General features: G+C 40.4%; 1 protein-coding gene across 1 annotated transcript; it reads right to left on the reverse strand.

The window, feature by feature from the left end:
• Positions 1 to 21,461: 21,461 nt before the first annotated feature.
• Positions 21,462 to 24,871, reverse strand: LOC130099866 (uncharacterized). The gene is made up of 3 exons (XM_056265613.1): positions 24,098 to 24,871; positions 23,804 to 23,884; positions 21,462 to 21,621 (listed from the first exon to the last, which is right to left on the reverse strand). The coding sequence occupies exons 1-3, from the start codon at positions 24,657 to 24,659 to the stop codon at positions 21,548 to 21,550; spliced, it is 717 nt and encodes a 238-aa protein (XP_056121588.1). The 5' UTR covers positions 24,660 to 24,871; the 3' UTR covers positions 21,462 to 21,547.
• Positions 24,872 to 72,089: the final 47,218 nt, after the last annotated feature.

Below are 72,089 nucleotides of genomic sequence, written 5' to 3' on the forward strand. Positions count from 1 at the left end.
TTCCGTTTCTCTCGGAAATACGTCACAACACTGGAGAAAAGTCGTTTGCAACTTCCGGTTCACGTGGACTTTCTATTGTGTGTAAATGTGTTTTTGTATGTGTATATAAGTTTGAGGGGGAAAAATGGTCAAATTAAATGGTTTGAATTAAAAACAAAGGAGAAGGCAGCTGATATGTGTTTACTGATTGGTTCCTACTAACACAGCGTGCACATGCGCAGCTCATTCATGTCTATGTCCGCCGGCGTGCAGTCAACGGCATGTGCTGCTCCTCTCAGCCGCTCACTGAACAGAGCAGACGCAGAGAGATGTGGCTGCAGCGGGGAAGTAAGACCTCAAGCCTGCAGTACTGGCGATATTTGGAAAGTTGCTAAGGTTTGTCCAAAAAGTCGCTAGATTTGTCGCTAGTCGCTTTTTTGAAAAAAAAATGTCACTAAATGGGCCTGAAAAGTCGCTAAGTTGGCAACAATGACCTCAATGGATTTGGGGTCAGGCTGAAATGGCAATTTTACATGAGCAATGATGAATGTTCATTTTGTAAGTAGTTGTTATGTTAAATAGTTAAGTGTTATATAATTTTCTATAGCTATTTCAAAAATGTAATATTAATAAAATTTATACCTGACACATTATAAATTAGTATGTAAATATTTGTTTGAGTTGTGTAAATAGTTTTATTACATTAATGTAAAATGTCTATTGCAATATTAAAGTTATTGAAAATGTGTATCACAAGAATTATAATTTTTATTTAAAATGTATATCTACAATGTTTGTACTGTATTTTAGTCTTATGGCGACCATACACTGTGCGATTTTCGTCCGATTTTGAGCCGAATTCTGACTCGTGCGACTCTTTTTCGTGTCGGACCGATTTTCAGCTTTGTCGTGCGTTGTTTGTCGTGCAGTGTTCGTGCAGTGTACAGGGAGAAACGAGAGGCGATTAACCTCTCCCGATCGACAATCGGATGGTTGGATGAATTTCTGGCATGTTCACTGCATGAAAATTTGGTCGCTCCTCGTGACTATATCGCACAGTTTAAGCAAAGCTACGAACCGATGCAAAAATAAAATCGAAAAGAGGGAGATCTTTAAGTTCTGTAGTTCAAACTAGCTACAAATTACTGTTGCTTACCTCCAGTTCGTGTTGCAAAATGGATTAACCATATATTACCCACGTCTTCCAAACCACCTGCGATGTAACGCCTCTTTTATTTCTATGTAATATTTTATTATCCTCACAGCATGTTGGTTATGTGCTGTGAAATTATTGCGTGGCAAATTAATTATAATAGCGGATCAATTTAATAATAAAATTAGCCTAGGCCTCCCCTAATAATGATAATACAATAATACTAATAATAATTTAATGCATAAATTGGAAATGCTAAATCATCTTGATATTGATAGCTGATGCTTGTTTTGACAATATCTCTGGACATGATATCGTCTATAGGCGCAATCCAGGGGTTTATCGCAGATATTTCACACGTATAGTGTGAGCAGTGAAGTCGCAGCTCGATGATCGGACCGTATAGTGTGAGCACATAAATCCTGAACTTTGGCTTTACATCACATGCGATTTACTCGTTCAGTGTGAGTAGGTACCCGTGCTGAAATCGTACAGACATCGCACAGTGTATGCCTGCCTTTATGTAACACAGGTGGTTAAGTCGATCAGATTTAATTTTATGTTGATTTCATATTTTTTTAATTCATTTATATATATATATATATTAGGGGTGGAGCCGGACCCGAATACGGTATTCGGAAAGGTACAAATAACGTGTTTTTTACGAAGTATTTCGAACAAATACTTAAAAAAAATATTTGTATTCGGGAACAAGAAAAACTTTATATCAAAAAGCTGCGTTTCCTCACAAGACCGCAGTGCATGCACGGATGAGTGAGTGAGTGACGTTCAGGAAGAGGTGACTGACACAGGCTGCTCCACACAGCAACAGAGAGGGCTCGGCTGAGCGAAAAAACACTTAACTGCATCACTATTTTTGTTGAATAGATTTTTGTACCTTAACTGGGTTCCGGAGGCAGTTTATAACTTTCGGGAAGCGGAGTTTGATCGGGAGATTATTCCATTATGCTGCATTGTTGACGTCTGCAGTCGGGTGCTCTCATGTTCGCTCTGTTTACGTAGCTCGGTAATTTAGACAATAGGCTGTTGACAGAGTAACGTCAACGTTCGGTTAAAAAGGTTAAAAAATGCTTGTGTAGTTGTGTCGAATTGTATGCACTTGTGGGAGTTATGGTACGCAGACATCCCAAGTCTCTGATAGCGGCTCCCTGAAATTAGTTCAAATCTCCCGGAATCTAACGCGCATGCGAGACAGAACATACTGCTCCAAACTGTGTTAGCGCGCGCACGGAAGAGAGCTGAGAGCGAGAGACCTTGCTTGTGTGCGTTATGAAAGCTAGTCACCCCCCGTCACCAATCCAGTCAACTCCAAACTAGATTTTTAGGCCTGTTTTGAATTTTACTCGAATACGAATACAAAATACAAATACTTTTCCCCCCTCAACAAATACAAATACAGATACAAATACCGGCTGCTTTGCACACCCCTAATATATATATATATATATATATATATATAAAAAACATTTATTTCTTATTATGCCTTTTAGTTCTGTGAAGAAGAAAAAAACTCGAAAAAATGTTTTTGTTACTGGCCCTTTAAGTCTGCTCTTTCTAGAACGTGCTCTGCTGTAGAGGGAGAGTTGAATCCTCCATTTTGTGACGAGATGATAGAGCAGAGCTGCTACATAAATGTGCTTAAAGATCGAACTTTGAGACTAAATGTTTATAAAATCAGCATTTAACACGGATTTGGTGAGTGTTCAACGTTTTGTATGTTTTAGTCAAGCTTTAGAGAACGCTAATCCGATAAAGATCAGTAAACAAGTGAATGCAATTGTGTGATAATCTCACGAATTAATGTTTTCTAAGTAGAATGTTGAGTTTGTGGTTTTAATATGGGTTTGTCCTAATCTATATTCTGTGTGAATGTTATATTTGGGCTTAATACGAGTTATGTTGATAATTGTTTTGTGAGTGTTATGTGTGATTTTATTTAGTTTATTTCTGTAATGAGATGGTAATCTATCACTGTCTTCATTTTTATTTCTCTTTGAAATATGCAAACTGTACATGGAAATATCTATTATCGTTTGGCCTAAACTACAGGTCAGGTTTTTTGTTCTTGTGGAAAAGAGTTCTGGAAATTCAATTGATGGCGAGCCCCACGGATTTGGACACTGGATTGACTGAGTAGGCCTAATTCCTAAAACGTCCAGGGCCACTGGAAGTAATTGTGAACAGGGGGTGCTGTGAAATTATTATTTTTTTTTTGACAAAATAAACTATGAGCCTACCCTTACACAACAAAAATATATATACAACAGGACTCCAAACAAGTTGTAAATACATAACATGTAAAAAAACAAAATACACCTCCGCTCATTTTTACATACAAACATCATAGGAAACAATTAGAGCTAGTTAGCCATTGTAAACCAGCCAATTGGACACACATTTTGATAGATAAACAGTAGGGGTGTAACGGTACACAAAAATCACGGTTCGGTACGTACCTCGGTTTTAAAGTCACGATTCGGTACGTTTTCGATACAGCAAAAAGAAAGAAATGCCAGAGAAATTTCCCATTTGTTAAAAGAAAAAATATTTTTTAAGAACTGTGTTTTCCTACATCTTGAAACTTTCAGGTTTATTAATGGGGGTCATCTTTGAAGGATGAACAAATAATGTTTTGGTCATCACATTAAAAATAACATTTAAATATATATTTATTTATATATTATTTGAGTTTTGAAGTGCTGGAAAAAGATGTGTACTTGAAAGTATTTCACTATTCCAGCCAAGGTTACAGTTAGTGTTACTATATTAAATCCATGGTGAATGTTGCTGGTCTGTGGACGTAAAGTATTACTAGTTCATTCACGGCACAATGTTTCTCCTGGTTTCCACGTCAGCGCTGTTTGATCTAATAAAGATCTACGGTAATAACGGAGAAATGTGAATCTTTCTCAGTAGATCTCGCAGCGATGTTATTACTTTAGTGGCGAATTCAAATGTTTTCTTTACTGGATCTCTTAGCGCTGTGTTGTAACAGTGTCGCTTGATCGAGATCGGCTCGCGCTGCACAGATGTTGCTGGTCCGAACTGATAAACGATCCGTGAAGCACATAATGAGTAGCGCAGTTTCGTTCCGCTTTCATTACGCTTGCCATTTGATGTTGCGCAACGTTGTGGTGATCGCGCCAGCGCGAATTTTGTCGTCAGGAAAAAATGGTCCAAGGAATCGTTCGGTTTGTATGCGTACCGAACCGGAAGCCTCGAACCGAAACGGTTCAATACGAATACATGTACCGTTACACCCCTAATAAACAGACATCTGTATTTGCTAATACAATACGTTAACTGGTAGGAAATAAGTGTGAGTGTGTGTTAAGATCGACTTGCCTGCTAACTGAAGAACAACAGCATGTTCGACGGGCCATCCAGTTATTGTGGTTAGTTGCACGACATTCCACAAATCTCGTCAGTATCAGCTGGGTCAAAACCAATTATCCAACTGATGGAAATGATGCTCGTTTTATCTCTGTCAGGTCCCCTTCGCCCAACTAACAAGGGCAAACCAGGGTCTCAGTAGCAGAATAAATGTGCTATTAATCAGAATCAAAAATACTTCAATAATCCCAGGGGGGAATTACTTCCGTTACAACGCAGATATACAAACAAGTTACAACATATTTACATAAAACATATAATATTATAACAACATAATATTAATTAAACTTCACAATAACGCTACAATGCAATCGATTTGGTCAGCTGGCATTAACTTGAGTCACTCCAGGTTTATGTCACACGCAACTCTATTAGCTCCAAAATCATTTTACGCACACCACAAGGAAATAATCCCTGACTATTTAAGCATGTTATTAAACAGTTCTCCACACCCATTACGCAAAGAACACACGCACAAAATAACACTGTCTCCATCTCCAGCATTTTTACACAAACCAAAAGGAATCAATCTCTGACATTTACTATTGCTTGGCTAGTCAAAGCTGATCCCACTTGTTGTCTAAAAAGTAAATGCTACAAGCAGCGGCACCATGCTGTTACCTGAGCTACAGGTGCCCTGTTTACAGGTGTCCAAATGTTGAGATGCGCTCTGGGGTCGTGGATATAAAGTCTCTCATGAGGGGGCGAATGTCCAGGGAGTTCAGAATGTCTGTGTGGGCATGCATCAGCGAAAGGTGTGTGAGTCTTTTCTTGGTCATGGTGCTGCGTACCCATGTCTTCAAAAGACGCCAGGCGGAGAAAGTGCGCTCGGATGAGGCCACGGAGATGGGTAGGCACAGACATAACTCGATCAGTTTTTCTGTCTCTGAAAACATGGCTCTTGTTTGTGGCTGGAGCTTTGTCAAACATGATGCTACATCTGGGACTGTGACACACTTAGACCCTCTGTCTTTTGTGACATCGGCAAGCTGCTTGGCGATGCTTGGCCTAAGCATTTTGAGCTGGAGTTCAAGGCGGTCTGTGTCAAGCTCCTCCGGGAGCTGAAGGGCCTCCAGATTGACGCTCCTTCCCTCTGCTGTTTTGATAACAGCCCTCTCTCGCTTTGCGGCAAGCTTCATACTGGCCTGATCAAATCTTCTGTCCAGCTCCGACGATATCACATCAATAGCCTTGAAAAACCTACGTCGCCAATCCACTGTTTGTGCGCCACACGCGACTGCCTCTGGCTCTCTAGTTTGGCGAAGGCGAGCGGGTGTTTTGCTCACTCTAGGGGTGGTGGTGTCTGGCATTTTCAGGGAGATTTGTGATGTGAAGGTTTCAACCTGGCGGATCACCTCGTCCACAACTGCATCATCCCGGAGTGTGGCTATTTGTTCTCTCAGCACACCTGTGCATTCCAGTGCACCTTGCGCACTTGCTGCGGCACTCTGTAGGCTTGTGGCAACTGCTTCACAAGGCTCGAACAGGGATATGGCAGCATAAAAGATCAAAATATGTTCTCCCTTTTAAAGCCTGTTTGTAGAGTCCCCCGATCTTTGCTCTGCTGTCCCCCCTGACACTCTTGTCATCCTTCAGCTCGTGCAGTGTAGTCAGGAGAGTGGGGTTAGCTGCAGTGACGCGTTTAATGGACATGTCACTGATACACCACCTTGTTGGGCAAAGGCCTAAGATGTTGACTGCAACCTCAACACAGGCAAAAAACGATTGGTAGAGCTGTTTTCGCTTTGATGACTCTCTTATCACAGATGAGACACCCTGAACAAAGTTCAAAGTATCGGCCACATGACTCACTTCACTCGCGGCTTCTTGGAGAATCAAATCCAGTGAGTGGTTGCTGCAATGCACGTAAAGTGAGTGCGGGTTTAACTCTTTAAGCCGAGCCTGCACGCCTGAAAAACACCCTGACATATTAGCTGCTCCATCAAAACAAAATCCTGATGCAACTGAAAAGAGTTTCTCCGGTGCTGTCCTGGGCGTTATAAAATCCCAAAAATACAGTGTGAGGCTCCAAGCTGCTGTCAACATATTTCAGACTGCAGGAGAACTGCTCAGTGTTGCCAATGTCAGTTGTATCGTCAGCGGTGAGGCCATAAAATCGGCAGTGCGATGAGCGGGCAACAATTTCCCTCTGGATAGCATGAGCAAACTTTTCAACTATTTATTTTTGTATAGTGTCCGACATCCAGTTGTTTCTTCCTTCTATCCACTTACTTTCTTCAGGAAGATCATATGTGCTCTCCGGCATCAATTCATAAAGTATTCCTTCGCATGGTGTGTCGCCCCTGAAGGCAATTCTCTTGCTGCCAAGGAATCGGGTGGTCCTAAAGAGAAGCTCCAAACAGTGTCGAGCAGTAGCCTGCTTTCTGCCATGAGCGCTGGATAAGCGAGCATCTATGGGGGACGTCATCCAAAGCGGACAACTTTTGTATTGACTTGCTATGCAACTCTGATCTAAAATTTAATAAAATGAATATTTTATGTTCTGTGGAGAGCCAACCCTTCTTCATCCGTATTACTTTTGGTTTGAGCAGTGCAATTCACAGAAGTAGGCTACAAAAAAATATTTTGCCACCTAAAAGTTAAAGATTTTTTGTGTCACGCATGTTTATTTCCCTCATATTAAAATATAAAACGCATGTAGACAGATATTTTTCTAATGTCTGGACTCCTTTATTAAGGGAGTATGGAAATATAAACAGAGGTTTCAATATATAGGTATTAAATGCATTTTCTGAGAATTTCTATTTCAAGTTTTGACTGCAAATGTCACGTCCATAATGCTGGAATTGCCCAATTTTAAAGTAGGCTATTTATTTTGTGGTGTAGGTCTACGTATTTTATAATGTTAACTTCAAATAAATAATACTTATAGTAATTTAAAGATGTGGTAGCATTGGATCTGGACGGGAAGGATAACTCTGGGAGATGGAAGGGGTGTGTGGCGATTCTGCCTTCTCACACCGCGACACAGGTTTGTGGATCTGGAGGTGGAGTCTTAAAGGGGTCATATAATCAAGCAGGGATAACTGGAGCAATGGGCGTGCCACAAGGTCGGAAAGGAATGTGGCGTGCCAAAAGGTCTTTACAATTGGACGCGAAAGCTTCCTGATCCGCCTAAAAGCGAGCCATAAGCTTAATAACTATTGGCCAACAAATAATTATACAATACCAAATACCTTTCTTTCACTGTAAAAATAGCAATAAGGGCTTATAGTGAATCAATCATTAAAAAACGAATTAAATTCTCCTGACACTAAATGAAAGTACAAAACTAGTGTGACTTTAATAAAGTAGCTACATACGAACTAAAGTAATGTTATTTTTATAATAATTTTACAGCAAATGTTTTTGCTGTATGATAGGCAAATATATATATATATGTGTGTGTGTGTGTGTGTGTGTTTGATCAAACACTCACCATATAATTATAAAATAGGAGTAAAAACTGTTTAATAAGCTTTTAAGTGACATTAATCAATTAAGCAAAACAAACACAGTTTTATTTTCAAAACATTTATTCAATTGTCATTTTTATTCAGTTGTCTTTTTTCAACAATTAATTATTTTAAAACGTCAATTGCATTTGTCATCAAAGGACTTGTGTTCAAAGTCTTAACTCATTCCTTTACTCATTCATACTGTAGTAGCAGTCCATTGAACAAAAGCCAACAAACTCTCTATCTGAATAGAACGCAGTGAAGACCCTCTTCTTTCCATTTCCGCAATATCCAGTGGTGTTTTTGTAGAGGAATCCACAAGCATCACATCTGGTGAGCTTAAACTCCCCCCTTGTATTCCTCCCTCACATCCGGACTGACAGACTTCCAGTCAACAATACCTACAAGGTGAAAGAAAAAATTTATTTTTAATGAAAAAAAACTGAATTTAATAGATTAGCTTAACTTGTTAATTTCATAAAAGTAATACTTATACATACTGTCCAGCCAGGCAAAGTGAGCTTTGTTTTGTTCAAAACCTGGATGGTGGACGGTTTCATTAAACTTTTTGCACACTAGTGACACACTGCAAAAAAATCGACATAGAAAAATAAGAAAATAAAACCTAAATTAAGAAGAAAAAAAACTAAAATCAAGCAAATTTTTCTGCCAATGGGGTGAGAAAATTCTACTTGGTAAGACATCTTGAAACAAGACAAAAAAACTTCTTAAAATCTTAAAACAAGAAAAAATGAAGTAAATTTAGATATTTTAACTTGATTCAAGCTGTACAAATAGCTTGAAACCAATGCAAAAATAGTAAAATCTAGTATTTTGTTCTTGTTTTATTTGTGGTTAGTTTTAAATACTCTTAGTAAAAATATCTTGATATAAGAATATATATGCACATTTTGAGAGTATCAGGCTTGGTTTGAGTGAAAGGTTTGCTTTAAAATATCTTGATATAAGAATATATATACACATTCTAAGAGTGTCAGGCTTATTTTGAGGGAAAGGTTTGGTTTTAAATAAGTATTTAAATTCTTAAAATAAGACTAACTAATATGGATGTCCCCTCTCAAACTAGACTATTTCTAAAAATAGGTTCTGAAACGGAGATACAATAAATCTGGTACAACAAACATGCTCTTAATATTGCTTTATTAACAACTCCAAAAGGAAAGCATTGTTAAAAAATTACAGCAATTGGTAAGCCTATTAAAACAAAGTTTGGTAGCCTGGTCAAGGTTACACAGATGCATCACTGAGAAAGTGAATATATATATATATAAAATTTTTATTTTGTTTTAGAATTTAAGCAACTGTTGTCTATAAGAACCCAATGAAAACAACTGCTGACAACAAAAGACCTAATTACTTTTTCACTACTTTTTCCACTCCAAAGTGGCTTTTTTGTAGGAAGAAGTTGCATCACGCCCATGTATTGCATCTGAAATTACTTTTGTCTGAAGCAGACAGTAAAGTTGCAACACACTTTGGGTACACAAGATAAAGTGCATAATAGTATGCCATTAGGTAGAGCACACCTTCGTGGAGGTCTTCTTGTGGAAAGGTTGTCACAGGTGTAGTCCCAATTTCCAACATGCAGTTGTCCTCTGACACACTCAGAACAGGACTGAAGAGTGGTCTCGTCTTGAGTAAGGAATCTGGGTTTTCTGTTGGCTAGAAATACAAACACAAAAATGACTGAGCAATACATCTTGATATAAATGACCACTTCTCTATTTCTCTTGGTATTGTAGAAATATAAACAAGGTTGTATGTCTTACCTCAAGGATGTGTAGCATTGCTTTACTTGCATCTTTTTTGGTGGGGCTACAGGTGATGGGAACATCTCTGGAAGAGCCTTCATCAAGGCTATGGAGCGTTTCACTATCGAGGAGAACAAACAGTCTTTTATGATTTACTGAAATTAGTGAGTTGAGCATGCATTAAAGGGATAGTTCACCCAAAAAACATTCTTCAAAGTATCTTCTTTTGTGTTCATCAGAAGAAAGAAACTAATACAGGTTTGGAACAACTTGAGGGAGAGTCAATTATATAGAATTTTCACTTTTGGGTGAACTATGCCTTTAAGAATTTCCTTTAACCTCCTAATCTTTATATAGTCTTATAACAATTGTGCACTTTAAAAAGGGATACAAACTTAATCAAAAGTAGTTGAAAGGACTATTAAACTTTAACTTATTTAATTTCAAATACACTACCGTTTAAATGTTTTAGAAATGTGAGATTTTTTAAATGTTTTCTTTTTTAAGTATCTTCGTCTCAACAAGCCTGCATTTATTTGTTCCAAACTACAGCAAAAATTGCAGAAAATTATATTGTGAAATATTATACTATGTGAATAGAAAGTGTAAATTATTCCTGTGATTAAAGCTGAATTTTCAGCATCATTCTTCAGTGTCACATGATCCTTCAGAAATCACTCTAATATGATGATTTGTTGCATATTAGAAACATTTTTTTATGGATTCTTTGATTAATAAAAAGTTTATAAGAACAGCATTTATTTGAATTAGAAAGCTTTTTAACATTATAAATGTCTATACGCTCACTTTTAAACAGTTTACCGTATTTTCCGGATTATAAGTCGCACTTTTTTTTCATAGTTTGTCTGGTCCTGAGACTTACAGTCAGGTGCGACTTATAGTCCAGTGCGACTTATGTGTTTTTTTCCTCTTCATAACACATTTTTTGACTGATGCGACTTATCTCAGCTCACATATTTTTTCCCCCTTTTTATCGACTGAAACAGAGCAATTTGTTTCCTTGGATCGTTCAAAGGAATAAAAAAATAAAAAAATGTTTCCCTCCCTACCGCGCTTACATGTGGTAGGATTCAACTTTCTCGAACTGTTGGTCTTCTTTAAAAAAATGTTTTTAAGGAAAAGAAACAAACTGATTTGGAGGGAGGTAAAGAGAATAGAGAAAAAAACCCATTTGATTTGGAAAGAATTGACTGGAAACAGAGAACTGAAAATCGAAACTAAATCTTTATTGATTTTAAGAAACCTGACTGATTCATATTGTGAATTAATGCAATCCAAATTTGGATGGATGTGAACCCAATTTGATTTGACTTGTATACATATAAGTGTGTTTTATTTACAAGGTGCACCTATAGGTTTTTTTTTTATTGTATAATCTAATGTTTGTACTCTGTCATACCGGTATATTGTTTACAGTGTTGTGTGTAGGCAAGGCAAGTTTATTTATATAGCACATTTCATACACAATGGTAATTCAAAGTAACCTGGCCCTAGCCAGATGAATTTCGCTCCGCCTAGCTTCACTCATCCATCTGGAACCGATCCATTGAAATGGCGTTTCAGAAGGCTGGGCCTTATCAAAAATCCTTGCATATGATTGGATAAGCCACTTGTCTGTCATCTTTATCGACGTGCTATTTCAACCACTCACGCCGAAGCCAACCCGTGACGCTGATGAGAGCGACGCAGGAAAAAACAAAACAGAACAGCCGACATCTTGGATATAGCAGCAGTGCAATCAGCGCAATGTCGGTAAATGATCAATGCCGTCTGTGCCATGAAAATGTGAGGATAAAAGGCAACATTGTGCACAGCAAACTTATTTTTAACAAAGAAGCCAACCAAAAAAGTATAGACGAACGACTTACAGAACTCGGTTTAACATTGTTACAAGTTCAGGTAAGATCATGTCGGATATGCAGTCGGTGCGTTCGCTTGATCGGCAGACTCGAAGATGCTCTGGCAAATTTTAGAGGATGGCAAAAAGCAGAAGAAGAACCGCTTTCTGAACAATCATCAGAAACATCAGTGAGTGCAAAGGCGCCTGTCGCACATAAACGGAACAGGGAACCGACTCCGTCGAAATTGCGTCCCCAACCCCGAACACCCACTGCTCCCCCAGCTACTAAATTGTCAAAGCCAACAACTGAGAACAGAGCTCGACAAAGTGTCACTGAGGTAAGTACAAATCGTGAAACATAAGACAGGCAATAGCTAAGGATGTAAACCAGTGTAATGCAAGCACAATATGAACAGCTCTCACGTTTATAGTCTAATGTAATGGAGTTTGTCGACTAAAGTTTGGGGGATGGGTTGTGTTAACTTTAGTCCCATGTAGCTAGCAATCGAAGTAGCCTATGGGACTAGGGCTATGTATGGTCAGATTGTACTTCAGGAAAAGTAGCTGCCAGTGTCCCATCATCCCAACAAAACAAAAATGAATGGCAATAAAGTATGGCACAGTATACAACAAACATTATTATGCATGTAAACAATAGTTACTAAAGAAGATAGCAGCATCAATGTTAACGCTTGTTTCCTCGATGCGAGCCGCCATTGTTGTCTGAATCAAAACAGTCTCACGGTCACTTCTCCACTACGTCACATCTATGAAACTCCCGCCCTGCGTCCTGATTGGCTAAACCATAAAGTTGGTTGGAGAAATCACTCTCAATGTAAGAGGTTCCAGATGGATGTGAGTGAAGCTAGGCGGAGCGAAATTCATCTGGCTAGGGCCAGGTTAAATTCAAAGTGCTTTACATAGAAGAAGAAAAAAAAAAAAAAATCAAAAGAAATAACAATTATTAAAACAGTTTAGAATAAAGAATTTAAAATAATCAAAAGAAATAAGAATAATTAAAACAGTTTAGAATAAAGAAATAAAAAAATACATATAATACAGTACAAACATTTAATTACACGTGTTTAATTACACGTTAAGCATTTTCCTCCCATAGAAAACCATTATAAGAACGCTTAATTTGGCTTAATGCAGATTACAATATCCCCCTATTATGTCGAAATAACAAGATAAGTTTTAATTTTTTTTCTTCACCATGCGGTTCAGGACTTCCATAGAATACAGCCTGAATATAATTGCTTCCAGAAATGATTTTTGGGGGTGCTAAGGGGTGCTTTGGTCTTTCTTGGGGGCTTTCTTTCTAGCCCCTCCCTAGCGCCGCCCATGCATATACCTATCCATTAACCGGCATTTCTTCATAAATATTCAACATTTTTATAAATGCATTATGCATTTATGGCATTATATATGGCATTATGCATAGTATAATTTTATGTAGGCCTACACATTTAGGAACAGATATTGGGTTCTGCCCAGTCAAGCAACATAAAAGTAACGTAAAAGTAACGAGTAACGTAAAAAGTTACTTTCTATATGGGGTAACAAAGTAAAGTAACGGATTACTTTTTTAAAGAAGTAACGAGTTACACTACTTTTTTAAAAGTAACTTCCCCAACACTGTTTATCCTGTTGATATCTTTACATCCCTTATTTACCATTTCAAATAGTAAATACCCAGCTGGTGAAAAGAAGCTCTGATCGTTTTATCTGCACAAGTCTTTAGTTAAATTAATCACAGGCTCTATAGTCGAACCTAACTGGTCCAAATAAAAATCATAGTTGCATTTACTGTTTTTATTTATTTAAAATAATATTCGTTGTTATTATAAGAGCATAGCTCCAGCCACTGCAGTTTACATTGGGAAGCACTTGCTACCAAGAAGACGCACACAGATCTCAGATGTGTCTTGGATGAGGCTGTTAAAATAGTAAATTTCATACAGACTAGGCCCATTCAATTCACATTTATTTGTATAGCGCTTTTCACAATACACATTTCAAAGCAGCTTTACAGAAAATGCATGAGTCCACATTACAATTTAGAGTGATCTATTATCAGAGGAAACTAAGTTTTGCATTTCAAAAAAGTATGTTAGTGAAAAAGGTATTAATTTAAACAATGTAATAATTGAATGCAGAAACAATGAGCTCAATGAAGTAATGAATACTTTTTTGTTAAAAAATGATTATGACATATAGAAAAATGTAGCATTGGTGCATTTTGATTCAGAGTTTGCGTCATCTGATGTCTTCGCAGGTGTTGGGCATCTGAAGTCTTCATAATAGGCTGGATCCAAACTGGAGCTGACAAACTCTCTAGTTACCTCAGGATGGGCATCCCAAGATAAAACAGAGAAGCAAATAGAAAATAATTAGCGTAACTGCTGTTCATAACATTAAGCAAGAATAATCATGGGGATTTGATCTGATATAACTAGGTTAGGAGATGCATTATATGAATGCTAGGCTAAAGAGATGCGTCTTTAATTTAGATTTAAACTGGGAGAGTGACCTTCAGTCACGTTTGTTTCGACTTCTCTGTGAAGAAATAGGAAGTGACTATGTTCAGCTTCTTTTGCACACTGAGGTCCGATGGCTTTCACGTGGCAGGGTGCTTACAAATTACGCAACGAAGCACAGATTTTTTTATCCGACTCAATTTTCCCTTTCGGACCGCCTCAGTGATTTTGAGTGGCTTGCAAAATTGTCTTACCTTTCTGATATTTTCAATTACACACAACCTGTTATATCTTAATACACCTGTGTGTCTAGTTAAGGACAACGCATTTTGTGTTACTTTTAACTCAACCAGTGTGTTATTGTTCTTAACACAGGGAGTGTGTTAAAATATTTAACACACTAATGTGTCATAATTCACACAATTTGTGTCATAGATGTGCTATGTTTTACCAGTTAAAATGAACGCAAAACAAAAAAAAAGTTGTAAAAAAAATGTATTTATTAAAACTTAACTGCTACATTTTCACAAAGTCAACATTCACATGTCATTTGAATTTCATAAAGGAGGTTTTCTTTGTAGGAAATCATGTGAAGAGGTTTTACATCAGCAGGATTACTCAAATTAATCACTTTGTATTCATTTGTTCTTTGGACTGCATAAGCATACAAGTGTGGGTGAAAGTACATTTGTGATAGAACTCTAAGAAAAACTACAACAATTTATTTTTCACATTGTGGAACTATGTGTAAAACTTCACCAAAGAGACGCTCTTCTCTTAAGTCACAGTTTAAAGCAAGTACACAACCAGTTTGAAGAGCCTGACCGAACACACCAACAGAGTGAGAAACATGAACAGCTTGTCGATGGCACACGTCAGACTGTTATCCTCAAGTGGAATGGTGACTTCTTCGGCCACAATGATGTATGGGTCCTGAGCAGACAATGTGGGGTTGATGGCTTTCCACCATTGTCTGGGAATTATCCAGGAGGCTGGAGATGCTGGTTCCAGCCTGTAAAAATAAAGGTACATTTTATAAAATCCTTTTTTTTTTTTTTGCAACAGGAATACCGCAAAAGGAGTAGCATAAGTCAGAGCGCTAGGATTTGAACTTGTCCAGCCAGATCTGAGAGGTTGTAAGTGCCGACTTGACATTGTGCAGCGAAACTGAAGTAAAGTGCAAAAGTAAATGTCGTAAACATTTGTGTATGTCATTTTCTTAGTGTGAATGTCATTTTACACATTTGTGACTATTCACAAATCTACTAATCTACAACTTCCAATTCAAAACACGGATGTTTTGATCATTGTCTGTGTGTGCAAATTGAAAGATTCAGCTTTTCACATCAGAGCTGTGACTGTAAATTTCAACTTACAAATACGAATGTTAAAATGACAAGTTCTAACGTTCAGATTTTAAACCTCTCGAGTTAAGCTACTGATTTACCTCCATAGTTTTGGATCACTGCATTTAATTTGAGAATGTACATACAGAATGAAACATCCGGCATGATAGAGTAAACAGTCACTACCGTGAGCAGCAAGAAGAGCCTCCCCCGGGTCCTAATGCCCATTCGGTAATAAATAAAATGAAAATACACAAATAAACTTAAGACACTTGGCCAAAATGAGTTTAAAAATATCTGCAAAAATCTAATATCATGCACACCTAAACAACAAAACAAATCAAAACAGTATAGTTTTATGCAAATCAGAGTCATATAATTTAATAACATCACAAAGTGCTTGTACAGAAAACTGACAAACAAAAATAAAGCAAACATAAAAGGACAATTAAGTCCCACCCTTTGCTCCTTCCTGACGCAGGAATGCTGAAGTAATGTAATACGAAATTGAAGAGCTCTGTAACATGAATCTGTAGTATGATAGAAAAACACAAAATATAATGACATTATTCATGGCTGATATAATGGCTGACTTTAAACTACTTTAGAACTACTAAAACTAATGGTGTCCACTGAAAGAAAAACAGCATTTTGACAGAACGAGCAAAGTAGCCTACCTTCACTCTCATTATCAGTTGGCATGACCAGAGAATTTTTCACTGTGGACATCTTTTGCAATTTTGGAACAATATTTCTTTCCCATTTTCGAAGAAAGAGGTCAGCCTTCCCAGGAAACATTTTTCCAAACTCAGTGTCAAGCTACAACACAGGATAGAGTACACAATTACAAAACTACTGTGTTTCCTCAGTATGTTCACAAAATATTGAGTCTTTTCGAGTCAAGTTGTTACATATACTGATTAAGCATAGTATTCACATTCATAATGTAAAAGAGTAGTTAACAAGCAGTGAACAATATTTATTTACGAAAACATCAAGCTAGCATAATAAACTTCCGAGATAAACCTAAAGCAATCTTTTGATCTCCGAAAACCAGTCGTCCAAATGAAGAGTCTTCCTGAATTTGGTACTTCATACTACTTTGACTATTTCTGCCATATATTATGTTAAAAAAATATTAAAAGTAGTGTGGTAATACGCGGTTCCGAATTCCGAATCTGTTTGTCTCGTATTACAATGCACTCTTAAAAGGATGTTGAAAACAACACAACTTGTGTTGAGGACAACACATTTTGTGTTACTTTTAACTCAACAATGTGTTATTCCTGCTAATTTTCTACACACCAATGTGTTATTATTACACAATTTGTGTCAATTAAATACACGAAATGCGCAAACTGTGTTAAAATAGTCAAATTAACACATCCTTTTTGAGATGGAGAAATACTAGATTGTCGAAGTCAATCAAATTTTTACCGTTACCTTGATAAATCATGTTATTATTAAAGGGCATTTAACAAAACATCAGTACATTCTGTTGTTTAATGAAAGAGAGGCGACAGATAGGAATGAAAGTGGTAACGTTACCACTTTGTCAAACTCGTTAACGAGCAGCATCGTTTTATCAGACATCATGCCATTTGCAACAAATCAAACAAAGAAAAATAAAACTTGTTAAAAATGAGTTCTCTCTAGAAAGTGAGGGACAAACCTACCAAAGTCTGAGGAGAAATAAAAATAATTTGTGAAGCACTAACTTTAACTATCAGATGCGCGGTTGCTGCCTTGTTCAACACTGCCTCTCGCCTCTACGGAAAATACCCGTACATGTGGTGTTTCTCTCTCTCTCTCTCTCTCTCTCTCTCTCTCTCTCTCTCTCTCTCTCTCTCTCTCTCTCTCTCTCTCTCTCTCTCTCTCTCTCTCTCTCTCTCTCTCTCTTTCTTTTTACACATGATCAACTTAAAATGACACAAAATATGTTAAAATAGCCATAACACAAAAAATGTGTTATTAATTAACACATCCTTTTTGAGAGTGTACCTATATTGAGTAAATTTGAGTGTTCAAGGCAAATCAGTGACAGGGTTTTTACCATTTACCATTTATGTAAACTTGTGTGAGGGAGCTGTCGCAAGTGTAAGAGCCAAAGAGCACCCCAGCATTATTGACATATCTTGTGACAGTGCTTTAAAATGAATGTTTTCTCAAAAATCTTTGACGGATTTTTGGATTCATACTCTCTATGAGTATCCTGAACTTTCTGATAAAGTTCTGAGGTTTTTGATACCATTTCCGCCAACATACTTATGCAAAGTTGGTCTGCATTGGAGGCACTCGAGACAAAATACCGGAATAAGCTTCACGTCGAGCCTGATCTCAGCTTGCAACTTTCTTCACCTCAGCCCGACATACAGCGCTTAGTAAATGCTAAACAATACCAACCTTTGCATTAGGTGAGTGACAATGATTGCATTTTATGAGGTCTAGGCCTAATTGTCATGTGACGTAATATTTCATGTGTATAGAAATGTGCAGTAGATGAAATGGAGGTATGGGCAAATAATTGGAACTTTAGATTATCTGTGGCTATGTAAAATGTAATTATTATTTACTTTCTGAATCAGTAACACAAATGGGGTGCAAAAAAGAGGACCATGTCAATCATTAGACATTATTTTTTTGGTAAACAACCATTAGAAAATCAGTTTGAATGCACATTGAAAACAAAAAGGTATCAAAAATGTTGAGTATTTGGTCAAATTCATACAACAAAGTGGATCTAGTATTATAGTGAAGACATAACTGTCTTTAAATAGAACTGAGGTTACCTTTTGCACTGTTGAATATGCTTCTCCAGGTCAAAAACGGGAACAACTCCAGAGCACTCATGGCAGACTTCCTTTACACCATCTTTAACAAAAAAACTAATAAAAATTATAATACAAAAATTATTCTGTTAAATATTTTTGACAGTAGTCATTAACTACTACGTATTATTTATGTATAATAATTATATATAATAATTATACTACTGCTATTATTCAAGAATATCAGTCTTACTACTCAATTTAGGTGTATTGAATTTTCCCTTAAAACATTAACCCTCTGGGGTCGCCGGTCTCGCCGGCGATACCAGCTCACTTTTTTCCTTATCAGTGCAAAAGAGACTCAAATTACTCTGTTGGTTTTGATCTTACATATAAGTGTTGTACATCATTCGATCCTGTTAAGTTTGTATTTTTTTTTGTGGAACCTCACAATAAAAACAAAGTGTTGTGCTTTTCGCCTAATAAAGAAAAATAAACATGATGCGCGTTCTGCGTTCTCTCTGTCAGTGCAGTCCATTCTGAAACGCAGAGCCGGTGTTACACCAGAATCTGTGACCGTCATAGTCTGTGACCGTAGTGGGCGCGGTTGTCACTGTGCTGCGTGATCTACGCAAACAGCGTAACTTCTGACTATAAGCCAAAGGTAAGGTATTTACGAAACGTTTGTTTAGAAATGATGGTTATTTACACAATAAATGATTATTTGCTTGCCCAGATTGAGCTCAATGTGTTTTTCTTTTTTTCAGAGTAGCCGACTACGTGTGTTTCCGTGTTCATTAATGTTTATGTTCTCACGCAAGAAGAGAACGGCCCTGACGTCCGTGCACGTTTAGGAAAAGTTTTTTTCTCAGTGTGTTTTGCTATTCAGAATAATATGTTATATTGGATATTATTTATTAGTATATATATTTAATTTGTTGAACCAGTAGTCAATGAAAGACATGTATGGCACAAAAAGATTATTTTTGTGTAAATTATTATATGAATGAACAGAATAATAATACAAAAAAATCACTAAAAATTGCTGTAACAAGTTGTAAAGGTCACCGAATTGTATGTCGCAGACATACAGTAGGGTCACCAAATATGATAAGGCTATTTTAATGGTCACCGAATTCTGTTACCCTCCTCTATTTCTCTTATAATGAATGTGACACACTCCAAATTCACTCTGATGATGTGTGAACTCTTCAGCTTCTTACAGTAGAAATCATTTTGGGCTGACATGAACAGAAGCAGACATACAGTAGGGTCACCAAATATGATAAGGCTATTTTAATGGTCACCGAATTCTGTTACCCTCCTCTATTTCACTTATAATGAATGTGATGTTATTTTTTTGCAACTTATTTATTTTTTTGCAACTTATTTTTTCTTTTGGACAGGAAGTGTTTTAAATAAAACCATTGCAATATTTTATAATGAAATGTTTTAATAATTAAAATATTTTAAAACATTAGAAACATTGATTTCAAACATTAACTATTTACAAATTTGACGAACTAAGCAAAAAACAAAACAAAAAAAACAAATATATTTTAAATGCATGCTGAACAGCAGTAGGATTTCTTGGGGTCGGGCTCCCCAACACATTTCATGTGGAACCAACGGGCACAGACATCACACTGGATCTGTATCAACAAAGATAATAGAAACATTGATTTTATGCAGAAATTCTTGGCTCTCCTTCTCAGGATGCCACAAAGTTCTCTTTGGATGTTGGACCACATGTGATCTGCGTGCACGAATGGCAAACCGGTATGTTAGAACCTTCGGGAAAAAAGTGAACAAACATACAAATACAAAGTAATTTTTTTTAAATGCATTTATTTATTGCAAATGTTTATTTGTTATTTGTTAACACTGTTTATCAGTGTTTTTAACTGATAAACAGTGTTAACAAATAACAAATAAACAGTTGTAGTATATACATTATTGTTATTCATAATACAAATGTTTATTTGCTTGTCACATAATAATTTAAATTCCATGTAGTCAAAATATGGAATAAATAAATGCGTTTTAAAAAAAAAGGGCTGTGTATTTGTATATTCACTTTTTTTTCGAAGGTTCTAATATAACGGTTTGCCATTCGTGCAGGCAGGTCACATGTGGTCCAAACATCCAACGAGAAGTTTGTGCGCATTCATTTTTATTATAGGCATAAGTTTCGATGCAATCTTTACAACAATATGGATTTTGACAAGTATTTTGAATTGAAAAAATATCTTATTGAGGGCGAATATCCCAAAGATGCCAACCAAAAAACCTGTTTTGTCTCGAGAAGGAGAGCCAAGAATTTCTGCATGATAGGTAAGGTAGGCCTACACTAAAATATTTTCAGGATTTTATAGTAGCCTAATATATAGTTATATATTTAACAATATAATACTTAGATATATAATCGCGGTATTCTGAAAAGTTGAGGTGTTTTCATCTCGCTGCGCCTGGGAAAAATGAACGCGTCGCTTCAATTATGAGCCATCTTGCCGCGCACCTACATTTGAAATACTGCACTTGAGCGCGCAAAAGACACGATATGTGAACGGCCCCTTGACGAGCTACCTCCAATCAGGGCACAAAATACTGGAAGCTCGCAAGCGACGTGTTGGAAACCCCAGTAAAAGATACGCAGCAAGCAGAAACACTAGTGGTTCATGCTTGCGAGCATACACCCCCCCTCCCCCTCCCTTAAAAAAACTCTTCGGATCTGCACGATTCACATAAGTCACCTAAACTGACGTGAAAAAAGCGGGATAAAAAGCGCCGAAAAGCGCGCTGTTTGCATCCCTGTAGTCTTGACTAAAGTGTTGAGTGGCTGTTTTGGCCTGTTGTAGGGAAGCAGGTATGTAGGTAGATTTTACAATTTTTGTAAAGGAATTTAAATTTGATCTTCACGATTGTCTAATAGTGTTCATTGTGCATTTTTGTTTGTGTTTTTTACCGGCTTGTTCATGCTCTTCTCTATTGCTGCACTTTTCCTTCTTTTTACTTTTTCGGTAAACTGCTTAAAAACAAAACAGAAACAAATGTACATCTAATTTAAATCAATCAACCAAATGCAAAAAGTGATCCAGACCAAAATCTAGATTATATGCCACTGATTTTTAGCTTCAACTAACATTTATATATCCATAAAATTGATTAGTAGTTAAAAACTTCCGTCTTGTCTTACCTGCAGATGGGCTTTCTAAGGCAGCGTCATCATCTATGAAAGGAATAATAAAATACTGTAACATACAGTAGGCACTGCTTGGTCTACATGAACTGAATCAAACCTTGCTAAACATGCTAGTTAAATGAGATAAATGCCCATACCATCTGAGGTGCCTGGAAGATCCTCAACAGGTCGCCTTACTCGCTTTAGTGCTGTGGTATGAATAATATAGTTTACTATTAAGGTTATGGTGTCACATGTTTATTTATATACAAGCATAAAGTAGAGAAAACACCATGATGACTAGATCTCATCTCCCTATTCTTTTAACCAGTCTAATAATTATCTTTGGTCTAGCCTTGTTTGAATGATTGCTAGTCTTGACTAAAGTGTTGAGTGGCTGTTTTGGCCTGCTGGTTTTTTATTAGGGAAGATTTTACCATTCTTGTAAGATTAATGTCTAATTGCTTTCCCACCTTGGGATGTTAATACTATATGTATATACACCTAGCCTGGGTTTCCCCATGCTGCAGCGCGATTTTATTCACGCTGCTAGGCAGTCTGGATTCCATGGACCAGATTTCCGCCTCAGCGAGGGAACCAATCACAGAACGGGGAGGGAGCAGCAAGACGATGACGACGTCTATGCGACACACCAAAGCAGTTTGTTTATACCTATGGATCCAACATGGCAGCAGACGCGAAGTTACCTTTCGATGCAGCCTGGTCGTTTCACACATAGGTTTCACACCGCAAGCGTGAGCGGCACTTGAGCAGCGCGTCAGTATTCACACTGGAAGCGTTTACGTACAGTGTCACAGCAGCAGCTCCAAAGCTACATAAGCGAGCAATTCTATACAAAGACAACTATACATTTGTTTTTAGAAGTTGGTAATTTATAACATTGATAGTCTTGAAAGTTTGTAATGGGGAGGTGTACAACATTCTCATATAAATGTTAAACAACAAAACAACCCAGAAAATGGCTCCAATCTATTAGTTTCAGTCATACTTTCGATGTTTACAAGACTGCAACTCCGCGGATAAAACACAAAACACAAATAAACCACACACTCGGGTTTGATTTGGGTTGTGCTAGCCTATGTAGCTGTCTGTGTTACATAAACTACAAGAACGTTTATATATAATATTTTCTGTCTAGTTTACTTTTTTTTTTTTTTTATATAATACACAACTTTCACCCAAACTGAATAATTAAAAACAAGTTTTTACCGGGTAGCCTAAATCTTCTATAAATATTTTTGAGTCTTTATTTTCTTTTATTTGCCTACTCAAGTTCTTGTTAAAACTCACTAGACATGCTTATTCTGTGCATTTTGGGCACTTTTTGTGTGAAATCATATTTATTTTTGTCCATCAAAACCTTAATTTAACGTGAGCAGTGCAGCAAAAACAGATTCGACGCCGAAACCCCCGCTTCACTGCTGCTCCTGCTCGACGCTCACGCAGTGCTCCTGCTCCTGGTGTGAATGCACTCATTGATTAACATGCACGCCGAAAAAAATACGAGTCGCTCACGCATGCGGTGTGAAACGGCCGTTAGATACACGCCATCGTGTACACATAAATCTCTGACCCATCGTCTAATTTCTGTCGCTCTACATACGTCATCTGGTATAATTGAAACGATTGGCTATGAGCTAGGTACAGGCGCATTTGATAGACATTCTTAGCACCCAATAAACGGCTCTGGGCATTCGTAAACCACACCTCAAATACGAGAAAATTAACATTTGGGTCTGACGTTAGCCAGGCTAATATACACCGATCATAATAGAACATTATGACCCTCCTTCTAATATTATGTTGGTCCAACTTTTGCAGCCCCGTACGCAATAAATTGTGATACACTGTGTATTCTGACACCTTTCAATCAGAACCAGCATGAATTTCTTTAGCAGTTTGAGCTTCAGTAACTCATCTGTTGGATTGGACCACACAGGTCAGCATTCACTCCCCACATGCATCAATGAGCCTTGGCTGCCTATGACCCTGTTGCTGATTCACAACTGTTCCTTCCTTGGACCACTTTTGAAAGATACTAACCACTGCACACTGGGAACATCCACAAGAGCTGCAGCTTTAGAGATGGTCTCACCCAGTCATCTAACCATCACAATTTGGCTCTTGTCAAACTCGCTCTTTACACTTACTAATTTTTCACAATTCTAACATCAACTTTCTGGACAAAATCTTCACTTCCTGACGAATATATCCCACCCACTAATAGGCGCCATGGAGAAGAGATAATCAGTGTTATTCACTTCACCTGTCAGTGGTCATATTGTTATGCCTGATCGGTGTACATAGTGGTGTATCATATGGTAAACTTGACTTTAATGATTTGCCATTTGTATGTTTATGCACTTTTACCAATTTCACTTTGTGTTAGTTGATCTGTCTCCTCAGCATCACTGTCATCACTTGGATTTGAATCGGTTAAGTCTAGGTTTTCTAACAAAAAAACAAACAATTTGAGTGTTAAGTTAAGTATAGCAAATGTCAGGAGCAAATAAAATAATCACATAATGACCATTCGGAAAACTATTACTTTGGTAAAGATATATTGCCTGTATGTACCTTAGCCAATTCACTTGATAAACTTTACAATAAAATGTACTATAAACCATACACTAAACAATTTGTTTTTTACTTTAATAGACTTACCTTCAATGTCAATTTCTTCTAGTGTTTTGCCTTGAAGACTTCTAAGAGAACCTTTCTCCATGGCAAGTAGAAGTTTAGAAATTTTGGCCAGCTGGGTTGTAGCCTCTGGAAGCCTGTAATATTCTCTGTGGACACGTATATCATGGCCCAAGAAGTCTGCAACTTGATCCAACTCACGGTTTTTTAAGTTCAGGACCTGTGATAAAGTTGCAACATGTTTTCGCAACTGAGTTGACCGGAGGAGCTCAGGGTTCTGAGCACCACACTCATCTGCGTAAATCCTGAGACAGTCTTGTCCTCTATACGAAGTCAAACAGCTGGGTCTTGCAAAAAGAAATGTATTGTCTTGTGGAACTCCACACTCTTGTCTTTTGCTTATGAGAAGTGTTAAAGCATCGACCATGTCTGGCGATAGCAATACTGCCACTTTACGCTCCTTTTTACCCCTAATCTCTACTCGACTAAAGTGTGCACAAAGTTTCTGCTCAAACGCTGTAAGGCCAACAGCAACATCTTTGTGAAGAGGAGCTGTGTCCCTCTCTAAGAAACTTTTTAAGTGCATCCTTGCAACTTCTCCTCCACGCCTTCGATTGAAGAGAATAATTTTGGCAAGAGTCGATCTGCACAGTTCTCCATAGACTTTTGTGGATGCAGTCTACTTCAAGTTGTCAGAAGCTAAATCAGCGACCATTTCAAGATGTTGATGAAGACGCTGAACATCTTCAGTAAACGGGAGGGTGGATGGTTTATTAAAATGTCCTTCATGTAAAGTGGTTAAAGGGGCATTATGCAGAAATCCCGTTTTTTGTCAAACAGCGACCCTTAGAGTTACTGTGGAGTGCTTGAATTTAACGTTACTGTCGTAAAGACCACTCACTCAGAGCGTGACATGGCCTGTTACATAGTATACAATAGTACATTGTGTTTAATTTGTCGTTTAATGAGATATAATATATGTTGTTAGTGGTGAGAATTTTCACGTGATTAAATACATAGATCCGACAATTTTAATGGTCCAGAGGCAGAACTTTTGCCAAGTGTGTCAGAGGTTCTGGGTTCTAGTCGGTACTAGTAGTATAGTTTATTTTCCTCATCAAAACCGATTGTTTATTAGTGGTTGTATTTCAAGCAGGGACATGTTTTTTGTGCATTAGGTTTTGTGATTTCACCATAACAAAATATAGAGAGTCTCTCAGTCCCCGCAACGGATTCAGGCGCGCGTCACAACAGAACACTGTAACTTATCTGCACCACTGATCGCAGAGGCAACGAGCACTTTGGTCACTTGATTTAAAAAATAACACATTTCAGATCGCCTCTTATTTAACAAACGAACGAAATGAATGCTCTACTAGAGTTACCTGGAGATGTTTTATTTGTTTGTAATGGTAACGTTACATCCGTGCCGCGAGAAGTTTCAATGGGGACATAACACACCCGCAAATTATGCCTATGTTCGTGTCCGACTCCTCGCTCGGTCAGTCTGCCGTTTCCTCTTTCTCTGTTCCTCCGACAATGCTTTCCTAGCTTTCTGCATCTTATATGCCGGCTCAGCCATGACGATAGTGTGACAAACTCCATCCATCTATACCTTGTTCCTGTGTGTATGTGTGCAGTTGCCGTAAAGGAATATGTTACATCGCGAGAGCTGATATCACGCGATACTTCCTGACGCGGCCCGCCGCACCGAAGTTGCAAGTGAGTTTTTTTCGCTCACAGGCACCAGGGGGGGTCGAGACGCCCACCATTCAACCCGAAAGAAGTTATATAACCATTTCAATAACTCTGAAGCTGTTCAGTTAAGCTAAAAAAGCTGCATAGTGTCCCTTTAAAGCTCCATGAGACACACGTTCCGACCACTTAGAATTATACAACTTTTTGAAATTCTGGGTTGACTTAATCCTTGCATCATCTTCAGCCATTAACGCTCTACAGTGTATGATATCACATAACTTGTTCAAAGAGTGACCCAGCTTAAGCGCAAGGCTTGGAGTGTGGTAAGTGTGTTTTGCTGCATCATACCCAGATACTCTTTTGACAGCCTGTGTAACAATCCCAAAATGTTCAGGCTTAACAGCATCCTCAATCGTATGCAATGAAAATTGCTTTCTCAGGATCAACAAAAGCCTTCCAACCTCTCTTAGCTTCTGTCGGATGTAATCATATTTAGACGGATCTTGGCCATGTTTATTTAAAAATGATTGTGCCAGCTGTAGGATAGTGAAATCACTCCGCACAGCAGCAGAGATGTCATCATCTTTCATTGGTGTTAGGAGTTTCCAAACACTCTGTGAAGTTTTCTGACACAGAACTGAATCAGACATTGTCGCTAAAGCCAGTACCTTATTTCTTCCTGGTTGTTCCTGATCCACTGACTTAGAAGGACAGTTCCGTACATGTCTCCACAGATCTCTGCGTAGGAACATTGCATGGCAATACATGCAATTCACATAATCATTTGGATTGTAATTGTTCTTCGGTTTACGTTTGAGTTTTAATTGCCCAGATCCACTGGCTAAAACACTTGCATTATGATCATAATTTCCTTTATTTCGTAGTTTGTCCAGCAGGTTTTTACGTTCCTTGGAATGCTTCGGCAAGGCCAGAGCCCTAGCAACATCCACATTTGTGTTTTCATGAATTTTTAAGTGTCTTGTGCAGGGTTCTAAATTAACACCCGCCAACCCGCCAAATGCGGGTTAAAATTCATTTTGGCGGGTGTTAATAAAAACGTCTCAGGTTACGTATGTAACCCTGGTTCCCTTTCAAGGGAACTTCGAGCTGCGTTTGAGACGCGGTGGGAACGCTCTGCGTGATTGCGTCATGAAGCACGTGTAAAATCAGTCCAATGGAAGCCCGATACGTCATAGGTGACGTCATAGACCAGGAAACTATAAAGCACCCTTGAAAACAGACCGCGACAGCTTCTGAAAAGTCTGAAGTAAGTCGATCAGGGTATGCAGGAAGTATGGCAGGCAAACGCAGCGTCTCGTTCCCTCTCAGGGAACCAGGGTTACATACGTAACCTGAGACGTTCCCTTTCAAGGGAACTTCGAGCTGCGTTTGAGACGCGGTGGGAACCCCATACCCACTACGCCATAGTGACAAATGCCCGTTCTGTGTGAAGTCCTTGGCGCACACTAAGAAGCAAGCAACCTCGCCCCAGGAGTGGAGAGGTCAAGGTCATAAAACCTGACAAATGTATGCGGGGAGGACCAGCCTGCCGCATTACAAATGTCAAGAAGGGAAACACCCGAAACTAAGGCCGTAGAGGCCGCCATACTCCTAGTAGAATGGGCCCGTACAGCCATAGGTGAAGGCTGACCGGCCGCTTCATAAGCCAATGAAATAGCCTCGACTATCCATTTGCTCATAACCTGTTTCGATGCAGGGCACCCTCTTCTGGGTGACCCAAAACATACAAATAATTGCTCTGACTTACGCCACAGGGCAGCTCTGTGAACGTAGGCATCCAATGCCCGAACTGGACATAACAGGTTCAATTGTTCCTGATCTGGGGTATTAAAAGGTGGAGGATAAAAGGCCTGCAACACTATTGGACCCCCAACATTCACTGGGACCTTAGGTATATAGCCCGGTTTAGGGTATAGAAATGCTTTCACCATACCAGGTGCAAATTCCAGGCATGAAGGAGCAACCGACAGGGCATGCAAATCTCCAATTCTCTTGATAGAAGAAATAGCAAGGAGAAACAAAGCTTTCAAAGTGAGGAATTTTTCTGAAACCTCTTCAATAGGCTCGAAGGGAGCCAGAGCCAGACCTTCAAGTACAATGGCTAAATCCCAAGCCGGTGCTCTAGAGTGCAGTGCAGGTCTCAACCTCAATGTACCACGGAGAAAACGAATAATCAGAGGATCTCTCCCAATAGAAGTACCCCCCAGAGGGGTATGATAGGCCGATATAGCCGCCACATACACTTTTAAGGTGGAAGGAGATAATCCAGCAGAGAAACGGTCTTGCAGAAAATCGAGAACTGAACCAACAGGGCAGTTAACAGGATCTAACTGACGCTCACCACACCAGGTGGAGAATAATTTCCATTTCAGCGCATAAAGTCTTCTCGTGGAAGGGGCTCTGGAATGGAGAATGGTCTCAACGACCTCAGTCGAGAGACCGGATTCTATGAGCCTGGCCCCCTCAGAGGCCAGGCCCACAGTTTCCACAACTCCGGCCGAGGGTGAAAAATCGTGCCCTCTACCTGGGACAGCAGGTCCCTCCTGATTGGAATCTCCATGGGAGAGCCGTTCAGAAGAGACACCAAGTCCGAGAACCAAACTCGAGTCGGCCAGTAAGGGGCTATTAGTAGCAGACGGGCCCCTTCCCGGCGAACCCTCTCCAGAACCCCCGGGAGCAATGATATCGGGGGAAATGCATACAGGTGCAGCCTCGGCCACACCTGCACCATCGCATCCAGTCCGAGAGGAGCTGGGTGCGTGAGAGAGAACCACATGGGACAATGGGTTGTATCTGAGGATGCGAAAAGGTCTATCTGAGCACGACCAAATTTCTCCCACAGGAGCTCCACCACCTCGGGGTGAAGTCTCCACTCCCCGGGCCTCAGCCCCTGCCTTGACAGTATATCTGCTCCCACATTCTGACGCCCCGGAATGTAAACTGCTCTGAGAGATAGCAACTTCCCCTGGGCCCATAGGAGGATCTGATGGGCCTGCTTGCAAAGGTGACGTGACCTCAGACCCCCCTGATGGTTGATATATGAAACCACTGACGTGTTGTCCGTACGAACCAACACATGATGGCCTCTCAGGTCTGGCAGGAAATATTTGAGAGCTCGAAATACCGCCATCATCTCCAAACGATTTATGTGCCATGACAGATGATGGTCCTGCCAAAGACCTTGCGCCGTGAGGGAAGCATCCGTCGAAAGCGTGACGCGTCGACAAGAAGCTCCCAGCACTGGGCCCTGGGCGAGGAACCAAGGTTTCTTCCACATGACCAAAGCACGAAGGCATAGCCGCGTGACCTTGATCTTGCGGAACGGATTTCCCCTCGGAGAAAACCCCTTGGTTCTGAGCCACCACTGCAGGGGTCTCATGTACAGCAGGCCAAAAGTAATCACGTTGGACGCTGCTGCCATGAGCCCCAACAGTCTGAAACTGTTTCACAGTGAGTGACTGGCCTAGTTTTACATTTTTTACGGCTGTGAGAATCGCAGTGATCCGAGCAGGAGATAGACATGCCTGCATTGTGGTCGAATCCCAAATTACACCTAAAAAAGTGGTCCTCTGCGTAGGGAGGAGAACACTCTTCTTGGTGTTGAGCCGCAACCCCAACTCCTTTATGTGAGACAGAACGACATCTCGATGCCGAACCGCCAACTGCTCTGACTGAGCTAAAATCAACCAATCGTCGATATAATTTAATACGCGAATGCCCTGGAGTCTCAAGGGAGCCAGAGCTGCATCCACGCATTTTGTAAAGGTGCGGGGTGATAAACCTAGGCCAAACGGCAGAACCCGATACTGGTAAGCTTCGCCCCCGAAAGCGAACCTCAGGAACTTCCTGTGATGAGGATGGATAGATACATGGAAATAAGCGTCTTTCAGGTCTATTGTGACAAACCAGTCCTCGGACTGAATCTGTGAAACAATTTGCTTGAGTGTGAGCATCCTGAACTTGAGTTTCTGAACTCTGCTGTTTAACTGGCGCAGATCCAGAATAGGACGCAACCCTCCATCCTTTTTCGGAACAATGAAGTAACGGCTGTAAAACCCTGACTCTCTGCTGGGAGGAGGCACCCTCTCTATCTCTCCTTTTTGAAGAAGTGTCAGAACTTCCTGCTCCATAACCAGAGCCTGCTGCGGGTCCACCACTGTGGGAAGGACCCCTTGAAATCTGGGCGGACGAGAACCGAACTGAATTCTGTAACCCTTTTCTATTATGTGCAGGACCCATAAAGAAATATTTGGCAGAAGTTTCCACGCTGCCAGAAATTCTGATAAGGGAACCAGTCCCTCGAGACTGGCCTCTGGATTTGATTGAACAATCATTTCGGCGCCCTGAAGCGGCGAACCGGCAGGGAACAACCGAACTGACCGTTCTACAACCCTCCTCAGAGGATTGTACGGGGACGCTGACACCTCGGTGCCCTGAAACGGCGAACCGGCAGGGAACAACCGACGTGGCAACGCTGGGCCAAAGAGAAACGGTTCCTCGGAATCGTTCCTCCTTGGAGGGGACCACCCTCAGAAGCCTGGCACACTCGGCGTCAGGACTTCTTCTTAGTCCAGGCTCTCTTGGAGATGACAGTCCTCAGATCCTGTCTACCCCCACCAGGCCTGGACTGCGAACGCCACTCGGGAACCCCAGATTGTGGAGGAGCCCGAGCAGCGACGCTCTGTTTCTGCTGGAATCTGTGTGCGGAGCTCGTAGACGGACGAGGCTGCTCTATCTTTATATTACGCGCAGCCTCGGGGACACTGGACCGGCGAGGAAGAAACCTCTGAAACGCAGCCGCTTGTTTTTTATTTTCTTGAAACCTATCGACAACACAATTTATAGCATCGCCGAACAGACTTGTAGGAGAAAGCGGTGCGTCCAGAAGAACAGATCTATCTTTATCCTTGATTTCAGAAAGATTCAACCATAAATGACGCTCCGTGGCCACCAGGGCTGCCATAGAACGGCCAACTGATTTAGCCGTCTCCTTGGTGGCCCGGAGAGATAGATCGGTTGTGCGACGTAATTCACGAACAGTCTCAGCACTAACTTCCTCACAATCATCCATGTCCCTCAGCAGGTCAGCCTGATAAGCTTGTAAAATCGACATCGTATGTAAACATGCTGCAGCCTGACCTGCTGCCGAATACGCTTTACCCACCAGCATTGATGTATTTTTTAATGGTCTGGTGGGTAACGTCGGGGCTTTCAGTGATGACGCTGACTCGGGGGAGAGATAGCTCGCAAGCGTCTCTTCCGCACGAGGCATCGTCAAATAACCATAATTATCCATACCTCTAACTTTACTATAATTACTAGTTTGAGGATTATGAACTCTGAAAGACGCCGGTTTATTCCACGATCTGGACACCTCAGTGTGAAGATCAGGAAAAAACGGGAGTTCCCGACGAGGAGGTCGTGATCTAGATGGTAAATAACGTTCATCTAGAAGACTCTTTCTTGATTCAACATCAATATCATCAGCTGGCCACTCAATATTTAATTTAGTAACAGCACGAGATAAAACCTCCATAAGCTCCTCATCAGCAGGGGTATGAGCTGGCGAAAACTCAAATTCCCCCATATCAACGACATCCAGTTCCTCAGAACTGGATAGCCGCAACAGTGGTGTCTCAACCTGGGGAGGAGAAACCGCAGAGCGGGCTCCTTCCTGGGCTGGGACACCGGATCCAGCAGGTAAGGGCTGAGAAAGGGCGGGGCCCGTCTCAAACCCCGCTACTAAATCCATATGTGAACCCCAAGATGAACGCCGCCGCAGTGCCTCGGCAGCCGCGGGACCCGCACCTCGGGGAACACAAACCGAACCATCCTCCTCAAAGAATGCCCGGCGAGAGCGGAGAGTTTTCATGGACAAACTCATGCAATGCTCGCAGTCAGCCCCCTCGAGGACCGACTGAGCATGCTCCACTCCCAAACAAGCAACACACATCTGATGTGTGTCCCCACCCGTAATGAAACGAGGGCAAGGGACAACACAACGTTTGTAATCTTGCTTGCTCGCCATAATGATATATATATATGAATGATCGGACAGACAACAATAAATAGACAAGGACAGAGTAACAGAGAGCGCTTACTGAAGACAACAGAAGCTGTCGCGGTCTGTTTTCAAGGGTGCTTTATAGTTTCCTGGTCTATGACGTCACCTATGACGTATCGGGCTTCCATTGGACTGATTTTACACGTGCTTCATGACGCAATCACGCAGAGCGTTCCCACCGCGTCTCAAACGCAGCTCGAAGTTCCCTTGAAAGGGAACTTACTAGCCAGTTTGGCCGGTGATGCATAAGGCTCTGTTCTCGGTCATTTATCCCCCTGGCCGTACTTCCTACATTTCCCATGAACACTGTGCCGTAATGCTACGTGATGACGTTTCATACGCCCATTGGCTGCGCGCAGTTAGCAGTGAAACCAGCGCGAGAAATGATCATGGAAACGAACGGAGCGTCCGTCCACCAGAAAACACAAGGAAGATGAAGAACGAATGGAGCCAGAGCAGGGAGCATAGACTGAAAGAGGAGGGAGCTAGTAAAGTAAAGTAAAAAGTTAAGATTAAACTAAATGCGGAGGTGGTTGGGACAGACTTCTGGGTTTAAATTTAAATGTCGTTTAACGAGAGATACGTTATTTTTTTAAGTTTAAGGTTTTTGTCATTATTTCTGAACAAGCTTATACATTAGGCAATATACACAACAAGCTTACTATATATCTTAAGGTTTTCTTTTAGTTGAAAACATTAAACAATATGTGTAAACAAAAAATATAAACAGCAAAAGCATTTAAGCTCAAGCAGCGCGAACGGGGAAAAAAACGCTAAAAAAAGCAGACTGCGCAGTTATCGTACAGAACGTACATACTCGAGTAAGCATGATTATATTGTTTCACGTTCATGTTGAGAAAAACAATAATATCCACATGCTCGAGTGAGAAAACGCGCTGCGCTGACACAGACGTTGCAGAGACACGTGTGTGTGTGCAAAGTGAAGTAACAGCACTTTGCGTTTTCTGTTCTTAAACCTGTATCCCTCAACTAAATTTAAAGGAAGCATATGTCTCAAAATCATTTTGCTACCAGAAGATATCATCTCGGATCATGATTCCCTTGGGGTACAGCTGCTGTCCTGCAGTCGTTAATGCAGTGATGGACAGCTGCTTCCTCAGTCGACTGGTGTTTCTTTGTATTTCATGTGATTTCTTATAGGCCTATATATTGTGGTGGTGATATTATGATAACTCAGATGAAAATTATAGCCTATTACAAAATGGAATTACTTTTAATCAATTATTAATTAAACTAAGTAATTCCAAACTTCGTGAGGCAGACAACGACATTATGTGATCAAATATAATCCACTTGTTAAACACGCTCCACTCAGTGCATTTAATTATAACTGAAAAAAAAAGAAGAAAAAAATTTGAATAGTATTTTATTTTTTGAATTACAGATCGAAAATTTGAATATTCGTGCACATCCCAAATAGATAGATAGATAGATAGATAGATAGATAGATAGATAGATACCAAACTTGAAATGAAATGTTTGCACTTTCTGTGTTGTATTGTACTTTATATGTGTTTTTCATGCCAACAATGTTAATAAAATGATCAAATGCATTCAGTGGCACTCATAATTTCTCTTATTTTCACCGGAAAAAAATTTGGCTAGTGGAAATTCTGATTGGCTGGTAACTTTAGAAAGTTACCAGCCACATTGGCTGGTGATCAAAAAAGTTAATTTAGAACCCTGGTCTTGTGAATTTCGATTGGGGCTTTCCACAAATATAACAGTAATTCTTATGTCCTGAAGTGGATATTTCAGAGGACGGTACTGATGGACCTTCCCCACATTCTATGGTATCCTCAGCCCTATTTTCAAAGTTGGAGAGTGGTTTAGGACACTCCAGTTCTGAAGACACCATGTCTGATTCCGAATCCTCTGAAAAACCACTGGGAACGTAGTCCTTATCTGAGTCCTCACTAGATAATGCTTCTTCAGAATTCTATAATAAAAAACAAATATTTATTAATTAAAAATATAGATATTTACAACCTTTAAAAAAATATATATATATATTAGTGAACTATTCTTTTAAAGATTATTTGATAAAATTCACTTACTGATATAAATGAGTCAGGGTAAGGCGTCACATTCTTGTTGTAGCAAGATTTATGCCAGAAACATGAGCAAACTAGATAGAATAATAAATATAAGTTTGGTTCTTGAGATTTGCTATAAATTAGATAGTATCTACCAAAAGGGTTGGGAAGTTAATAAATAAATAGATACTAGTAACACATTACCGTACACATTACAGTATATTTTACTAGTCAAAACATAGTACTTACTCTTACACTTTACACCAATCCACTTAAATGCAGAATAGGGCCCATTACAGATGGCACATTTATCCAAGCTTAACACAGCTGAAAAATTGATGTCATGTTTGCAAATCTGTTGAAAAAAAAAAACAATTCTTAAAATAAAGTCTATTAAAATATTAAATTAAAATTAATGTAAACTTCAAATAGATGTTAGAAGTTTAACTAAAAGGTTTGGGTTTAAATCAATTAAATATCATAACTAGTGCTGGGCAACGATAAAAAAATTTCATCGCGATTAATCGCATGATTTTATCGCGATTAATCGCATTGTTACGCGCGAAATTGAATAATGAATTCTAAAGTGGTGTATTGCGCACTTTTGATTTAAATGTACTGCTACAAAAGTGCAATAACATGTGGTTTGCAAAAACTTTAAACAAATAAGGTGCTTTTATACCAGCAGTATTCCCTTTACACAGTATCAATAAAATATTTCTTGTAAATCTCAACTTAAACATTAATGTAATCAAATTAAATATTTAAACAAAGCTATTTGCCACTGCCAGGGCATTACCTTTTATCTAGCTTGTTAAAAGAGTCCAGTTTTCTTTTTCTTTTTTTTCTGAACAGGTATCTTGTATCAGGGAGCAGCAGAAACAGTCTATGTAGTCAAAGGGTCATGATCACTACTACAGATATAAGTCGACCAACGTTACTTCTCTGATAGCAGCTTAGGTTTGGTCATGGCATGCCATGGTTTCCCACGTAAGATTACATTAAACTTAGGTAAAGCCCAATTTATACTTCTGCGTCGAACTCACGCCGTAGCTGTGTAGCGCGCCTGACGTGCATCTCTCCAAAAATGTAACGTCAATTCTACGCGCACCGCAAGCGCTGTGATTGCTAGAACCGCTCCCCGGGTTTCACACTCTCCCTCTGCATGTGTAATTGCGCGTCAACGCGGACAACGACGCAGATCTATAAATGAAAACCAACGCGTAGTCTATAGCGTAGAGGCTCCGGCGTAGGTCCGATGCAGAAGTATAAATTAGCCTAGAGTGAGGTGAAGTGGTCGAGCACAGGTCCAGCGACAAGCGGGTGCGTTCCTGTGAAACTGTTGCGGTCATGCTCGCGCGTTGCCGAAGTTGAATTGTCTAACTTTTTGTACACGACGCGCAGCACAAATCATTGGAAGAGAGACTGATCCTCGGCTCGCTGTTTGTGAGTTTCCAGAATCTAAATAGTTATCAGGACATCAACAGGAGGGAATTCACACATGGCAGAGCTTCCCCGCTAAACTAAACGCAGGCCTATCAGGTAAAGTTATGTATAATTTTAATTTAAGTTAAAAAGGCTACAGCTGCGTATTGCACAGAAGCCGTTGCCATGGTTACTATCCATAGAGCGCCTGTCATTCACTCGCGAAGCGCTGTCTCCCTTTCTGTTCACCTGAGAGAACCTGCCAAAGCCTCTCCACTGCTGGTTTGGGTGGGTTATTTGCTGGCTGACCAACATCCCACCCCTCCTGTGATCATGGTTTGACTGTAGGCCTATGTGTATTCAGACCCAGTGAGCAACGGACTTTCAAAATAATAATAAAAAAAAAAACTGCATTAACGCGCGATAAAAAAATTGTCGGCATTAATTAATAAATGCGTTAACGCGATAATAATGCGTTAACTTGCCCAGCACTAATCATAACCAATGTATGTTTTATCAGTAAGAAAAATTATTAGTAAATATTAATGGCCCAGTCTAGCTGTACTCAGAGAAACCTGGATATTCACAAATATCCCAATCTGACTGAGGTAACCTAAACCTAGATCTTCACCCAACCCCCACAACATGACATACACAGTAAATATGAGATGACATACACAGTAAATATGAGGACATAAAACAAAACACACATCCCAATCTGACTGAGGTAACCTAAACCTGGATCTTCACCCAACCCCCACAACATGACATACACAGTAAATATGAGGATTATATCCCGATTTTTGGGCCTAATTTATTTGTCCCGTTAGGGACCTCTCTTGTCCCGATTATTGAGTGCTACGCTGATCTGACTGATAAAACAGCAACACGACCCGTAAATAAGTTCAAATCTCCTAGAATCTAGAGCTGCATGCGAGACAGAACATAGCCTACTGTATGTGCGTCAGCGCCAAACCGTGTAGCGCGGAGAGAGAGAGGGAGAGCGAGAGGCCTTGCCTGCGATACCTTGCCTTGCCAACAGTAAATATGAGGACATAAAACACAACACATATCCCAATCTGACTGAGGTAACCTAAACCTGAATCTTCACCCAACCCCCACAACATGACATACACAGTAAATATGAGGACATAAAACACAACACATATCTCAATCTGACTGTAGTAACCTAGACCTGGATCTTCACCCAACCCCCACAACATGACATACACAGTAAATATGAAGACATAAAACACAACACACATCCCAATCTGACTGAGGTAACCTAAACCTGGATCTTCAACCAACCCCCAGACATACACAGTAAATATGAGGACATAAAACACAACACATATCTCAATCTGACTGAGGTAACCTAAACCTGGATCTTCACCCAACCCCCACAACATGACATACACAGTAAATATGAGGACATAAAACACAACACATATCTCAATCTGACTGAGGTAACCTAAACCTAGATCTTCACCCAACCCCCACAACATGACATACACAGTAAATATGAGGACATAAAACACAACACATATCCCAATCTGACTGAGGTAACCTAAACCTGGATCTTCACCCAACCCCCACAACATGACATACACAGTAAATATGAGGACATAAAACACAACACATATCCAAATCTGACTGAGGTAACCTAAACCTGGATCTTCACCCAACCCCCACAACATGACATACACAGTAAATATGAGGACATAAAACACAACACATATCCCAATCTGACTGAGGTAACCTAAACCTGGATCTTCACCCAACCCCCACAACATGACATACACAGTAAATATGAGGACATAAAACACAACACATATTCCAATCTGACTGAGGTAACCTAAACCTGGATCTTCAACCAACCCCCACAACATGACATACACAGTAAATATGAGGACATAAAACACAACACATATCCCAATCTGACTGAGGTAACCTAAACCTGGATCTTCACCCAACCCCCACAACATGACATACACAGTAAATATGAGGACATAAAACACAACACATATCCCAATCTGACTGAGGTAACCTAAACCTGGATCTTCACCCAACCCCCACAACATGACATACACAGTAAATATGAGGACATAAAACACAACACATATCCAAATCTGACTGAGGTAACCTAAACCTGGATCTTCACCCAACCCCCACAACATGACATACACAGTAAATATGAGGACATAAAACACAACACATATCCCAATCTGACTGAGGTAACCTAAACCTGGATCTTCACCCAACCCCCACAACATGACATACACAGTAAATATGAGGACATAAAACACAACACATATTCCAATCTGACTGAGGTAACCTAAACCTGGATCTTCACCCAACCCCCACAACATGACATACACAGTAAATATGAGGACATGAAACACAACACACATCCCAATCTGACTGTAGTAACCTAGACCTGGATATTCACCCAACCCCCACAACATGACATCAACAGTAAATATGAGGACATGAAACACAATTTAATAAGGGAAATGCCTGTTTTACACTGCACGTGTAAGCAGTGTATTGATGATGTGGGAGCATAAAGGGTTTATTCACCATAGGAGCGAGTGATTGACGTGTGATGCAATAATTTTTCCTTTTTTTCATATTTGTGAATGTCGAATGAAATGTATAGCTTGAAGCCCTTCCCCTTTACTGTTGTTGATGTATGACTTCTGTGTGGATGATTAAACTCACTTTGTTAACTGTAAGTGAAAACCTGAGTGAAAAGCGCCATTGTTCCCCATTAACGCAACATGCGCTGGCTGAGATTTTAGCAGAAATATGTCATCGCCACGTACACATATAACTAGTGGTGCACGATATATCGGCCGCCGATATAATATCGGCCGATATGGTCAATTTTTTACACATCGGTATCGTTCCGATGTCAAAATAGGGCCAATGTGAACAGGCCGATAATCATTCCTGTGTATTTGAAGTGTGTATGTGAGTGTGGGGGCGGGGATGTTTGTTTTTGCACAAGCGCATGTACAAGCACAAGTCATTCAGTTTAAACATCAAGAGCAAGAAGACTGGAACTTGCGCACTGTTTTCTGTCAGCCTTACTTAGGCGTATTTTTGTCCCGCCAAAACCTTATTTGACCGGTGAGTGATGTAGATGAGTGATGTAGAAGTGATAGATGACTGACTGCTGCGCTTGTTTAACTGAGAGAACGAGCAGAGAGAGTGAAAGCCCCGGTCGCGCGCGCGCCGTCTTCAAACTGTCTTGCTCTCTCTCTCTCTCCCTCGCGCATATTAATGAATTGAGTTGACTGAATATCTTTGAGAATACACGATGGTAAAAGGTCGGAAAACCGAAGTTTTTTTTTCTGAACTCCCACTGGTTGTGAATTGTGCTAAAATAAAGTTGCCTTGTTATCTCTGAAAAGCTTTCCACACATTCAGATGACATAAACCACACTTTCAATAAACAAAAAAAAATCTTATCTAGTGATGAAATATTTTCTGTGTTGAGACAAATCTTGTGCGATGTCCTAAACTCCCTGGATAATCACACGTGTGCCGTGGTCCGTTAATGACACGTCCGATTTGTGAACTAACGACTCCTTTGAACCGATTCACTTTAATGAATGGTTAAAACAACTGATCTGTCCAACACTGAACTCAAGAGACATAAATCGGAAACACTTTACAATAAGGTTCCATTTATTAAAGTCTAAAACTACATTAGTTAACATTCTATTAATATTAGTTTCTATGCAGATACTCCATGACAAAACCAGCCCAGTCATTCTAGAATGATTCATTCTTTCCAAATAGAGCTATTCAAGTCATCTGGTGAAATTGTTTTTTATATAGCAATATATATAGCAGAAAAATAAAATACCGCAATGTCGTTTTTTACCAATATCGTGCAGCCCTAATCCTCGCTATGTGTTTTCTATACAGAGGTATCGGCATCGGTAAATATCGGTATCGGCCATAACAGCAATATTAATATCGGTTATCGGTATCGGCCACAATTTTCACATCGGTATATCACTACATATACCCCAATCAGCATGAGCAGGGCAATAAAAATAGACTTGGCTCTGAAATGATGGCTGCACTGCTGCTTACGCATGCTATGTGATTGCTCTTAGGTGCCAAAAAATGATGTGTTGCTTACGTATTACTTGCATGTGCGGTGTGAAATGGGCGTAACTCTCTGAAGGACAGTGGCTCTCCAAGAGCAGGATTCCTTTACCCTGATTAATACCATTATAGGTTACACACACACTTCACACTTACCATATGTGATGTTTTACTCCCATCTCCACAGACGAGTGAGGCAGGTTCTTCAGTCTCAGAAGTTACCTACGTAGATTAACAACAAAGTATTAACAAATGAAATTCTCAACATGATTGATAAACTATTTTAACAGAAACCTGTGTGTTTATACGAGTATAGAATAAAACTATAGGACCCAAAATGCATTCACTTTTCATAAACACTTACCATCAGTGGTGTTTTACTCCCATCTCCACAGACGAGCGAGGCAGGTTCTTCAGTCTCAGAAGTTACCTGCGTAGATTAACAACAAAGTATACTTTAATTATTAAATAACACAAATTCTCAGCATGATTAAAGCTTATGTTTGAGTAATTGTTTAGAGCAAAATAACATTTAAGAAATAAGTGTTATCTATACCTGGTGTCTCCATGGCCATTTAGAATCCCCATAGTTATAACAGATTTCTTCCCCAGGACTAATGTCCTTTATAGCAAATAAACACAAATGGGGCTTTTTGTCCACTGTAATAATTTTCATTTTGCTGTTGGGGTTCATGTGACTATCATTCACAAGACGCCCTAAAAATCCATCTTCTTTGGCCGCATCAACCCTGAAACATTAAAAAACATAATGCTACTATAACTAAAGGTATAATAACCGATTCAATTACGCAATACGTAAATGCAAGTCACTAGTTTACTATTACTGTTGTTATTACTTGCAGAACATGCAGTTTGTATTTCTGGTTGACTTACAACTCTGTATATTTGTAAGACATTGTACATTAAGTAAAGCCATATACATACCATAATTGTTTTCCATTAAAACGGAATTCAAATAAAAACACTTCGAGTGAATGTCATATAATTTGAGTCTTCTTTCATATTCTTCTTTATTTATGACATCTCCTTGATAGAAAATCAGAAAATCTCCTTTATGAAAATGAGAAGTGGTGAACACTCCCCGACCTAACAAAGAATTAGTCTGATTAGTCAGAGAAAAGTTGTAACTAAAGATTTAGAGCAGGGTTGGAAATCCCTGACTTTAACATAGGTCTGTTACTTACCTTTGAATGAATTTATATATTTTGCTACAAATCCAGCCTTGTCTTTACACATTGATGCATAATATTCAGCCTCCTCTTCTGGGTTTTTTTTACCTCTCCTGGGCCTTATTCCTGCCATTTTCTACAAAGGTCCAGAAAAGCAAGTCATTTTTTTGTGATTTATTGTTACATAAAATCAGCTTACATAATGAAAGAAACATTCTGTGAAAACATATCCTTGATATTTTTAATACTGAATAATACTGAACTTAATGAAAGACCTGAAACCTTAAGAAACATTATTTAAGAAACATTATTTATAGCCTAACTCATAGTGATCTATAGTAAGCTCAGACTAAGTAAAATTACAACATTAAAGTTATCATACAGTTACAGAAGCTGTTGCATTTCTTAGGGATGCACAAATAATTATTTCAGTAACGTTAGCATTCAGATTAGATTAATGGGTTACAGTAACAGGCCCTGAAGCACTATTACGACATTTCGCAAAATAATGTGATCTTAAAAGACAATAACGTTATGAGCTAGGGTTAACGTACCTATTAAGCTCACCAAAATCTATATTGAGACATTTTTAGTGCACAAGATATTGGTTTCAGTACAATAAGTTAAAATAAAAATAAAATAAAATAAAATATTAATTTCTCACACTATCATATTTAATTTTATTTTAAATGAATAAAGCATTTCAATTAAGATTGTCCATCATTAAATGCAACAAGTATGGCTGTGCTTAATGGGTACGTTTTTGTACCCTTTAAGTCAAGTCATCTTCATTTATATAGCATCTTCATTTATGTAGATTGATTCAAGGATATGTTGGCTTTAATTAACTTTATGTCAACAGGTTCTGATATGTTGGCTTTAATTAACTTTATGTCAACTGGTTCCACATAACTGGGTTACGTTAAACAAACATAATTTGTTAATGTAACTTCAACATCATGAAATTAAGTAATTTTAAGCGACCAAATTAAACTCTGAGCAGAGTGTTAAAGGGCATATTTCAGGTTAGAGGACCCAACGAGTCAATGTATAGAAAAATAATGTAGGAACTAGATTTTCTTTAAAATATACTCATAAATACGCTACAGAAGCTTCTGGAGTCGTTTTTGTGAGAAAATTTTACTTCCGCGTCTGAAAATGGGCGTGGCAGGCGTGACGTAACGGGCGGGAGAACGGTCGATTCAGACAACAGGAAAACAATGGATTGCAATGACATTTCTGTCGCTGAGGAAATACTTACTCGTATGACGGACCACAGCCGTACAGTTATGAGCCTGCTATGCTGCCAAGAGAGCAGGCCAGGGTTAATGTTAGACAGAACGGTCAGAGACACATTGAGTTGTGGTGTGAGAACCAGTGGAGAACAGGACAGGTGTCTTGGTGAGAGACGTGCTTATATACACGTTCGCTAACAATATACACTGTGCTCACAATATTGTACAGATTATTACCATCGTATATCAGGACAGCAGACGTGAGTATGTTTAGGGTAGATTTATACTATTAAATGTATAAAAACTATACTTGAGTATATTTCTATTGTACTAAAAACATACTTAAGTACATTTTTAATACATATTTTTCACCTGGGTTATAACATAAACAGAAAATTAAAGATTTAAATATTTAAACAACCTAGTAATTTTGTTTTTCAATTACAAGTTGCCTCTATTTAGGGCATGACTACCTATATCTGTCACGGGTCTATGAAGGAGGACTCAAATGCAGAACGAGTGTTAACAGGTTTATTGACAAACAGTAGACAAGATGTGGTGGGAGAGGTGAACAGTCCAGACAAAAGGCAGGGATGAGACACAAAGACAGCCGTTGCAGCAAAACTTGCAGAGCAGCAGCTGTAGCTAGCACAAGAAGACTGTAGGCTGGAGAGTAGTGTTTTCAGAGCAGAAAGAGACCTGAGAGTACTAGCAATAGCCAGACAGGAACCTCCAAGGACAACAGCAAGGCACTCAGGGATCTCAGGCTAAGCACCAGGCTTGCACCAAAGCACAGAGTGCAAGCAGCCAGGGACGCTCTGCTAGCAGGACTGGAACTAGAGACTCAGGAGACAAGACAGACAGGACCAATGGCAGAACTAAAGCACTAACAAACTTCTACAAATAAAACACAATAGACTTAGGTAACAAGAAACTAGCTAAGTAGCACAGATTTAAACAGTAGCACAACATTCAACGAACTGGCAACACATGAGGGAAAGAGCACACACATAAAGGGAGTTAACAAGAGGAACAGGTGAGAACATTTAGACAAGGAACAGGTGAACACACTCACGTAAACGAGGACTGAAACAAGGGAGCAGAGAACATGAGGAACAGGTGACAACACTCAGACAAACAAGGACTCAACTAGACAAGAGGGCGTGGTACAGAGAAACAAGGAGGCAGGAACAGAGGAGCACATGGCCAACACAAACACAACCATATGTTCAAGCACAACACAAACATAGAGACATGAAACAAAGACAACACAGACAAAGCTGCCAGAGCAAGACCCTGACAATATCACACTATTTGATGCCATTGGTATAGTATACCACGATTAGAGATGTTCCGATACCCTTTTTCCCTTCCCGATACCTGTGTACAGTATCTATACAGCTGCAATTCATACTAGCACTGTATGAATTGATAGAATTATTTTATGGCGTGTTTCAGACTTATCCCTTAATTAAGAATGAACAAATACATACAGTGAACTAGAGTATTTTTATTATCTGATAAAATACATTTCACAGCAATATATTATTTATCTTTCTTAAGTGAAAAATAACTTAAAATGCAACCACACATCTAATACTGTAAACTGAAAAAGGTATTTTAGTTTTACAATATAACTGCATAAAAAAAGTGCAACAAATAAATCTAGGAATCTAAAAAAAATGATATATGAATAATATAAGAAAATAACCTCTTTATAATTTAAAGTCCATCAACAATTTCGTTAAATAAACAGCATTTCAGTTTTGACCGTGGCTGGTCATCCAGAACAATAAACTCAATACATGTTGTCGGTTATATTTATCGCTCGTTGGCTGTCTTTTGAAAACGTTTCTGTTTGTTTGAATTAAGCTTTCAGAGATTGTTGATTCTGGCGCGGCTCATTCTTCTCTGCCCTTGCCTTTGTGTAATCGTGTTCTGCGGGGTGACGCGTCTTCAAATGCTTTAAGTTACTCGTGTTGAAGTTGCTAATACTTGTTCAACCCCTCGAAATTGCAGTATGGCATACGAGACATGTCGCCGTTTTCCTGGCTGGTTGGTTCAGTCTGAAATACTGCTAAACAGCGGACATACTGCAGGGCGCGCGCGTGTTTTCTTCTTCGCTGCTCTTAACAGTGGTTGCTTTTGGCAACAGCACAACTTCCTGTGTCGCCACACGCAACCACTGTTTAGAGCAGCGAAGAAGAATTGATCTCCGATTAGCAGCGTTATGCAAAGCTAGCGTGCATAACTAGATATTGTTTAAGAAAATGGTATCGGATCGGTACATGGGTAGAAGTACTCGCCGATACCGATGCCAGCATTTTTATTGGTATCGGCGGCATTTCCGATACTAGAATCGGAACAACTCTAACCACGATCAATATTCTTGCTTCGGCATCCCATGTTAAACTCCATCATATTGCCAGGATGATAATCCTCCGATCTGAAGTGAAAGCTACACACGACCGCGTTTTTAGAAGCCGATGCGCAAGAGAAATCCCGTCTCTTCACCTGCACACACCTCACCAGGCACGAAAGATATAGGCTATAGCACCGGTACCGTCCCTTTTTCTTGTTATGGAAACCCGTGGACTCGATGTCCTGACAGGCTGGAGTTTTTGCAACCTCCACAAACACAATAATTTACCATGACGATGATAAATTAAAATACAAAAACTACCGAAAACACTCTGACTCACGGCCGCCCTCACTGAACACCAGCCTACTCTGCACTGAGCCGAGGCTCCCTGGCGTGACGTAAAATGACGCGATGTTGAAAAAAAAGCCGTTTTTACGAGCAGTCCAAGAAACGCTCACTTTATCTACTAAATTAGTGCCCTTATGTCGTTTTAAAACATTTTAAAGCCTTGTTACGCACCCTTAGACAAAAAGTCTTTAAAGGGGCAACATTGAGGTTGTGATCAGAGGGTGGTGTAAGTAAAATGGCAAGAGATGACACAACAAAATATAGTGAAGAAAAAGTACAGTTTATTGTACTGGTGCAAAAGATGAACAATAATAGTAATAATAATAATTGTGGACACAAAGAAAAATAAACAAAATAGATACAGATTGAGTTCAAAGTAAATAACCCAAGAGAATAAGGACATAAATTGTGACGCCCAAATAAAAGAAAAGAACAAAACAAACTCCCGTTAACTAATCCAAACCTCTTAACTAACTAATAACAAAAAGAAAAGAAAAGACAAAATTCTTCAGCGCAAAGCGCCCTCTCTAACTGCTCTAACTAATAACAAAACATCCAAGGGTGGGGTTCACTTCCTTACCTGGTGTTTGTATACATCGAGTTTGCTAAGTGTTGCTTTGTGTACGTCACGTGACATATTACCTGTCCGAATTTCTCTTGGTAACCTCAAAACACGCCATCATGGCAGAACACATTACTCTTGGCAATCTCAGAACACGCCGTCATGGCAGAACATATTACACTTGGTAATCTCAAAACACGCCGTCATGGCCGAAAGAAAAAACAACAGGTCTGTAACAGAAAATAACAAACACAAAAGCGACAAGCAGAGCGACAGAAAGAAACAAGCTGACATGCGCTCCTCTCAGCTTCCTTTTAAACTCGCGTGGTAAACCCGATAGGCTGCGGGAGGAAAGATGACGTCACGACGTAGATGATGATTGACATCTCTCTCAGCCAACAGCGGGCGAGTGGTGACGCAAGCCTAAGAATGTGATAGACAGTAGAGAAAGAGAAACAAAAGAAACACACATGCGCGAGACCACAGGGACGTAACACTCCCACCCTTAAGAACAAACCTGTTTGTGAAAAACAAGTTAAAACAGACAATATTTTACACTCTCGAAAGAGCGTCAGCCAAAACATTATCAACACCCTTTTTGTGCTTGATCTCCAAATTATAATTCTGGAGTACTAGAGCCCAGCGCATCAAACGCTGGTTTTGATTGTACATCCTGGATAAAAACACTAGAGGGTTATGATCGGTGAATACTGTGATAGGAAGACTACTGGAACCAAGGTAAACTTTGAAGTGCTGGAGAGTAAGCAAGAGAGCAAGTGCTTCTTTTTCAATGGTAGAATAGTTAAGCTAATGTTTATTAAACTTACGGGAATAATAACTCACAGGATGATCTATACCATTGGTATCCTCCTGAAGAAGAACAGCTCCGGCTCCAACAGCGCTTGCATCGACCTCAAGCTTGAAAGTATGCGTGCAATCAGGCGCAACAAGAACAGGTGCATTACATAAAAGCATTTTGACACAATCAAAAGCATTCTGACACTCCACAGACCATTTAAAAAGTTTAGACGGACTAAGCAACGAAGTGAGGGGAGTAACAACGGTTGAGAAGTTTTTACAGAAACTGCGGTAATAACCAGCCATACCTAGGAATCTTCGCAACTCTCGTCGAGTGGTAGGGACTGGAAATTCTGCAATAGCGGTAACCTTAGCCTCCACTGGTCGTACCTGGCCTTGTCCAACCTCTTTACCCAGATAAGTGACAGTCGCTCGACCAAACTCACACTTTGCCAAGTTGAGAGTTAAGTTAGCTGCACGTAGACGTTCGAACACCGTTCTCAACAAGCACACATGTTCCTTCCAATCCACAGAGTATAAAACCAAATCATCGAGATAAGCATTGCAATTAGGTACATCAGCCAAGACAATATTTACAAGACGCTGGAACGTAGCGGGAGCATTTCTGAGACCGAAAGCCATCGCTGTATATTGTAAGAACTTGTCTGGAGTTACAAACGCTGAAATCTCGGATGCTTGCGGAGTAAGTGGAACTTGCCAGTATCCTTTCAACATATCCAGCTCGTTAACGAGCTAAGGATCTGAATCAGGTGTGTTAAATAAGGGAGACATACACAATATGCAGAGCAGTGGGTTGCGAGGACTGGAGTTGAGAACCACTGCTCTAGAGAGTCCAGAGAATTGTACCTCAGTAATACCTTCCTAACACTGAATGCATGTGAGATTCAGCACATTCTTTCTGTTGTGTGACTTTGTGGAATTTCTTTGAATTGCCATGAATTTAATTCCACTTCCTGTCATTCCAATTCTAATTCACCTTCATATGAGGCGGAGTCAATTCTGAAATTATGAATTTTGCACAAGCCTGGTCTTAATGCTATTTTAAAATAGGATCTGATGACTTTGATCAATTAATTTTTTTGTTCAGATGATGATCTGTTTTACATCCGGAACAAGATGTCCCAAAGATGTAAAGTTGTGTGCAGTGCAGAGGAGGCTGACACACTATTTAAAGAGTTCCATCTTAGTGACATAGGTGCACATGCTGGACAGCTCAAAACAAGAGATGCCATTTCTCAGCGCTTCTACTGGCCTGGCATGTCAGCAGACATAGAGAAATGGGTAGGCTTATTAGAACTTAAATTTATAAAAACTTGTTTTATCATACAGCAATGTATAATTTACAATCAATTCATATACATTTCCAGGTATCCGAGTGTTCAGTCTGCCAGAAAAACAAGAAGGCCATAAAGGTCGAGTCAGTATACACACCAATTAAGGTACCAACTCCAAATGTATACACCCCCCCCTAAAATAGAAGGGAAAAGCATTGACCTTGTGGATTCAGAGGGTCGTACCACTCACAAGGTCAACATTGACCACCTCAAGCACCATCATGAGGAGACCCCAAGGATACCTCAAAATTTGAGGAAGCATCAACAACTTTCCCCCTCTCCTCCAGCTGCTGACTCTTCTCCTCCTCCTCCTCCCGTTCGCTCCTCTCCTCCTCCAGCTGTTGTCCCTTCTCCTCCTCCAGCTGCTCACTCCTCTCCTCCTCCAGCTGCTCACTCCTCTCCTCCTCCAGCTGCTCACTCCTCTCCTCCTCCAGCTGCTCACTCCTCTCCTCCTACAGCTGCTTACTCCTCTCCTCCTCCAGCTGCTCACTCCTCTCCTCCTCCTCCTCCCGTTCTCTCCTCTCCTCCTCCAGCTGTTGTCCCTTCTCCTCCTCCAGCTGCTCACTCCTCTCCTCCTCCTCCCGTTCTCTCCTCTCCTCCTCCAGCTGTTGTCCCTTCTCCTCCTCCAGCTGCTCACTCCTCTCCTCCTCCAGCTGATCACTCCTCTCCTCCTCCAGCTGCTCACTCCTCTCCTCCTCCAGCTGCTTACTCCTCTCCTCCTCAAGCTGCTCACTCCTCTCCTCCTCCAGCTGTTCACTCCTCTCCTCCTACAGCTGCTCACTCCTCTCCTCCTCCTCCCGTTCTCTCCTCTCCTCCTCCAGCTGTTGTCCCTTCTCCTCCTCCAGCTGCTCACTCCTCTCCTCCTCCTCCCATTCTCTCCTCTCCTCCTTCAGCTGTTGTCCCTTCTCCTCCTCCAACTGCTCACTCCTCTCCTTCATCTGCTTACTCCTCTCCTCCTCCAGCTGCTCACTCCTCTCCTCCTACAGCTGCTCACTCCTCTCCTCCTCCTCCCGTTCTCTCCTCTCCTCCTCCAGCTGTTGTCCCTTCTCCTCCTCCAGCTGCTCACTCCTCTCCTCCTCCAGCTGCTCACTCCTCTCCTCCTCCTCCCATTCTCTCCTCTCCTCCTCCAGCTGTTGTCCCTTCTCCTCCTCCAGCTGCTCACTCCTCTCCTCCAGCTGCTCACTCCTCTCCTCCTCCTCCCATTCTCTCCTCTCCTCCTCCAGCTGTTGTCCCTTCTCCTCCTCCAGCTGCTCACTCCTCTCCTCCTCCAGCTGCTAACTCCTCTCCTCCTCCTCCCGTTCTCTCCTCTCCTCCTCCAGCTGCTCACTCCTCTCCTCCTCCAGCTGCTCACTCCTCTCCTCCTCCAGCTGCTCACTCCTCTCCTCCTACAGCTGCTCACTCCTCTCCTCCTCCCGTTCTCTCCTCTCCTCCTCCAGCTGCTCACTCCTCTCCTCCTACAGCTGCTCACTCCTCTCCTCCTCCCGTTCTCTCCTCTCCTCCTCCAGCTGTTGTCCCTTCTCCTCCTCCAGCTGCTCACTCCTCTCCTCCTCCAGCTGCTCACTCCTCTCCTCCTCCAGCTGTTGTCCCTTCTCCTCCTCCAGCTGCTCACTCCTCTCCTCCTCCAGCTGCTCACTCCTCTCCTCCTCCTCCCGTTCTCTCCTCTCCTCCTCCAGCTGCTCACTCCTCTCCTCCTCCAGCTGTTGTCCCTTCTCCTCCTCCAGCTGCTCACTCCTCTCCTCCTCCAGCTGCTCACTCCTCTCCTCCTCCTCCCGTTCTCTCCTCTCCTCCTCCAGCTGCTCACTCCTCTCCTCCTCCAGCTGCTTACTCCTCTCCTCCTCCAGCTGCTCACTCCTCTCCTCCTCCAGCTGCTTACTCCTCTCCTCCTCCAGCTGCTCACTCCTCTCCTCCTCCAGCTGCTCACTCCTCTCCTCCTCCAGCTGCTCACTCCTCTCCTCCTCCCGTTCTCTCCTCTCCTCCTCCAGCTGTTGTCCCTTTTCCTCCTCCAGCTGCTCACTCCTCTCCTCCTCCAGCTGCTCACTCCTCTCCTCCTCCTCCCGTTCTCTCCTCTTCTCCTCCAGCTGCTCACTCCTCTCCTCCTCCAGCTGCTCACTCCTCTCCTCCTCCAGCTGCTCACTCCCCTCCTCCTCCAGCTGCTCACTCCTCTCCTCCTACAGCTGCTCACTCCTCCTCCTCCCGTTCTCTCCTCTCCTCCTCCAGCTGTTGTTCCTTCTCCTCCTCCAGCTGCTCACTCCTCTCCTTCATCTGCTTACTCCTCTCCTCTTCCAGCTGTTCTCTCTTCTCCTCCTCCAGCTGCTCACTTCTCTCCTCCTCCACCTGTTCTATCCTCTCCTCCTCCACCTGTTCTATCCTCTCCTCCACCACCTGTTCTATCCTCTCCTCCTCCACCTGTTCTATCCTCTCCTCCTCCACCTGTTCTATCCTCTCCTCCACCACCTGTTCTATCCTTTCCTCCTCCACCTGTTCTATCCTCTCCTCCTCCACCTGTTCTATCCTCTCCTCCTCCACCTAATCTATCTTTTCCTCCTCCAGCTGTTCTCTCCCCTACTTCAGGTGCAGTCTTGCCACCTCTACCAGCTGAACAATCATGTTCTGATGTTCTGAATCATGAAAAATGTATGTAAATTTGATAAACAAACTACATTTCCTACATTCCTGTTTCTCTTTAGACTTTTAATAATCTATAGTTTTAGTTAACATTGTACTTAATTCAATTTAATATTTGATACATTTTTGTTTACATTCAGAGATATATTTCATATACTAAAAATAACTAATGCTGTTGTGCATTCACAATAGTTATTTCAATTACTATTTTTACCTCATACATAGGCATAAGGGATGCCTGGGGAGGCAAAAAAGCACATGTTCTGCTGTCGCGAATGGGGCCCTACAAAATGTTTTACTGGGACATTTTGAGGACAGCCCCAAATGGAGAGCTTGAAAGCGAGGTGAGCTTAGTTGAATGACTGACTTGTCTACTTGGATTGTATATAATTTATCCAAGGTAATGCTACATACTCTTACTCATTTATCTGTCTCACAGGTAATAAATGCATATATAGCCCAGGCAGTCAAAAAAAAACAACCAAATAAGAGACGAAAAGGCTCTTCAAATTGACTCCTTTGAAATGACCAGAATATGGGAGAGAAAAAACTCACGACTGAAAGTATGCACAGGAAAATCTTTTTTGTAGGGCCTTTTTAAGTGGATTGTAATTTAATAGAATTTATTAACTGATTTTGTAAATAATTATTATCTGTTGTAGTGTGATCCAATAAAATACAAAGTGATTTTGGGAGCCGTCCATGAGCCGGGTTACTGGATGTTGGCTGTAAGGACCTTGCTCTGCATTGCTGACATTTGTTGAGAGCCACAATATTACCAATAGCTGTACAACATGACTATATTGATACTATACAATAATATATTGTAATATAATAATCTACTAATCTACAGGCCATCTTTCCGGCTGAAAAAAGGAGCCTTGTGCTGGATCCCCTGGGGAATGATGCACGCAAAATAAAACAGTGTTTGGAGTCCACAAGGTAATTGTTGTGTCCATATATGCAAGTTGTTCCCTTTTAATTACAAAACTAAAATATGTAAATCTGTTGGCATAATTTTACCTTTGTCTTGCCTTTTCAGGGCCTTTGTCAGAAAACGAGGCTGCAACGTTTCAAAGTGGACAGCCAGCACAGCTCCACACAGTTCACAATTGGATGGAACGTCATGTGTGGTATTTGTTCTGAAAGTAAGTTTTTTTTATCATGCTGTGTCCACTTTATTATACTGGTGTCTACATCATTATAACAGTAAAGTATTTTAAAACAATAGTATGCTGGTTTATATAGTACTTATGTATTTATTTACTATGCACTAACAAATCAGTTATAAGCATGTGTCATATTAGTATGCAGAGAAAATTCTGGCAGGGGAGCCTCTGACATTTGCAAACAAAGCGTCAGCAGTGAACAACTTCAGGAAAAAGATCGCCATGACCCTGCTGGATGAAAGTGGTACGTTTGTTTAATTATGTACTTTTGATTAATAATTAATCTTCTATGTGAGGGGCTGCACAATAGGGGTGCACAAAATATAACTTGTAAGTCTTCAATTCAAGAACTCTCAATACAAAAAAATGTGAAAATTCAAGACAAAGAACAGAACAAGTAGTATAAATACACAGGAGATTATAACTGAGACAACAGGTGAATGGGATAACTAATCAGACACAATGGGAAAACTGGATCAAAAGACAGGCACTAAACTAAAATAAAACATAACCCTAACACCAGTCAAATTTAGAGCTCAACACATCAATGACAGCTTTTACTGTAACTTGTGCTGGCAAATGACCATGGTATAAGGAGGAAAATCCAAGGTTAGCTGTTCATTAAACTCCTCTGAGCCTCTTTGCCTCTGTAGTGCAATAAAATAGTTTAATGAGCTAGTGGATTATCCCTTACATACAATATGTTATTTAAACGATTAACACATTTATTGACAAGCTAAATTTCTTTTCAATGGTGACCAGATGACCTTACTGATTTGTGCCGCCATTGTGGGGAGAATAATGTGGAGGAGAAGGGCAAGACAACACCTTGGGTAAGAAGCTATTTTTTTTAAATAAAGAAATCCACCATAGGCCTCTGATCATTGTGGGCATGGCCTGTCTTTGCTAGAGTAGGAAATATGTGCATCACGGGTATATGTAACTCATATTCACCCTGAAAATGCTAATTATTATCTTTGTTGATACAGATCCAGTGTGATGTCTGTGCCCGTTGGTTCCACATGAAATGTGTTGGGGAGCCCGACCCCAAGAAATCCTACTGCTGTTCAGCATGCATTTAAAAAATTTTTTTTTTTTTTTTTTTTTTGGCTTAGTTCGTCAAATTTGTAAATAATTAATGTTTGAAATCAATGTTTCTAATGTTTTAAAATATTTTAATTATTAAAACATTTCATTATAAAATATTGCAATGGTTTTAATTAAAACACTTCCTGTCCAAAAGAAAAAATAAGTTGCAAAAAAATAACATCACATTCATTATAAGTGAAATAGAGGAGGGTAACAGAATGCGGTGACCATTAAAATAGCCTTATCATATTTGGTGACCCTACTGTATGTCTGCTTCTGTTCATGTCAGCCCAAAATGATTTCTACTGTAAGAAGCTGAAGAGTTCACACATCATCAGAGTGAATTTGGAGTGTGTCACATTCATTATGAGTGAAATAGGGGAGGGTAACAGAAGAGTTCAGCGGGAACCGATGCTTCTTCGTGGCAAGTTATGTTTGATTAAACATCACAAAAAAAAGCTCATTTACACATTCTGGGTGAAATAGAGGTGGGTAAAATAATTAATTCACTTTTAAAACAGTTTCTTTACAGCCATTCTGAGTGGAATTATTGAAATTATTGCGTAATAATGTACAAAAAACAATATAGTGTCATTGTATTAGCCTTATGTTGGTTATTCGATAAATAAATATTACTCTGAATTGCAAAACAAACTTGAGAAAAAAAAACTTTCCTAAAAGCGCGCTCTCGTTAAACGTGCACGGTCGCCAGCCAGGGTCGTTCTCGCGCGAATATTTAATTAACAGCCTATGTAGTAGGCTACTCAGTCAGAAAACGACAACATTGTGCTTAATCTGGGCATGCAAATAATACTTTATGGTGTGTATTTCTAAACAAACGTTTCGCAAAGTCCTGTTAGGCTCTGCTAGTTAGAAGTTATGCTGCTTCCGTAGATCACGCAGCACAGCGATAACCACGCCCTCTACGGTCACAGATAATGATGGTCACAGAATCTGGTGTAACACCGGCCGAGCCACTAAGCGACCGTTGCAATTGCAAAGGGCCCCGTGGCCAGCAGAGGGCCCCCTAGAGTCACTGCTAGCTAGTGGGGGGAAAAAATCGCACAACGAAAGTAACATAAAATAAATAAATAAAAAGAAATGGACCTACAGCGCTCTTTATCAGGCATCATGATAAGCACAGAGTTGTTATTTATTTAGTTCTGTATTATGGCAAATCAACCGGGAGCTCCCCGCGAAGGCGCGCGCGCGTCTTGATCCCGACTGCCCCTATGATGTCACTCGTTGTCACTTGGTCAGTCAGTTAGCGACTCCGACGAATCGACGATGTCTGACAAGAAACGAAAATATCTTTCTGGCCAAGAAAAACGACAAAAAAGAGCCTGGAAGAAGAGAAGAAGCAAGAAGATAAAGGTACGTAAGCCTGTAGGCTTCATTTTCCGATTTCTGTAATATGGATAATCTGCACTAAAAGTCTTAACATTAGCCTAAATCGTGCTTGTATTAATTTTCTACAGTTGTTTAACTTACATGCTAATAACATGCTGCATGAAATTGGTTTAGTATTAGGCCTATACCATTTGCTGTGGTGTTACTGTTAAAGCATTTAACAGAACAATATAAACCCAGTTTGGATTCTACACTAAAGGGCTAACATTAGTTTAGCAGTTCCGCATCACAATCCGTACACTAAAACTCGCTTCCGGGCACGTAAAACGTCAGTGCTATCCTTACCGGATTAGACCAATGAACTTTTGATGTGTCATTTACTGGGGGAGGGTCTTATCTTCGTTTCTTAGCTTTGATTGGTTTATTTTTGGCCTATGAAATGCTCATAAATGGTGATTTGTGTAAGGGGTATACAGTCAAAGACCCAGAACCAGATATGAAGAATGAAGACCCGGAGTCAGAATTATAAAAAATTAAAGAAAAGTTTTACTGAAGATAGTTTGCATTTTCATCAGCAGAAGTCAGCTTCAAGACTCACACAGGAGTTCGTAGGCCGCCCCGCTTACAGTTACAAAGATCACAGCAGTTATACCATTTCCAAGGTCTAAGCTACGTCATTGCTTACAGGTTGAATGATTCTCATTGGCTAAGAAACATTAAGAGCCTAAACAATTTAACACATGTAAGGAGATAGGGGTGCCTATCGCCATTAGTCAAGATAGTTGCCGTCCACTCAATAGATTTAGGTCTGTGGTGGCCTCGCAGGTTAGAGAAGGGCGCCGGGGTGTCTGGTCCGAACGTCCAGAACTTACATAGAATGTCATACGCACACACACACAAATAACAGACACTAGCAAATAACAGCTCCCATCAAGGCTGAAGAGAGTCTGAGCTCCTTATTATCAGTTAAGTATGCCAAAACATACTGCTAAAACATTCACTCGTTTGGGAGAAAAACAGATCACTGGCATTTACTCCCAAGGAAGGAAATATACTGGAAAGAATACATTTTAATACAACAATTAAAGTTTGATAGTAACGCTCAATATAGCTTGACCATATGTCCAGCGAAGAATCATATGTGCCCACGCTGCCTTTAGGACCCTCTAACCTTTCTACTGATCCCAGAGAAAGAGACAAACGGCCTTGTGGGTTACGTGGCCTTCGTGTCCTGCGTGTACTACGTGCAATCTCAAAGTAAGATTGGAATGCACCTAAAAGAAACTGGTTACTTGCATCCATGCATTTAAGAAAACATAATTTCACAAGCACAAGAATATAAAAATTATTATGTGATAATGAATATATTTGATTATTGATTTTTATAAAGGAATTATATAACCATTCAAAAGGATATATGATTATATATGTATTTGAAGAGGCAAGGGATTTTGACCAACCCTTCATTTGCTTGAGGCTGTGCTGGGCGGGGAACTATGTTACGCGTCACAAGATTCCGTACAGTCATTGTTGGGAGCGTAACATGAAACCGTACAACGGGGCATCATGATTGCCTCATCGTGCAGGGTGTCTTATAGTAGTTAGATTTCATTATGACACAATTTACTTCACATTTTACTCTTTGGTTGACTTTAAAGTCCTTACATCGCTGATCTGCAAAATATTGTTCATTACGAAAAATGGCGCGTTCAGTCACCGCAGGTCGTTTCCAAGACCTTGTGAACATAGTTTTTAAACCGCCGTTTAAAATGGGGTTTTATTAACCTTATAACACACATTTTAGGTTAAAAATGTTCAACACCAATAACCATTACGTTTAACTTCAATACTATAGACCACATGACCAAAACTTCATTCATTTCATTTGCTGACTCTCTTCCCTCCTTCACCGGAGTCTACGCGAGATCCCCGCCCACCGCCATTTTTAAATATCACTCGGGTGTCATTGTACTTACCGCTGAAATGTCGTCTTCAAAGGGCGTGGACTTTGACAATGCGTGAAGAAGATCAAAGATGACAAAACACAGTTTCCAAAGGTATATATAACTGTATTTGACCTGGAAGTGATTCATTGTACATTTGATTCAAAGGGTCACTGTACGGATTCATGTTACGGAAGCGCCGGTGTATGGATTGTGATGCGGAACTGCTACTCCTTATGTCCCCTTAGGAGCACTATTAAAGTAACGTTATGCTGCCAGTAAGCAAAGCTCCAGCTGTTGGTGAGTATAAAGGGGCTGTAAAATGATAACCTTCTGCATTTTAAAAATTAAGTCTAACTTTATGTATAATTATTTTCTTTATTTGGATTGGATTTTAATAGTTATATTGAAATGTTACCTTATTCTTAATATTGTTACTATTGATCTTCTTTGTGGTGTTTTAGATGTTATTGTTAATTTTGTGAAAAATCTATTTATTATTTTATATAATATTATATTTAAATGTTATTCTATTTGCTCTAATTAATTTAAATTTTATATATATATATATATATATATATATATATATATATATATGTGCTGTAGTTTGTGACTCTTAAACTCTGGTGTCAATAAAAATGTATCTTTGTTCAGTGATAATCACTTTATCTGTCTTTTTATTCAGCAAGTTAATCAGTGTGTGTGTGTGTGTGTGTCTTGCACTGCCATTCAGCTCAGTGGTATCATAATTTTCCTGTTAGACATCAAACATAGTATATACAGTATAATATAGTTATATAGTATGGTATAGTTATAAGGTAGTCTTTGCTTTTCTTTAGGCCTTAAAACGGTCAAACGGTCCAACCAAATTTTGCTTAGGGCCCCCAAAGGTCTAGGGCCGGCTCTGCTGAAACGCGTCCGAAAAATGAACAGTAACTCTGCAAATACTCAGTCAAACAGGTATACAGGCACACAGGCATGAAGCCTGAATTATCTTCTTTTAAATGAAGTAATTTATATTTAAAAAAAATTCTCATTTTATGTAATCTGTACGAAAAGAGAGAGATGATAGTCGTTCTCGTCTCAGGTCATTAAAGTTAATTTGACCACGCCCACGGAGCGCGCGCTCTATTCAAACACAAATGCTCTGAGGCGATCCACGTCCACATCAGCTGGATAACCCACCGAAAGAGACTCATATTTACCTGTCACATGTCTGTCCTGTCTTGTGATGCACATGGGTGTTTTGTTATTTTGAGCCATGTGCTCTTGTCATTGTTTGATCCCTCCCCCTTGTTATCTGGTTATTGGTTTATTTGTTCCACCTGTCAGCCTCGTTACCCTCCTTTGTTTGCCTCCCTATTTAGTCTTCCTGTGTTTGTTGTCCTGTGCTCGTTCGTTGTTTATGTTACTTGGGATTTTGAGTTGTGTGTTGTTCTGTTCCTGCCATGTCGTGTTTCTGGATTTAGCAATTAGTTTATCAACCTGGATTTCCTTTGTTTGATTTATGTTTTACTTAATTAAAGGCTTTCACCTCTGCATTTGAGTCCTCGCTCCATTCTCCGCAACGCACCCGTGACAGAACGAACGAGCCATCATGAGGACTCAGCGGAGGAAGAATTCAAAGGAACCACCAGTCTTTCCTTCATCATGTCCGCAATACGAACGGATTATGAGATTCAGGGAATTGACCTCTCTTCGGCAACAGGGGACTAAGGTGAGGGACTTTGCCCGGAAGTTCTCTGCAGTGGCAGTGGGACTGAAGCTTAGTGAGGGGGCTCTGAAGGATCTACTTAATTATGCACTTGATGACCCCATACCTTTTGGTATTATGAGAAGTTTGCAGAGTTTGACGTTTGGGGAATTTATAATACTCCTTGCACGTCATGAAGTTCCTCCTGATTCAGTGGCCTGGGAGAATCCATCCTTGGTGGGCCGAGGGGATCTGACTTCGGTGGTCTCAAGCCTGGTGGTCCAGGAGGATCCGGCGCCGGTGGTCCCAAGTCCGGGGGTCCCAAGTCCGGGGGTCCCGAAGGATGCGACTTCGGCGGTCCCAAGTTCGGTGGTCACAAGCTCGGTGGTCTCAAGCCTGGTTGTTCAGGGGGACTTGACTTCGGTGGTCCCAAGTCCGGGGGTCCCTAAGGAGGTGACTTCAGTGGTCTCAGATCCGGTTGTCCCAGAGCGGTTCCCTAACCCTGCAGCGCCACCATTGGTGGCCGAGGAACCTATAAAGACCGTTCGCTCACGTAAACGGAGAAGGAGGAAAGCTTCCAGTCAACCACGAGATCCGGAGGTTGTTCCGAAGCCTTCAGCCGGGACCTCGAAGCATCCAGTGGGAACTGCAACCGAGTCACCCAAACGCCTTGCTCTCCCGGCGCCACCCAAGCGCCTTACCCTGCTGGCGCCACCCAAGCGTCTCGCCCTGCTGGCGCCACCCAAGCGTCTCGCCCTGCTGGCGCCACCCAAGCGTCTCGCCCTGCTGGCGCCACCCAAGCGTCTCGCCCTGCTGGCGCCACCCAAGCGTCTCGCCCTGCTGGCGCCACCCAGACGTCTCGCCCTGCTGGCGCCACCAAAGAGTCTCGCCCTGCTGGCGCCACCAAAGAGTCTCGCCCTGCTGGCGCCACCCAGACGTCTTGCCCTGCCAGCGCCGCCCAAGATCCTTACGTCTGTCGAGCCAGAGACTGTTCGTGTCAGTCACGCCGAGCCGGCGTTTCACGTCAGTCACGCCGTGCCAGAGACTGTCCATGTCAGCCACGCCGTGCTAGTAATTGTCCACGCCAGCCACGCCGTGCCAGAGATTGCCCACGTCATATCTGCCCAGCCAGAGCCTGTCCCTGAACCTGTCTCTCTCCCCAAGATTTGGTTGCGGGGGGGCTATAGGTCACCACCCTGGCCGCCCCAGGGTTCTTCGCCACCCTGGCCGCCCGAGGGGTCTTCGCCGCCCTGGCCGCCCGAGGGGTCTTCGCCGCCCTGGCCGCCCGAGGGGTCTTCAGCTTCGCCCTGGCCACCCGAGGGGTCTTCAGCTTCGCCCTGGCCGCCCAATGGACTGTCCGCTTCACCCTGGCCTCCCATTCCCCCCTGGTCTGTCCCTCCTGTCCCACCTTGGTCTGTCCCTCCCTGGTGTGTCCCTCCCGTCCCGCCCTGGTGTTTCCTTCCTGTCCCGCCCTGGTCTGATGGAGCGTCTGGTAGCCGCTCCGTAGGGAGGGGGTAATGTCACATGTCTGTCCTGTCTTGTGATGCACATGGGTGTTTTGTTATTTTGAGCCATGTGCTCTTGTCATTGTTTGATCCCTCCCCCTTGTTATCTGGTTATTGGTTTATTTGTTCCACCTGTCAGCCTCGTTACCCTCCTTTGTTTGCCTCCCTATTTAGTCTTCCTGTGTTTGTTGTCCTGTGCTCGTTCGTTGTTTATGTTACTTGGGATTTTGAGTTGTGTGTTGTTCTGTTCCTGCCATGTCGTGTTTCTGGATTTAGCAATTAGTTTATCAACCTGGATTTCCTTTGTTTGATTTATGTTTTACTTAATTAAAGGCTTTCACCTCTGCATTTGAGTCCTCGCTCCATTCTCCGCAACGCACCCGTGACATTACCACGCTGTGAGGAATAATACTATCTTAATAATAATCCTGGAAAAAAATACCTCAGAAGTGCAGGTAGTTTCATTTGGAGGAGCAACGGATCCAGCTGAGGAATAGGTACATTCTTTATTTTCAAGTGCTTTTTTCTTATCGCGATATGAAATAGTGTCTGTAAACAAAAAGACTGTTTGAATATGAATCGCATTTTTGTGTGTGAATGAATGAACAGCTTTTACCTAACTATATTCCAATACTGAGATGAGTAAAAATCGACTGTAATATGTTGAAATAAAATATTTTTGTATAAGCAACTTTAAACTGCAAATTAACATTTATATGTCCTAATCATAAAAACGATATGTTACATATGAAACACAAGATGTCGTTTTTACCAGGGGCGTCACTAGGATTTTCATTTTAGGGGGGCTAAGCCCCCAATATGACTTTTTAAAAAAATTATTAAAAAAGGTAACACTTTAGTTTAGGATCTAAAGCTCACTACTAACCATTTTCATTACCATGCAAAGGCACGGTTTTATAATAACAGTGGTCCCAAATGTGAGGTAGGGCAAATAGGGGGGTTCGGGCTCTCCCCGAGAAAATTTTGGTTTCTCTGATCTACATATGTGCATTTTAAGATGTTCTGAAGACCAAAAAACTTGGATTACTTGGGCAGCTGATTATTTTTCTCTCCTCATCAGCATCGTACTCTTTTTCTCTTTGTTTTTATCTTGCCCAGCTGAGCTTTGACTGATATAGGCTTTTCATTTTTGTCTGTCAGTGAAGAAAGTAAACATAGGGTCAACTGATAGGTTGATTTTGCCTATGAACAGAGCCGGTGCGAGCCTTTTGGGGGCCCTAAGCAGAATTTGATTTTGGGGCCCCCTCCCACTACGCGAAGTCACCTGTGCTTGACGATTATTGACACAAATGTCACGCAATAATGATACATTATAAATGAATACAGTGAGGTTATGTATTAATACAAAATAAATACTTAATAAAAAATAGATGCCAACTTAAATAAAAAAGTTTTAACTTTTACTTTACTCTTTTACTAACTCTTAAAAACTTCTTAAAACAAACTGTCTCAAAACATTTATACATTTATTACATGAATTATTTGCTAAAATAATGACAAAACTGAGAAATCAGAAACATAATAAGAGCAAGGGTTCAACAATGGCAATTATTGTTGAGAAAACTGTAAAAATATTATTATTTCTCAACTGTCTCAATACAGTGTAACTGTCCTCAAAAATCTTTTTAATTATTATTATTGTAACAGACTTTGTTGGATTGTACATGACAGAATCCAACAAAGTCTGTTACTATAATACCGGTAATGATGTACTGGCGCTCGTTGTATGTGTGTATGCAATGCATTTTTCCCCTCGCGGCGTGCCGTAGAAAGGAATGGGTTGTGCGCACTTGGTGCTGGAGTGTCGCGGGTTTTTGGAGTTAGTGATCTGATGTGTGGTATAATAAAGTGGAGTCGAGAAGAGTTCAAACTGCTATGTTTATTATTTATTCAAACTGCTACCCTTACACCTAGAAGGTTAAGTTCCCCTGCGGCTATTTTCTCCAACTTAAACCGATACCGTGACTATGCGCAGTTGCGCATGAATTGTCTATGCACGCGCGAGGTGTCTAGATTATGCGCATAACATAAACGCTGGCAGACACAGCAGCAGTTGTAGGCAGGTATATTGATCATAAAATATATGTCACTTGTTTAAGTCATCTTAATTTTTTTTTTAACTCGATTGGGGGGCCCCCTAGTGGCCAGGGGGCCCCAAGCAGCCGCTTAGTTCGCTTATGCCTCGGGCCGGCCCTGCCTATGAATCATTTTCTCAGACGCGTTTATTTACTGAAAGCTACTAAAGGTAATTAAGTTTAATAAATGCATTCACAATATGTAGGCTACACATTTATTATTGATATTATGCCTAATACAGGGCCGTAGACAGGGCTTTATAATCACACAGGTCCTAAATTTGAGGTTGGTAGGGGTTCAAATTTTTTATTTCTCTTGATATGTGCATTTCAAGACGTTTGAAGACCAAAAAAAGGATAAGAAATAGCTTTAAAACCATGTCAGTGGGCAGTAGATTATTTGTCAATACCTGCTCTCTTCTCATCTCCATCACTCTTTCTTTTTTTTCTCAGTCTCTTCATCCCTTTCTCTTCCCCTCCTAAAGCTGAGCTTTTTTAATTTACTAAAGGCTACAATTTGTATTATATTCTCAATATGTACACATTCATTATTAATCTTGTGCCTAACATGATGAAAACGGCTTTGTTAATGTTTCTTGTTAACTAATTATTACATTACATGAGCCACGTTACATAGGCCTATTTTCAGTTCAAAATGGCGAAATTAGACAAAACTATATTAGTTTGACTGATTTTTTTTGTCATTCGTTTAACATTTATGACCTAAAAAAAGTAAAATATGAAATGTTAAGTTTAGCTACTTACATCTTATCTTGCACTTGACCGTACGCGTCGAGTCGCACTGTTAAAATTCGCGCTCAGCAGCGTCTGTGAACATAAAGCCCGCCTACTTTGATTGGTCATCTCAAATATTCTGACATTGACGAGCAGTGACAGACCAATGAGGCTCAGATGAACACACACATGAACACACATACCCTGTCCTCTGTTTCTGACGTGCTCTCTGCTCGGCGCCGCTGCGGATTGAAGATGAAGAACGCGCTGAATCTGATTATAACAAGACTGAAGCGAACACGAATTTCTGTAGCCTACATTAATCTCACATTTTTAGGGGGGCTAGGCAGAAGTTTAGGGGGGCTGAAGCCCCCCTAAAAAGGGCCTAGCGACGCCCCTGGTTTTTACTGTAAAATACTGTCACATCAAATAAGCTTGTTTGCTAAGATGTTATTATAGTGTTTGTTCGATTGTAAGCTATATTCAAACTAATTAATCCGCTGTGAAATATGTATGATAAAATGTATACTTTAGAATATACAAAGAAAGATTACATTTGAAATTTAGTTAAAATTGTAATTGTTGTTGTAATTGTAACCTTTTTATTAAAATAGCAAAAATATATGTAGGCTACATATAAATAAATCTTAGGTAAATCTTAAAAGCTCAATATAAGCCTCCTCTTTAAATTATTTGTATTGTGTTTTATTAGTGACACATTTGGGATATATTCCCAAACTTTCTGTAAAAACAGTATGATAATTAACTGCACAATTACTAGAAATGTTTACATTTGATATTATACAATTTGCAAGCACAATTTGAAAAATAAATAAATAATTGGAACTGTTAACCAATTTTGTATTATATAGGCGTGTATATATATATATATATGTATTGTCATTGCATTCTTGTGGCTCAGTGACACACCTGAATGAAAGGGTCATTAGTATGCAGCCCCATTATGCGCTCATTATGCGGGCCCATTGTCTTCTCAGGTGTGAATCACAGCAGGTCACACCCCTGCGCATATTGCCTTTCCAAACAAAAAGTGTCATTTTTAAATTTAAACCAATCTATTGTTTTATGTGAATGATAAGGCAGGATGATTTTCAGATCATTTTGAAGAAAAAACTCTAGGCGACAACATCCATTAGTCAAAAGTCTTGTGGACACATATTTAGTATGTGTTTTGTGGCCTTATTTCAGAAACTTTAAGTTTGAGTTTTTTCAATAACCACGCATAAACAATATTCTCTCAAAAATACAAACATGTACATACATGTTGATAACATATCATGGTAGCCCTGTTTGTGCTAAATAGAGTGTAATTACACCTTTGCCAGTAATTTGTTTATAAGCAACTGAAAAAAGCACAAATGTCAGAGTATGTCAAAACATCTCAAGGACCCCAAAAACACCTTGGACCCCAGAGGGTTAATCTTACCGTATCTTCTGTTGATGTTCCAGCAATTACGGATTGCAAAGGAAGGTTGTCTTGCAGTGTTGCAATGTAGCCCGTGGCTTTATTTAAGCCACGCTGACCCTTCAGATAAGGTATTGAAAAATACTCAGAATTTGGATTAAGTTTTGGCTTCGAGTGCATCGCGATGATTTAAAGCCATGTGCGCTTTTGAATTGAGGTTACGCATTTGTTAGCTGGGTGTTGAATTGCATATCCAGAACCACCTTTTTCAAACCAAGGCCAGATAAAGCTAAAATCTGACGTTCTTTCTGGGATGGAGGCAAGTAACAATTCATTTCAGCCAGACAACAGAAGGTCTGTGTATACTGATAAGAACTTCTATTTGAGGCTTCTGTCTGAAAAGACCCCTTAATACAGTCTCTGAATATGATCTCCTGGTAAATGTGTGAGATTGTCTTCCCAGTCAACACATGAGATGCAATTCTGTTTTCATATCATATTATAATGTCTATATGCACTGTGGCCTGGTCCTGTGTTAGCAGAGTACTGGCACATAGCCAGGTACACGTGAACCAGCCAATTTGCCATCTCAGATGTAGAATCACCTGGCTTCAGTAATCAGCTGGCTAGGTTGCAAATACACATATTTTGGAATAAAGGAAGGTATTAAGCACACTCTGTCTGAGCAAGACACTTCTGAATATGATCACAACAAGGTTTACCTTGCTTTAAGTTTAAGCATAAACCTCACAATGTTGCTACTTCAGTGTGCTGTCATCAACATCAATTAAGTGAAGAGCAGTCCTTTCATTGTTGCTCTTTATTCAGGAGCAAAGAAACCAGAGAATTTTGAGTTTGTGCGTGGTATCATGGAGGAGCTGCAATAATTGATGGACACTGGCTTTGATGGGAAGAGCATTATCCTCAAAAACATCATACGTGATGCTCCAGAACGAGCCCTCGTCAAAGGAATAGCTCAATTTAAAGGACGCTATGGCTGTGGCTTTTGTGAAGTGAAAAGAGTTCACGAGAGCAAAATACTTTTTTTCTGTTTTTTTTTTTAAAGAAATTATCAGAACAAATGAGTCATTTAGACAGAAAAAAAATCATTACAAGACAGATAGCATTCTTTTGAATCTGGGCATTGATATGATCAAGCAGTTACCGATAAATCCTACAGTATGTATTGTGTAGATCAAGGAGTGACTATGCGATTGTTGGTGCTCTGGAGAGGAGGACCTTTGCCCCATCGATTGTTGACTGGACAACTGGATTTCTCAACTAAAACAACTCATACCAGTGGGGCATAGAACATCATTTTATTTCAATATTATGATTTTGGGACGTAACATGTATTTGGTGTTGTTCATATAAAAATGTCCTGCGGTGTGACTGTAACATTGATGACTCATCAAATGTAAATATTAGTAAAATAAAGCAGATATGTTTGGAGCAGCTAATAAATGCCTTGGCATTATTTTGTATGTATTTACTTAACTTAAGTTTTCAAAATGCTAAAAAGTACTAAAATCATATTTACCGTACATTTAGTTTTGAAACACAAATTCTGTCCTGCAGTGTGACATAGGATATAAGATTTTTGTACTGGCAGTTACATGGACAGCCAAAGGGGTCCTTTACTCAAGCCCCCTACCAGGAAGTCCCCCAGATGTTTGGATGTGCTAAGGAGGTTAAAAGGTGAGTGTTAATCTCTTATTAATTTGATACATTTCATCATTTTTGATAGTCCTGTGGTGTGACTGATCTAGTTCGAGAAAAGAGAAAAATGTATATATATAAAAAAGAATCATATTCAGGTTTAAAACAATTAACTTATTCAGTTACTGTAATGACCAAGGTCAGTCTTGTATAGCAATGATTCAAAATGGCTGCAAAGGTGAAAGAGTCCTGTGGTGTGACATAATTAAGTCAGACGTTTAGCTAGATTCTCGTCGGTTATGTTTGCAATATTAAACATAAATATACATATATCTCTGTCTCTATATATATATATATATTAAACAAATATTGTAAATATTGTATATAATATACATATATTAAACATAAATATATATATATATCTGTCTTCATTTGTTTGTGTATGTGTATTGTTACGATCAGGCAGGAATGAAGCAGAGAGTGAATCCAATCGCAAGCACTTTAATGATCCAACAAACGAGTAATCCAGGGTAAATACAGACCAAGGTACACGGAACTAGGAACCTCGCAACATCAAACAATAACCGACAGCCAACAACTGAAACACAGGGGTTTAAATACACAGACAAACAAGCTAAACAAGATAACAAGGGGGCGTGGTTAATCAGAAACACATGGGGAGACTAATCAACAAAACGGGGAACAGCTGAACATGAAACAAGACACATGGCAGGATAACATGACAAACAGGGAATCACATGACAGACAAGAACAAGGAACAAAACACAAAACCCACACCGTGACATGTATGTTACAGTCAGTGATTTTTGTCAGTTTTTAGGCATGAGCAAAGAAAGGACAAGGAGGTACCTGGAAAGGTTAGCACAGGATGAAGCCAGGCATGAGGAGATCCTTAGGGAGAGAAGGAGAAAGTAAAATAAGTTTATAATAGGGAAATTGAGTTGGTGAAACTTACACTTGCATGGGCGTCAGTTTGGTTTGAAATGTGGTGGGGACAGAGACGCATTCGGAAGGGCATTTTCAAAAGTGCTGGGTACAATGACGCATTCATTCATTTTCTCTTTCGCGCAGGTCATGTTTTGAAAGACGATGTCCTGTAGCTTACTGATGTAAATAAATAAAAATGTATACAAAGATGTGATGATGTCCGACCAAAAATGTGATGGGTTTAATTGGTCGTACAATGAGATCTAATATATAGAATATATAACAATTTTGCCAAGCGTGTCGGAGGTTCTGGGTTCTAATCCGCACTAGTATAGTTTTTTTCCCTCATCAAAACCGATAATGTTTATCAGTGGTTGTATATCAAGAATCTAGATATACTTTATCTCTGATAAACATTATCGGTTTTGATGAGGGAAAAAAAAATATACGAGTGCGAAAAAACTATATGAGTGCGGATTAGAACCCAGAGAAGCAGGGACACGTTTGTGTGCATTTTGATTTGTGATTTCACCGGAACGAATAAAATCTCCGCAACGGATTGAAGCGCGCGTCCGAGTGAAGACAACACATTTCAGCGCTAGATCGCCTCTTATTTAACAAATGAATGAAACGAATGCTGCTAGTTAACTGGAGATGTTTTATTAGTATTGGTACATCCGTGCCGCGAGATGTTTCAAAAGTGGTGGGGACAATATCGACCCTGGCAAAAAGTGGTGGGGACATGTCCCACCCGTCCCCCCCGTAAATGACGCCTATGTACACTTGTATAGAAAACATGTAACAGCTGTCTCTGTTCCATCAACAAATATCAAGAAAAGAAAGCTAAAGGAGAAATTCAACCACGAAATATAACCAGCCTCCAAAAACATAAAAGAGCAAAGCTTTGTGAGGAATGGAAGAAGACAAAGGCAAGGAACAGTAAGGAGGAGGATCTGGCAGCCATTTTGGATATTACTCCCCCATCACCCGAAGAACTTGATGTGTCCTTCAGTCCAGTTCATCTTTCTCCTGCTCATGGTTCTATTTCCTCAATTCCAAGTCCCCAACAAAAGGTTTGTCCACCCAAGTTGACAGCAAAAATTAAGAGGTTGGAAAGAGAAAACCAGGAGTATAATTTTTCATGATGGCATGAAAAAAGCCAATAGTAAAATGAGGGTTCAAAAGCATCGCTGGAATAAAGCTAAGAAAGCACGTCGACCTACCCTCAGATCTTTGACGAAAAGAAAAAAAACTGTTTTTAGTTCAAATTCATACATAAGACATAGTAATTAGATTGTACTGATATGTTGCATTTTCATTAATGTTCAAATAGAGATGCAAATTAATTTATTTGTTACAAAAGTACCGTAAAACTTCAAATAATAGCCGAGTCCCAAATAGACGCCTGTCTCTTTTACACGCCTGGTGTGGCTGCAGGTTTGGGTAAATAAAGGCCGGTCCCAAATAGAGGCCGGGTCTGTTTTTTAGTTTCGGGTTGTATTTAATCCTCTAAAACCGTCAGATCGTCCGCTTTTTGGCGGCCGCCAAAGCAAATTTTTTGTCCCTCCAAAGCCTTTTTTGATCGATGAGTGATGTAGAATAGAATGACTGCTGGCTTGACAGGGCGTGAGCAGAGAGAGAGAGAGAGCGCGCCCCCACGTCTTCAAACAACACGAGCGCTGTCTTGCTCTCTCTCCCTCGCGCATATTAATCAAAATCAATTGACGCGATAGTAAAAGGTCGGAAGACCGCAGTTTCACGTGGAGCATTTGGAGATTTTTAGAGATTAGAGACAGGCCTATACACTCAATGAACAACATCTCAACACTAAATTATAAAGGCCTGTCTCATATAGACGCCTGTCTCATATAGACGCCTGTCTCAAATACAAGCCGGTGCAGTTAGACGATTTGGGAAAATAAAAGCCCGGGCTAGTATTTGAAGTTTTACGGTATGCAATAAATTTCACCATAAATGTTCATACAGTGTCTCATTTCGTCCTGTGGTGTGACATCACTTCAAACACAATTAAACGACTTTTACTATGTTAACTAGCTTAACTAATTATGCATTTGAAAATATTGCATAATATAACTATATTAAAAAATAATAAACATTTTCATATATTATTTTCTCATTTTACATAATATTTCCACTGGAGCGAGTGGTAAAAGATAGCACAAGCAACGAATATAATGTAAAAACAGCTGTGAAAATTATCAATCTTAAGAATACATGTTAAACTTAAAACATACCTGATTTGTATTTGAAATTAATAATATTTAAATATTTGAATTTTATAGTAATGTCATGTCACACCGCAGGACATATTTTGCCTGGAGCTGTGAGAAAAGCTTAATAAATTACATAATGAGAAAAAAAATCTGCTAACCTCTAACAGTATCAAAAACAACAGTATTTGAACTTTACAAATTCATACAATTCTCAAGCAATTTAGAACTTTTTCTAAAAAAAAAGAAGCTGTTTCGCCCTTATTTGTCATCTACCCACCTGCTGATTGCAATAGAAAATCCAAGGGGGTTGGACGAACTGAAGAACTGAATTCCAAACATTTATGCTTTATACTGGACCAGTGATTTGAAAAATATTTTTGATAAGAAGAAGTATATTCACTCCCTTTCTCTTAGTATTGGAATGTGCATCTTTTACAGTGGAAACCTGATGGAGCATCGTGGTTACGCAGATGAGTTTTTAACATATATTGTTGAAAAAGGTAGCAGTGTTCCAGGAGTTTAATCTCATTTAATGGGCATTGCTTGATACACCTAGCCTGGCTAACGCCAGACCCAATTCTCGTTGAGACTTGGGTCTGGGAACCACATGTTCATTTTCTCGTATTTGAGGCGTGGTTTACGAATGCCCAGAGCCGTTTATTGTGTGCTACGAATGTCTATCAAATGCGCCTGTACGTAGCTCATAGCCAATCGTTTCAATTATACCAGATGACGTATGCAGAGCGACAGAAATTAGACGAGGGAGACGACGATGGCCGATGGGTCAGAGATTTATGTGTAGCCTACACGATGGCGTGGCGGCCGTTTCACACCGCATGCGTGAGCGGCGCGTATTTTTTCCGGCGTGCATGTTAATCAATTCACACCGGGAGCAGCGCGTGAGCGTCGAGCAGGAGCGGCGCGTGAGCAGCAGTGAAGCGGGGGTTTCGACGTCGAATCTGTTTTTGCTGCATTGCTCACGCTAAATTAAAGTGAAATCACACTTTTGATGGACATAAATAAATATGATTTCACACAAAAAGTGCTCAAAATGCACAGATTTAGCATGTCTAGTGAGTTTTAACAAGAACTTGAGTAGGCAAATAAAAGAAAATAAAGACTCTAAAATATTTATAGAAGATTTAGGCTACCCGGTAAAAACTTGCTTTTAATTATTCAGTTTGGGTGAAAGTTGTGTATTATATATATATATATAAAAAACTAAAGTAAACTAGCCAGAAAATATTATATATAAACGTTCTTTTAGTTCATGTAACGTTAACACACACAGACAGCTACAGGCTAGCACCCAAATCAAACCCGAGTGTGTGGTTTATTTGTGTTTTGTTTTTTTATCCGCGGAGTTGCATTCTTGTAAACATCGAAAGTATGACTGAAACTAATAGATTGGAGCCATTTTCTGGGTTGTTTTGTTGTATAACATTTAACTTATATGCGAATGTTGTACACCTCCCCATAACAAACTTTCAAGATCAATGTTATAAAATAACCAACTTCTAAAAACAAATGTATAGTTGTCTTTGTAAAGAATTGCTTGCTTAAATATAATGCCGAAGTCATATTTCAATGTCTTTGGAAAACAAGAAAAAACACAAAATGACTTAGGCAATTATGCTATGAGGCTAACGATATGTAGCTTTGGAGCCGCTGCTGTGACACTGTACAAACGCTTCCAGTGTGAATACTCTCGCGCAGCTGCAGTGACGATGTAGTAACGCTGACGCGCTGCTCAAATGCCGCTCACGCTTGCGGTGTGAAACCTATGTGTGAAAAAACTTGACCCCAAATCTGTACCGATTAGATGGAATGAACTGACGAAATGCCAGCCTGCCTTTCCACTTCATCAGAGACTCATCCACACACAGATCCCTGTATGGCACAACAATGCGACGAAGGGAGGAGATGAGAGCAGTGAATATGTTTCTGATTTTTTTCAGCGGGTCGTTGAAAACTGCTGTCGCATTGTTTGTGAAGTGAAGACAGCGGAGGAGCAGAAGGAAGCGGAAGAAGGTGTCAAGAGCATGGGGTCAGTGCTCCAGTAATCACGAAGTGATGGTTTTTGATCACCCCCATTAGGAGAACTGACACTAAAAATGTGTACATTTCAGGGATATTTGTTGGAACCCATTTAACTAGTTATCCTTTAATTTCCCTTTCTAGCAAGTCAGAGGCATATCGGTTTGTTTCCTCCACAATTTCTCCGACGACATCTTCTGTGAGGAACAATTTGCAACAATTGACCTCACTGGGCGATTCTGGTGGATTTTGCACACCACACAGCTGGATGTCAAAATTGCCTGACCCAGGAGGATTAAAAAGGTTGGTTGCCTTCCATGATGATGAGTTTACCTCTTCTGCCTCATTTGACATGGGTAAAACATGGACTGGTGTTGTCTCTTCACTTTCAGTGTTGTCAAGAGCTTCAAGGTTTGGGGGAAGGTCTTCATCGCTGTCACTCTCTGCCTCGCTGTCAAAAATCTCCTCATCAGAATAAAAAAAAAATGTCCACAATCTCCTCATTTGTCAGTTGTCTTCTTTTGTATACATTTTCTGTCTTTTTTCTCTGAAGTTAAAAACTGGTGAATTGTATTAAAGTTGTGTCTCAAATTAGAAAAAAGGGGAGTGTGAGGTAACGGTGACGTCAGCTCTACATCACTTGTAAGCGGGGGAAAAAACTCGCAATGCATGACAGTTCAAATATTTTTTATTTTTGTATACAAAATATTTACAAACTTGTTTAAAGGTTCTCTAAGCGATCCTGTGTGACGTCACTTCTTGTTGACGTTCGAACTCTTGTCAAACAAAACGGAGGCTAGCAAGACCCTCCCTCCTCCGCATCTCGTCTCCTCCCCTCCCTTCCGTGCTTCCTGAAACAGTTGTGAACGTGCATTTGATAAAAGGGAAAGTAGCTCACGTGCTAACGCTGCTGCTGTAATGATGGCTCAACCAACTCCTTCATGCTCTGTGTGAGTAAATTGAATAAGTTTTGTCTTTCGAATGCTTTACCGATGTAAATTCGGTACTTAGCGCGTTCTTTATCCTTTTCCCTCTTTTTTGTAAGTTGATCATCGGAACGTCGTCTCTTTGGTCGTGTGTCGGCCATTATTCAAACTTCCCTCTTGATGCTTCTCTCTCCTTCACACACCCCCTTCATGTGCACGCGCACTAACCCCCCAGACCCACCCTCAAATACTTCTTGCCTGTGATTGGCTGGAACACTGTTTGTTATGTTTCGTGGTGCGGGTAAGCCAAGTTTGTTTTTGTTGCCGTTTGTGGAGCCTGTGGTGTCTACAGAGACCACGTTTTTTTTGCAGTGTGTTCAGGGGACAGGTAGCTAGCGGATAGTGAGGAGATGTTTGCTGTATGTGACAAAAAATATTTTGCCCTGACATCACTTAGAGCACCTTTAAGTACATCGTTAAATATATGTAATGTGAACTCCTAGAGTGATTTCAATACTTAAGTTATCACGGGGTATGGGCGCCGCCATTATTTGTTTGCAATACTGATGGGAGTCGGACTCAGAGCTGGATTTACAACATGCAAGATTGTCACAAGGTGACGAACTAGAGCCGAAACTAAACAGCCCGCGGAGGGATGTTTCCACCCGAAGCGATTTTAACCGAACACCAAGCCAGCCTCGGATGCGTCGCTACCATAGTAACAGCAGCCGCTGATGACGGAGTGACAACAGGTGCGGCGCATTAAGCGGCTGTCTGATGATTGGGACATGCAGCCTTATAGAAACAGATAAAAGCAAAGCTTTGAGAGACCGAGTGGTGTTGTGTTGGGTTGCCGTTGCGTCTTGACTCTTGTTCCTGTCGAGGTGGGCTGAGAGGTTTCTGTGGGACAAATCGGCTGGGAAGATCGATCCATGGAAAGGAATCCGCTACGAAGAACGGGGTGGCGGAGAACAGAGAGACGGAGGGCGAAGTCATCTATAAAATACCATCGAGTCCACTTACCCGGGTGAAGATAAGTACTAACCTTCTACTTGCTGTATTGCATGTGATTTGCACACAAAGATATTCTATATGAGGAGAAGTGATATAGAAACCGGAGTCCAGACGCCTGAATGAGAAGACGGCTGTTATGATTAGTGATTGTAGTCGCTAAATTCTTCCGTCTTACTGCCCCCGCTGTCCAGAGCGAGGAGGTGGGCCGTGACCTTAAATTTCACGGAGTGGATGAGAGTGACGTGTGTTAATGCTGTATCCCACTGTGTGTGGTTGAAGTGAAGTTACTGCATGCTTACTGTACAGAATTCTGTCACGTGCCCATCGGAC

This window comes from Rhinichthys klamathensis, unplaced genomic scaffold (genome assembly GCF_029890125.1).
Source record: "Rhinichthys klamathensis goyatoka isolate OS25496 unplaced genomic scaffold, OSU_Roscu_1.1 h1tg000011l_1, whole genome shotgun sequence".
In the NCBI taxonomy this organism is placed as follows: Eukaryota; Metazoa; Chordata; class Actinopteri; order Cypriniformes; family Leuciscidae; genus Rhinichthys; species Rhinichthys klamathensis.

Bases quoted from the DNA above. Each gene is read 5' to 3' on its own strand.
- LOC130099866 (XM_056265613.1), bottom strand. From the start codon at position 24,659: ATGCACTTAAAAAGTTTCTTAGAGAGGGACACAGCTCCTCTTCACAAA. The intron at 23,885-24,097 runs GTAAGTCTATTA...TTTTTTTGTTAG, and splicing joins AGAAGAAATTGACATTGAAG to AAAACCTAGACTTAACCGAT. The intron at 21,622-23,803 runs GTAAAAGTGCAT...TTCATACCACAG, and splicing joins ACTAACACAAAGTGAAATTG to CACTAAAGCGAGTAAGGCGA.